A 72,089-nucleotide genomic window follows, 5' to 3' on the forward strand; every position below is an offset into this window, starting at 1 on the left:
TGGATGCGGGCTGCCCAGGACCGGGATGGTTGGCGCTCTTTGGGGGAGGCCTACGTTCAGCAGTGGACGGCGATAGGCTGAGATGATGATGATGATGATATGCAACACATAAGTGTGAACTTTGGTTTTGGTTTGCAACACAAATACATCCTTTGAAAGGATAGAGTCATTATTTTAATATTTTATAAGAGGCGGATTTATATATTATTTTAATAACGTATTTTAATACATATATGAGTTTTATCCCGCCGTTGCCTCGGCTAATGTTTATAGACTCTGGTGGGGTCCGAGACTAGTGGGACAATCCCGGTTAATATGCGTGAAATAAATCATTTCATGACAAATGACGTCATCAAGTGTCTAGCTTGGTCATTAATTAGTCAAATTGAAAGTGTTTTAATTGAATGCCACTGTAGATCAGGTTATATACCTTCATAGTTCAGTTGGACGGATAGCCGAGTAGTTGAGGTCATCACGCCAAATCCACTGTGCGAGACGTAGCGCGGTTCTGATTCTACGGTCTTAGCAGAGCTTCATCCAAACACCAACGTAGGACAAGCATTTGTGTGATTCACGAATGCTTATCTTGAATCTGGGTTTTCTTTGTGCATGTGATTTCTTAATTTTAAAACCTTGTTTATTTGTAGGCTAGTTCAGGTTTGCTATTGCGGTTAAAATTTATCGCTAGAATCAGTGACATATTTTGGCTCTCGTTTAACTTCAATTCGCTCATTTTTGCACGCGGAGTGTCTTCTTTTTATTGCAAACACTATAGTTTGCCATAATAAATGGTGGTTATTGCTCAGGCCACTTTTTTGGCTACAGTCTATGAGCTGTATTATAAGCTAGTGATCCATCTTCCGTAGAAAAATAAAGAAAATAAACAGAATGAATCCTGATGAAGTTATTCCTACTTTGTTTATTGATTTTTTAAAAACAATATGTTTGAACAGTATGGCTTAATCCAGTGAAATGCTGTACCAATTAGTACTACCTACAGGAAGACTTATGTAAGTTACTGGTTCCAAGTATAACAATAATGAGGTATTAAAACGAACCAACAAGAAACCTAGTATTTTTCATAAAATACAGGAGAATATAAATTCATAAACCTTAATGCATAATTAATATATTGCGAAAAATACCAGAAGGAATAGAAGAAAAAAAATACAGATATATACAAGGTTCAAGTTTAATTTTCTTTTGGCATGAGCGTTTAAAATTAACTCTTTATTTATATTAAAATGCTAAATCTGTAGTGGGTGTATGGCTATACATTGCAAACGATTTGGACCAAAAATCAAAAAAGTTTCAATCCGAAATGGATGTGCGACAGTTTTTGCCGCTATAACCAATATCCGTTCATAAAAGCGGAAGGCGTTGCGGATGTCATCCAGCATTTTACTTTTTTCCCTTTTCTATAAAAGTGGTAATATTTAAGGCAGCTAAAATTTGATCCCAGCATATTCTAGAATGGTCTTCCAGAACTGAACCTGTTCCTCATCAGGTGCGCAGCCCACCTCCAATTCTTCGGTAATGTTAGCAAACGCTAGACTAGTGTTGTTGAACTGCGGCCAGATCATGCCCAAAGATGAGTCTGGAGTGGGGTTCCTGGAATGATATACTATTAGGACAATATATGTATTAAAGCAATGAATTAGTTTGTTTTAACAAAGTCAGCTAATCGGCTCACTTCTGGACATAGCCAGGTCCTTCGCCTTCGCGTCATCGGTAGAACGGGCGGGGGGACATCCATGTAAAATCAGATTTTGGGGTGTAATTTGCAGGTCTTCTGTTTAATAAAAATCATTATCTCTCTACCATTAAAATGTAATAAAAAAATTATGAAACGTACCCATATTTTGCAAAGTTGGTAAGTAGTGAAACAAAAAGTTAAACTATTCTGTATTCTTTAGTGTTTCTTTTATACGGTAAATCCAGATCTTTTTGGTAAAACAAATGGAGCAAGTCATCTAAATGTGAACTTCCATAAATGCCGTAATTAGCGCCTTGGTGACCATACATGCTTCTAGCGGAGTAAGCTGAAAACTTATAGAAATATGTGGTACCAACTTGAGGCCAACGCCTGAGGAATCTGTGGACGTCGTAAAACATAGTTGCAGCGGAGGCATAATTAATGAACTCTGGCATATTACTCACGCTAATTGTTTTATCCCCAAAATAGTGGTCAGTGATTCTGTCAGCCAAATGCAAAATGACGTCTGGTGGAGAACTAAACAGTATTTTAGTCGGAACAAACAACTCTCTGTATCTATTATAGCGTTCTATATAAAACCAGTTAACATAAAATGGAATCAGTAGTAAATTTTCATGGCTTGTGTAACCACATAAGACATCTACCTTGTTAACGTTTCCTCTCTCTAGAGTCTTAAAAGGATCTTCAATCAAGAACCTTTGTTGTCCAAAATCTTTTTCAATTACTGGCACGAACGGATGCAGCTTAAATATAATACTCGTTATTTCTTCGGATGCCAGTAGAGTACTTGTGGTATTTATTAACTTTTTAACTGGAACGCTTTGGAGAAATGTAAGTAGCTCGCTTGTATTTTTAGTTTCAAAACCCAAGATTTTACCGAGTTTGAATGCTCTATCTCTAGGCTTGTAAGAATAAAAACAGTCGAGATTCGGAACGCCACTTAGTAGTATGCCTCTTTGAAATAAACCTTTGGACATCGGTGATACCATGTGGTAGGCAATAGAAGCTGCTCCAGCGCTCTGACCGAACATAGTTATACGATTAGGGTCACCTCCAAATTTGTTTATATTCCTTCTCACCCACTGTAACGCAAGTACTTGGTCCTTCATCCCAGCATTACCAGGTACTTCTTTTGTTTCCATACTGAGGAAACCAATCGCATCTAATCTGTAGTTAATTGTGACTACAATGACGTTTTTAGATATCATAAAATCCGGTCCCAGAAAGGTGTCATCGCCTGAACTAGATTTGTATAAACCTCCGTGGATGTAAAACATTACCGGTAAAGGCGTGGGAGGATTCATATCAGGAGTGAAGACATTTAGGAACAGGCAGTCCTCGCTGCCAGGGACATAATAGTTCTTTAGGTTTTGTATCTGGGGACAGACAGGTCCATTTTCTATAGCATTCCTCACTCCATTCCAGGAATCTGGTTCCTCAGGGGCCTGTAACAGTCGACAAAGATATTGACTTATTTGCTATGTTGGAAATTATTTAAAATATTATTTTGGGATTTTTTGCTGGTTTTATATTATACTACTAAGACTTGACTTGGCAATGATCTGGTTGGCCAATAATGTTTGTAATTTATTTATTTACCTTAAATCTGAGCGAACCAATTGGTGGTTTGGCATAAGGTATGCCTTTGAAGCTGTAGAAATAATCTCCTGTAACAGCTTCCACCAGCTTGCCAGATAACCACCCTTGTTGCACTTCCACCAAAACGTCCTCGCCAAGAGCGATGTTGAGAAGGCTATGAAGCATAAACGTATACAATATTAACGATTTTAGAGTAGATATTATTTATTTATACAGTTTAAATGTTTTATCACGTGGCTTAACATGACGGATGAAGAATTAACAATTCAAAATAATTATAAAATTTTAATGACCTCGATATTTTCATTCTATAACAATATGATATTTAAGGGTTTCACATTGTGGAATGCAATAAACCTATTGTATTTGATTCTAATAAAGTCGATTTTAGTAAATCCGTTGATTCTAATTCCAAGCCCCAAGAAACTTTAGCTTATTTTGTTGACAACTGTTGATGTAATATAATAAGAAATTGCAACTAATTAAATATAGTTACCGACACGGATCTTGAGCGCTGAAGTGAGGCGCGGGGCGGACTAAGTGCAGTGATTGGCCCGCAGCGCATCGCGTCATAGCCGTCACTCGTGATTGGTTGAAATTCGTTCATTGCTGCAGTTGCATGCAGCTCAAGACGACGAGTATGTATAATTGATTGGCGTTTTATTTTACGATGCGCAAAGCGATCCCCATTCTTCCGCTGAGCGCTCAAGATCCGTGCCGGTACCTATAATATAATTAATCTTCATTAATAGTAAAATAAATAAACTTACCATAGAACAGCTACAAAAACTATTTGCAATTCCATATTTTAACTATTTTCGAATATTAGTGTGATGCAAACACATGTTTTATGAAATATGTAACAACAAATGTAGACAAACTATGCATAATAATAAAAACTGTAGTACGTGCGTCACATGTTTGCCATAGAAGAATTCGAATTCAGTTTTTTAACAATACATACTTACGTGATACGTTAAACTATAGCGTCGAATGTTTATAATATTAATAAGCAACGGGACAAATATGCGAAATTAAATATACACTGGAGTATTTTAGTTAATCTGCATTTTTGTGTTTGTATTATTTTATATAAATATTTTTTTTAGGATCATCTTTTACCTATATATTGTTTAATTTATTATTTTTTTACCGCAGAACTTCGAACTGGGTAAAACGATTTGGTTAACAATTTCTTCAATTAACGTGACATTGCTTTAATCTGGTCTCATAAAATGTAATCAAGTTTAGCCCAGTAGTTTTTTTATTTAAAGTCGTTTGCATGTTTTTGTTGTTAAAACAATATTATACGAGTTACGATTATATTAATAAAACATAAATAAAATGAGTCAAATTGTGTAACTGCGTTGTATCTCAGAACGAGAAGTCGTTTAGGTTTTTATCGTTGAGTTAGTTTCTCTCTATGTTAAATATTGAATTAATCTTGTGTCTGTTTGGTTTCCAGGTAACTCCTGCAGTGTCGTGTTAAAGTGGTGGTAAGTTTCACGGAAACAATTTACTACGTTTTAAATAACATCATCATCATCAAAGGCCTTGAACATCTATGACAGATGATTGAAACAGCAGCCGTGTTAGTTTTTCTGATTTTGGTACTTGCGCTGAATAACATGTCCTGCAAATAAAGGATTCAACTGTTTTGTTCAATAACGTTTATGTTTTTTCTATTTATCTTGTTGGTAGATATGCCGTTTCTTTCAGCATCCTTATTCCTATTTAATAAAAGAAAATTGCGTGATTGCGCAATAGAACATAATCATTATTTAATTATGACTTTGACAATACAAGTGTTAATTAATTTGACTTTTCTGGTCACACGTATTGTTAGTCAGACAAAAAATGCCAACACTAAAACCACATTTACAAAAACTAACAGAATAATGTACATACAAAACAGTTTGTTTTATGAATAACATTTTTACACACCAGCTGCCATGGAAAAAAATATGATTAATCTATTCAGTAAAACACCAACGTAATGTTTGTTGTTATGCAAAATGTTTTTTGCAAGAAATAGGTCAAAATTCAAACATTGCATTTGTTGTGCTGGCAATAGAGAAAAACAATAAATCTGAAAATCTATTGTCATAGTCAATGGTATTCTACTAGTTAACACCTTTAGTACCTACCTATAATAAGGGTGATACGAAACATATATACTTTGACGCTATTTCACAGCTATCTTGACCCGATTATCGTAAAATATTGTTAAAAATACTACTGACCAATTTATCTAGCAAACAAGATCAAAATTAGTTTATGTATTCAAGAGTTACGATGCTGCATTCAAACATACACGGACACGTGAAAATTAAAACAACTTGTTGTTTTTGTGTCGAGGGACATTGTCGAAGGATATCCGAACTCTTGATTGTATACGAAAAAGTAGAAAAAGAAACATAATAAAATTAAACCTGAAAAACACCACAAGGCTAACAAAATCCGTGTTTGAGATTTGAGTTCATCCGTTGATCACCATTCGAGACGGTCTCAACGTTTGACAGTATTTAATTAAATCTGGCCAATATGAAATCTAGCCGTTACCCACATCAGTTCCCCGGCGAGATGAGATAAAGGCGATAACAGTTTGTAACATCTAAGCAAATAATTCAACCGCTCCCACTTAGTATGGAAATGCGACACCCGACAGACATTTCAGGATTTGTTACGCAATTCACCTGAGGGAAATAATACATCATTTTGATTTAAGATGGCGTTTTCACGTTGCAATTAATTCTGTCATGAATTTTGCGGCGTTTTACTTTGTCTGTTTGTGAATTGTTTCATTAATTCTAGTGTCAGTCGCGATCGGTTTTGTAAAGTAGGTAGGCAATTGTCGTTTGTTTTGAATGATTGTTGATTTATTGGTTTGTTTCAAATTATTGTAGACATGAATGATTGATTGAAAAAGAGAGGGATGCTTTCTAGAGTCGCGTATCCTCTGTCTATTTGTCTGCAAGTGTGACTAAGTTGTATATGATGACAGTTACATTTTCTCACATGATCTTGAATTTATCGCTATAATAAGAGTTATTAAAATAAATGTAGAGTATAATTCTTTGCATGTTTTTTTGGCCTATTTGTATGATACTCATAATTTTCTTATTCTACTCTTACTCACACCTTCCCGTTTTATTTATTTCAATAACGTGATAGTATCATTACTTTGAAAGCGTAGGTAGTTTATACTTTATTTTTTATCTGCAAAATTATAATTGAATCCAAAAGAATAAGTACTACTTTGCATGGCAACTTCTCCACTAATTTTAGTACCCAAAGGTAACCATGACAACACAATATGACCTAATAACTTCTAATTAATCGAAATTTGAACTTATGGAAGTTCAGTAAAATATAGGGCAGTTGCGTGCGTATTGATAAAACGAGATTTTATGGCCTTTGCGTTGTATGACAAAGTCTAATTCATATTACATTGGTATAAATTATTGGGGTAGTAGATTTCAATAATGAGAACAGCCTGCGCTAACACAACTTAAAATTATAGACAATATACACCATTCTTACTTTATTTGAACTACTATGCAAAGGCTTATTTAAGGATAAAAAAGGGAAGAGTAAAGGTCTGTACTTTTACTCATGCAAAAAGGCAGGAGTATACGTCGTAGGACGTTCCTTTTAGTGTCAGTCCACAAATATAGGTAATAAACTGTAGTGAATAACATTACAGTAAGTAATTTCATTGCAACTTCTAGTAATACCAGGGTGTAATTTACAAACTCTACAATAAACAATTAAGGCAAGTCTACACTTCCAGCAAAACTTTATTTTCTGTGTAAAGATTTTCCGAGTTAGTTAGGAGCATCAAACTAACTTCACTAACTTGTAAGTTCATTCCCATCACAAGAGATCAGATTTTCCCAAGTCGAGCGAACTCCAGAACAAACGTCCGCCAGAAGCCGTGAATCTCTACAATTATAGAGCATGTTTAAATCTTGGACGAAAGAAATGAGGATGATTGCGATCGCAGGGACGGCTGGAGGTAAACTTTGTGATGGTACTGGAACTCTCTTAGTTGAAGTAACATTAAAATCCTGTCTAATTGCTGTGGAGCCCTGCCTTTGTTATTAAGGGTTTAAGGTGTAAGCTGTAGCGGGAGCGAGAAGCGGGGGATACCAGGGATTGTATCTCCTCTGCTTTTAGTCAAGTCTGTTTTATGTGTTGATGAGACAAAGCTATATACTATGCCATGTTTCGCGTCTCGCTTTCATCCCCTATCGTCTTAAAAAGAGCAAGTGGCAGCTCTGTTCTTATTAACAAAGAGCCTGCGTTTGTAATTTGTTAAAAACAAATAAAAAAAGATTAAAAAATTGCTGTTTTTGGAAAGCTTTACAATGTAAAACTTTATCAATTAATTATTGTGATATAAGACTTAGCTCTATTTTACTTTCTTTATCATAGTATGATATCGGAGAGGGCTTTTTTCAGCTTATGCCTTGTGCCGTAAGTAGTGCTGACCGTCGCGTTAGCATAGTAATGGGAATATCCAGTATAACGCTGTGCTTACCGACGCGATGTTAGTTATAACGAGGTTTCACTACGCTTCGACGGAAACCCATTATAATTAATTGCTCCTCGGACGCGATCGCGTTTAAACAAACTTACGGCTTTGTATCATAATTATTTTTGAGGATATTTTCACAGAAAGGATCATTTTTGAAATTGTGTTGGATTTTACAGCAAATTATACGGTGTATGGTAAACATAAATTTCAATATAATTATGCTATGGTTTCCCGTGTTTTAATTCTGCAAAACATTTACTTGAATAATTATTCAAACTTTTTGAAGCATATAACAAATATTGTGGCGTGCTGCGTGTTCGATCCCCGCTTAGGATAGTCTGGGTGTCTTTGAGCAGGTGACTTGAATGTTGTGAAACGTTCCGCGAGAGGAGGACTAAATTCCTTAGAATAGGTATTAAACAAAATGTTAACTTACCAGATTTAGAACACAGATAATTAAACATGTACTTAGTGATGGTCGAAATGGAAATTGAAGGGCTCGTAGCAGGTATAGCTTCGTATGTTCGTGTAATGGGATACAGACGTAGCTCATTAAATCAGCTCTAATAACGAGCTATCAATATATCGGTCCGGGTAATGCTACAAAAGGTTTATGTTGGTCGCTTACATCTTTTGTTCGCAACAAGGTTGAAGCATCACATTTAGATAAATCGAATTAACCATAATGATGAGTTTCATTGTTTTTGTTCGTGTTGCCGTCGGCATAAAATACAATTGGATGGGCTGTAGTCACTCTTATGCTTTACTTTCTGTCATTAAAATTGACGTTATACACTTATACCTCGAAACAATCCTTTTATAATTACTTTCTGGAACAATAGATGTGTGTTACGTCACGAGGAAGCCACAAAGAGGTATGAGCGTTATTTTCCTCTTTGCTGTTCCCTTCGTCAGCATTTTAATTTACTAATGCGTGCCCTTTGACGCGCGTGATCAGCTTTAATGTCGAATGCCTCAATTTTGAGTATTCCTGACATCCGCTCGCAAAGGGCATTATCGATTTGAAGGATAATTTCGCATTTGTGTCTAGTAACATTTATTTCGGATCATTAACTTTAATGATTCCCAGGACGGTGAAATTGTTTGGATTTTTGAGTTACCATGTTTTGTTTATATTTGGGGTTTGGTAGTCTTTACTTCATGATTGAATTTATTTCTTTATATGGTAATGTATAAAAATTAAAGGACTTGTAGAATAAAACAGTGTATTAAAGTGCTACAACAAATGCGATTTAATCTTCGAGAGTAATTATATTTACAAGAGCTTATGTTTTACAAATTCAGACGCAATTAAACAAACGTATTGTTTCAAGCCTTAATGAAAATACAAAAAGGTATCTCCGGCTGTCTCCGCGTTGTCATATTTCCACAATTTATGTTTACCCACCTCGGCAATAAATTTGCGATATCACGTGAAAGGCGCGTTTGGGGACCTTTGTCATGTAAGGCCCAAGGCCGGCACAACCTTTATGCCCAATCAAAAGCATCGGCTGAAAGTCAAAAGGATTTTATTGTTAAACCATTTCATACTGGCTTTATATCTGAAGAATCCAATTGTTCGATCAACCTGGCTTTGCCTATTGAAAATTAAATTGTCTGCGAATTAAGGACGGGCTTTTGATGTCATATTAAAATGGTTGAACATTTTTTTTATGTTTTTTTTTTGTCTATTTCTGTCAAGAACAAATATTGACTAAACAATTTGTGTTCTCTGTAGCATGTTTATTCCTACATGTTTCATGATATTTGTGGCACATATTTTATATAGATGAATAAAGTTCTCATTAATGTTACGTATCAGAAATTTCAAGTGTATGTAAAGAATTTTTTACGTAATCCTTAACGAACTGTACAAAAATACTACGAGACACGAGTACATTATTTTGAGCATTCATAAAGATTGAATGTATAAAATCTGTGAGTGATGTTGTCTATTGATAAATATACTAATATTATACCTTTGTTTCTAACAAGGATCCTGCCCACGTAACTTATGGAAGGGATCTACTAAGGTATGTATACTTAGTCGACGAATTTACGATCACAGAGTCAATTATGAAGATCGTCGGAAATCTAAATTCAGATGTAAAATATGGGCATATTGTGTAGGTAAAGTTGATATGCGCTTCACAAATCATGTGAAAAATACAAAGATATAATTATGTCCCCAAAGTCATGCTAACGAGAGACTTCACTGAGACGTGACGATCACGACTCGACGGCAGGTGCTGACAATTTGCGGGATTAATCCCAGCGAGACATTCTCAACAATCTAGCAATCATTGTCATTCTAAGCAACATGAATCACCGCTTCCATTTTACATTTTATTATTTTGATAAAGTCATAATATTGTAGAGATTTATGTAAATGTCTCGTTGGAGACGCCGGCCGATGTTGATTGCTGGTAAACACAAATTGACAATCAAATTCGACCCGATTGGCTCGGCGTCAAGATTTACTTGTCATGTACTGATTCTATTTGTGATCATTTATGATTATTGATCTTAATATTTAACAAGGGAGGAGGCAGATGTGTAAATAAGCTATTTTTTGTAACCGAACAATTTTAAGTGTGAGTATAGATGGAATTTTAACAACAGGCTTAGTGCTAGAATTATAAAAATAAAAACGGTAGTAAAAATACACTATAAGCAAGTTCTCGAATTCTGATGAATAAAACACTGCTTTTAAAGCATGTAACTACGAAAATTGAAAAGTCGGTGCTCAAAATTTTCGTTCCCGAAATTTAACACGACCAAAGCTCTGAAATGGGATCAGGTAGACTGAAAATTGTTGCCAAAGGAACGCCAATGGAGCTGCGTTCCTAACTGGGTATGCTCCGAACGACATATCCCATCCAATTTTCCAACAGAGTTGATTCGACTACAGTTTCCAATAGCTGCTATGTGACGTCAATAAACTTGATCTCAGAGGCCGGATGGATGACTAACTTCCACACGTTTGAAAACGGAAAAAACCTGTATACTGAAATATATTATAAAAAAACAGAACTTCCAAAAAATGATACGTTACCTCTAAAAAATATTGTCAAGCTTTACCAGCAATCTAAGTCTGTATTATATCAGATTATTAATTTTATCTCTTGAATACAGGTGACATAAATATCACTCTCTAAAATTCAAATCCCTAACATTTTCAGGTTTATCTTTTATGGGCTATTCAGCTTTCGGCTGGTTTAGGAAACTAGAATTGCCTACATTAAAACTAAGTTTGACTCACCGGTGTTGCCAACGAACGTTAATTTATTAAACATTTTGATTGAACAACTTAATGAAATAGTTTGGGTCGGGCTTACTATAGAAAACGTTAAGCGAATTTGAAACATAAAACCTATGTAGTTTAGATTTAGTTTTGCTTACCTGAGTTTTCATGGATTATCGATTGAAATGTATGTTTTTAGATTTGGCTTTAAGTATATGCTTTTGCTGAGCAAGATATTATTATGTTACTTAGGAACTTGACAATTCATTAAAAACCCTTAAGAACGTTCTTAATCATAATCCTAATCTTTGTCTTTCCCGACATTATATCTTTATTTTATAATTTATGCAACACTCTATGACCAAATCAATTAACAAGACAACGATGTCTGTGCCACTGTCATCACACGCCCTTAATTACGGAAACGTCTTTTTGCTTTGACTTGAACACAATTTCACCTTATTCCTATCATCATTCTCACCATCCACTAACAGTGTAATCAAACATCCATTTCAAACCAACCCTATTTATCTGTCAGAAATCTAACCCAACCCTAAACTGCTTCTATAACCGGTAGCTCCATCACCTCATTCCCCATTCCATTTGAAACGTGTTCTAAACGTCCCGCCGAGGTATAGGTTAACTATGAATGCGTTGTCGATAGAACCAGGTCGCTGCAGTAGACAGGAGACTCGTGTATACTGAACCAAGTGTATCCGTGTTCCGGAAACTTTCATGTACCAAGTTTAAGTCAAAACTTGGTTTGGATATTGTATTTTCAGAGATTTGCTGCTTTGTTGATAAGCCATATCTAATTAGTGTTAAGGATGTAAAAAGTATGATTGGAAATCACTATGAAGCGGATGTGAAAGACGTTTATCGGCTTAAGGTGCATAAATTAGTCTTATGTTGGGTATGTGTATCTTCCCGTGTGTGACTTGATTGTTGGTGAAACCCCCGCGACGCAAGTATTAATTTTATTAGAGGGCAAAAATACTACTATTTGCAGAAGCTTATTAAAAAAAATTGGAGCTTAAAAAACTCATAAGACGTGTCATGATGCAATGAACAAATTCAGATTCTTGACCAGTGACGTTATTAAATTCGGTATTGAATATCAAAAAAGCAAATCGGTTTTTTCACGCCCAAACCGATATAGTTGTATATCAAATTGTTAAAATTACTCTGAATCGTGGCTACTGGTTGAACTGCAAAAAAAAAAACAAATATAAGTAGATAAATGAAACCATTTCCCACTTTTGGAGGATAGTAGCATTGTTATTTTTGTAACTGCCCGCTGCTTTTTTTCTTTAGCCAAAACAAAAACTACAAGCGAGAACATTATTTTGTTAAAATTTTGCTACCGGTGTGCTCGTCACTTTTCACGTTTTGTACTGTAATTAATTTCTACGCAGTAGTTGCTTTGATACATCAAAACGTCATATGCAGAAGATGGCGAAATATGCCTGAACGTTTTCCCCCAAAAACGAGCGAATGTCACCAATGAGGTCAAAATTAATAGCCTTAATATATAAACCTGATATAAAACATTTTGTACTCAAGGTGGAGTATGATCAAAGCATATTTATAATGAGGCTGAGGGCGTCTAACCAATAAATTACGATGGGAAATTGCTTTGAACATTCTTCTTTCAATTTCTGTTTATTAATCGACTTCGTACCTACATTTAGGACGGCTTAGATACATCAAATTAAATGATTATAAAACACATTAAAATTATGATAATTTAAAGAAGCAAAGAATGAAAAACTCCACAGTTAGTTTTTGCTTTGAAAATAAGATTGATTGGCCAAAAGTGAGCCAGATCAATTGCCTTTTTAACTAAACTCTAACTATAATTTAAGTTTTTTTCGAAACACAAAAATAAGAACGAATGTTTTTTAGTTACAAAGAGCCATCAGATAAATTGGTCATTAACCTCAAGGTAATTAGAACAGTACGGTAAATAACAAAATCAATACTAATGTTCATTAGGGGACTTAAATCTCACACAAGGATTAATTGATAATCAATATTGTCAAACAGTTGCCGGGCGCAACATGGTCACCGGTCCCTTCGCACATGGACTATAGGTAAGATGGAAGTGGCCCGCGATATTATTAGGGGATGATGTCATCATGACGAAAATACTATATATACTAATTAGCTGTTGCCCGCGACTACGTCCACGTGGTTAGAAGATATCAGTTAGGAATTTTTGAACGGAAGCCCTCGAAGATGAATTCTTTTCCCTGTTTTTTCCACATTCTCCATTGTGTCTGCGCTCCTATTAGTCGCAGCGTGATGGTATATAGCCTCAAACCTTTCTCAATGAATGGTCTATTCAACACAAATAGATTTTTTCAATTTTAACCAGTAGTTCCTGAGATTATCGCGTTCAAACAAACAAACAAACTCTTCAGCTTTACATATTAGTATAGATTCTGTAAATTTGTCAGTGATTGGCCAAGGCATTGATAGAATTTAAGAAAAATAAATTAATCATCTCATATTTTAGAACTGTGGTACACAAGATTTTACAAATTTTACGAATCCGTTTTCCAGGGATTCTGTCCATATCATGTCATTATTCATATCTTTAGCTTTTAAGTTGTGCTTTTCCATAAGTCGGAAATGCACGTCTTACTTATATTTGTCCTGTTGATACACAGACCAAGCTTATATATGAAGCAATAAGAATTAGACAACAAATTGTCAAACTAAATACTAAGGCGATGTAGCACTTCCACTTCTTTACCTTTCTATAGCCTACGTCATCGCACGTGGCACCATACATTGTCGCTTACCGACTAATTTTACATTCCATGCACGTACTGACTACGTAATGTATACAAGACCGTTTGATTACCATCTGTGTATTGTTTATGATACGAAAGCCATTGTCGATATGTTTACGACGTCAATTTACAATGTCTCATGTCATAATCATGTTAGTTAAACAATTAATGTAGATTGTGACCTAATAATTACTATTATTACTTGAATAAGCGGTTGTTAATCTGTTGAGTTACGAGGGTTATCGGGTTATGACTGTTTTAACTAGAAAATAAATAAATATTATCGTTCTATTAGGAAGGGGCAAAAATTGAATCCAAATACTTAAGCACCGTTGGATGTAGGTATGTCACCGCGCTGTATCTCACAAACAGTGATTGCTAGACGATTGATATTTCACAGATGATTTATTTTGAAGAAATAAAGATTTAGTTTTATTGCTATGGTTACATACATTATTTTTGATTTTTTCCACTGTCCATAAGGATGTGTTAGATTTTGCTTTAAGGATTTTCCTTGATACTTAGGGCAAACCTTCCTTGATTATAATCTCACTTCAAGTGTGTCAATTTTATTTAAACCTTCAAATATCAAGGTTTCGTCCGTAGAAAAACCAGTTAGAGTAAATATTTTGTGTAGCACATTGTGACATAGCAGATGGCACCTCTTTGCAATATTAAAAACATGAATATACCAAGGTAGAAAGGCTTAATAAAAACTTAATTAATTAATCACACGTCGTCTAATCAGCTATCGATGCGACTAGAACGCCGACGTCAGGTCAATGTCAGTCAACCGCTACGTGACCGGACTGACTGATCACCGAATATCCTCAACAACGTCCTTATCACACCATTTATGATAAAACAAAGCATCATAAACTTATCATCATGGTATAAATTAGGCCGAAATATATCTACCAGCATCATTCAACTGTTCAACATCTAATCATGAAGTTCCTAGTCCTCCTTTGTGTTGTGTTCGGAGCCATGGCTGAGCTGCCTCGCTTCAGACCAGCGAGGTTCAGGTTCCAGCGCCAAGAATTAGCTCCGACAACCACGGATTCACCAACCGAAGCAACAACTGAGGAGACTGGACCCTACCCGCCTTCAGGATGGAAGCCTGCTGGCGAGCCCTTTACACTACCTAATGAAGAACCTGCTGACAAGCCTGCTGATCAATACGGACCCCCTGACGCGCCTTACCCGCCTTCTGGATGGAAGCCACAGGGTCAAGCATTTGAACTGCCGAAACAAACCCCACCGGCCACAAGCTACGGGGTACCAGACAACACCTATGGAGTTCCTGACAGCACTGACGCTCCAACTACTGATAACCCTCAGGCTGAAAGATTGGAAGGTCCCGTCGAAGTCCAGAAGAGTGAGGGAACATACTTCGTGTTACTTCCTAATGGTCAACTGCAGAGAGTGGAGTTTGTGACTGAGAATGATGTTCAGAAAATGAAGTACACAGCGAGACTCCAGCTCCGGAACCCCGCACCTCTCTTAGTAATCAGGCCTTGAAATATTATGTAAAGGTATATCAATATAATAAAGTGCTTATAATTAAAGTCGAATTTTACTCTCCTTTGATTAAGTGTGTAATTAATTTTATCCTATCTTAAAGTGGTTTTATTAATCAAAGTAAAGAGGATATAATGGATATTATATACTAAACGATCATCAGTAGCTGCGAAATTTAAACTGTGATCCTTACGAAGTACATCATTAAGTAGACGACAGTTAATTGGAACCTTAATTAAATGTCTAGTCCAAAAGCAGAATGCAAATAGCACAAGAATTCGCAGTCAAGTCAGTCAATGAAAAATGTCACTAATAAATATCAAAAGTATTCATACACAATTTTTCTCTTTTTAATTTATACTTTATTAAGCGGATAGCGAGTCACTTGATACAGTCTGTGGTTATAATGTAGAGGAATTTTTAAATTGCATTCTTTGGAACGTGCGCGTATTGACGTTCGTGGAACAATGAAAATGCACTTTGCAGAACATTTCATTTTTGTCTGCATTTGCTTGTCTTTCCCTAATTGGAAATGAAAGTTACCAGCTTGCAACAGTCAGATTTCAGAGCAAAGTCATCTTAATTTATGAAAGGGGAATAAACAAGCTCGGATGTTTTTGTATTTTGTAGTTGCAGTTTGTCCTAATGGATTTTTATCATCATTAAATTGGATTCATTCTCATTACATTCGAGAATATGAAGCTGTGTTTCATTTTCTTTTTTAAATCTAGCCAAAGTATTCTGCGACTTATCAGGTATTTTTTTTAAACACTTTCGCCTGCAACGAATCTCTTGTGTAAAAGTAAAATAATATAATGCAATACCCATATATCACCTACTTATCGAAAACCAATAAAATCTAAACTAGCTAACATTAGTAAAGATTTAATTTCAGATATCTTTAAACTAATTGCATCAGCCATTTTGTATCAGCGGTACACAGCTGTTACTTAAGGTTTATTTGATATTCATTAGCATGCAAGTGGTGCTCAAATGAAACAGCCTGGAGCAACGCGAGAAATAATACCTACATATATTGGTAATTGAAATTGGATTTCAGAAGTACGTTTTACACTTTACCAGTGAAGAAATTTGATTTGAGGAAGAAAATTGAAAGAAAGATTGCGCTACACATATTGATGGTCACAGTCTGGTAGCTTGTAAGATTAAACTATAAAATTAGCTTTGTGGGGTACAATTTTGAAGATTTTTGATTTTCCGATATTTCAAAAATAATCCAAAGGACGTGCAAAGCAAAATAATATCTGACATTTTTATAATTTCATATTTTATAACGTTAAGAAAATTAACATTCAGTATAGAATCTGCAACCAACAAGGGTAACCACAAACTTTTAACTCTCCTGTAATTGGATCCAAAGCTACATCAAAGAATCACAAATAACAGTCTTATATAAAAAAGACTGTCTTGATTTTCTTACGAATTTATCTAACGTTTTAAATTCGCATGCCTACGTCTTGAAGACGAAAGATAAGAGAAAAAATATGCAGGTGACAATATTCCCACGTGGATTGTATAAAACGACCAAAAGAATTAGGTCGCGTTATGTTCACGAAATGACGTGTTTAAAATGCGGGCCCCAAACTTAGCTAAGAAGATGATTTAATCTACTTTTTATTCATAGCCTTTAAAGTCGTCGATGAAGATATATATGTATGTCATTTAATTATATCTGTAACCAGTGAAGAGTAAACTCCCTTATTATCCTAATCTACTTTTTCAGCATGGAAACTGGGTTACGTCCAATTCCCTTCGTGTTAGCGTTGTCAAAGGCCCCATGTTAATTCAATATCGTTTTACTTATTCCAAACCGCTTCTCCATTTTACAATAACCATGACAATGGTCGGCGAAACAAAATTTGCTGAACTTTATAACGGTTCAGTAAGCAGCTCGTCTTGTGTTATTTTAACTTAATTGCCTAGCATTGTTTCACTAAATACAGTTTTAGGAAGTTGTGAATTTTGCAAGCCTTTCCCGATGGACCCGATTTTGTATAAAATATTTTTTGGCTTTAAACGAGCTGAATGTATGTTCCAATTGTATGGAAATGGTGGATTGGCCATAAATGTCGTAATGAATTTAAAGGCATACTTTTCTGACGTACAATTTTAGCGCTATGTTCTGGTAATGGTATTTTATTTTGCATTTATTTAGCGAATACAAGACATGGTTGTTAGTTGTTCAACATACCCTATTTAAAGTGGATCCATTGTGGTATATTTAACGGTTTTTATTATTTATTTTTTTGAGTCGATAATTTCATTTACAACGATTTAAGAAAACCATGAGCCTGTTATAACTTTTTAATGAAAGAGCGCAGTTCCGCGGAAATGTAAAAAGAAAAGGTTACAACTTCTACAGCAGAAAGCAAAACAGCAAGTACCATGAGCAAAGAGTAAGCACGTCTTAAATCTTATCTGAAAACATAACGAAACGTGACATCACCACATTTGCTCACCCAAACGCGAAAAGAGCATGAAAATCTCTTGAATATTTTATAGTAGTCAGTTGTAAGAAAGTGCTAGAGGCTTTAGGGTTTCATTCATTAACTGGTGACGGTAAACGTCGGGATCCCCCGCTATAATTATGTCATTATAATGGCGACGGATTTTAATTGCTTCACCCGCATTCATCTGCCAACGTTCATTTACTTTAGCTGTTTGTGTACGTATCATATCTGGAGCTTCAAAATGGAGGCAACTGTTTTTAATGTAGGTTCGCTTCCTTAATGATCGAGGGGTTCCATTATTCTCACTGGAAACTGTGATGGGAAGTCTAGCTATGATTCCCGGATCCAGTGGCCCACCTCTGTGGCCGTGGCCACCTCTGATTGTCTGTAATCATGTCTTAGCGACCACTTTGTTAAACCGGCTGCATTATTACACAGCACGATGGCAATCGTTCTGACATAGCTTTATTATGACTCAATTTAGAATTGCATGTAAAAGAGAGACAAATTCATCCTTTTGGTTCCAACGTAATATTTTTTCACAGAACATTACTTAGAATACCATCTACACTACAGAAACGCGAATGTATACGACGTGGTTGTCGCGTGACTTGCAGCGCTGAGGGTTGTGGATATAACCCGCTTGTACAAATACTTTTATATTTGTCCAGACTCTAAGCGTTCCTGCAGTGCATTCTGCAAACGAAACTAGGACGTCAAAGAAAATGATGACGCAACATAACGTACTAAAGTTGTCTTTCGAATAACATCCTGGAACTGACGAATATCAATAAAAGTGTTCATTTTTAGGATTTATACTTTAATATAAATACTAAGAACGTTATCACAGTGAGGTTGTAGCGCGTCGTTTTATGTCTATAACCTTTAAAGAAGGCGCTGTCATCACATTTGATGCATGCCTTTTATAACTGCGAGTTTGAAGAAATTCTCTGTGCTCGGGCTTTGTGTCGACTGAGCCGAAGCTTTTGACCTGAAAATAAATAATTGTTTTATTAAAAGTAAAAATAAAAAATATATTTTTATGACGGCGGAAAATTTCGATTTGCTCTTTAATCATGATTAAAGACTCCGGCTGGGTTCAAAACTAGTCAGGCTATCTCGATTAATACATTAAAAGACTCGAACTTTTTAGAAATTAAAATAAATTCGGAAAAATCATACTTTATCTCAATCATATCTCATAATACTAAATATCTTTATATTAAAAGATATTGTGTCAATGTAACACGAGCACATATTGCAGGCAAAGTTGTGGAGTTTGCTAGTAGTCGACTAATAAACATGAAAACCGATGACCGACTTGAGATGTTAACTTTGAATCTCAGGATGGCCCCTCGGGCATTAAGTTCATAAACTAAGAGCATATGAGCTGTTATGGCACCATAAGGCCGACAGACTCTCAGATCAAAGCAACACGCCCGATACGACCGTAGTATTTGAGATACCTTCTCCAAAGAATAGTTAAAATAAGCTATTTTATTTTAAGAATCAGGGAACTTTTAAATCCAGAAAGGAATATATGTCACATAAATAAAAGTATTATAAATAGTAGTAATTATAGTAACATAAAAATGAAGTAATATAAAAAAATTAAAGCCCAGAAAGGGCTTGAATTGAGTTTATTTTTTTATCCTGTTGAACTCGTACATAATATGCGCTTCGGTCATTAAATATGTAAACTTTTCGGTCGTACGAAAAGTTTACATATTTAATGATGACAAATATGTATTTAAACATTATTCGATAACCTTTTTTTCTCACACGTCTTTATCCGGATCGCTCGACAAGTTATCCATAATTTATTGTATTGCATAACAACATTTTATGTTAATTTCATCATACCATTATCAGTCCATATTCGTGCACTGTCTCAACTCAATTGTCAAGTAAATCACAATAAACTTTATAGAGTGATACTTACGGTAACGCTCCAAGCCTTCATAATAATTGTCTTTAACGATCCAGAAGTTGACAACCCACTGCACGATGCCTCTCATGCTGATGTAGGCCAGGACCACGGCGATCCAGGACGTGTCTTCTATGTTATGGGCTCCTGGTGTGATCGGGCGCTTGTTCATCGCACGAAGACGTCCTTTCACCGACAGGTATCGGAGGATTGTTGCTGGAAGTGTGTAGGTAATTGCTAAGATATAGTAAGAATAGTATTTTCTGTACGGTTTCTAGCTCTTCAAGGTATGCAAGACGAATAACTATAGTGCTAATATTATGAATCCAGAAGATAGTTTGTATGGATGCTTGTTGCTCTTTCATGCTTAAACATTTAGGCTAATATGAACTAACTCTGGATGGAGCTAAGCAAAAAACTGCTTTTTATTGGTGGGTGATATTGAAAAGCGCAGCTATTACTTACTCGAATAACATTTTGAATGGTATAACTGATAGCAGACAATTTTTTATATCGAAAGAATATCAGGTAGAAAGGAATACACTTTCTAACTTGCCAACAAGTTGTTAACCAACCTCTTTATACAACCCGAAGCTACACTCAACAAATCATCACGCATTTCCCACGGGATTAAGCCCACATTCAGAACGCCATGCTACGATTACATCCTCTTTTCACCAGTTACACATACGTATGGCCGCAGCTTCTCATGGGACACAGAAAGAGCGAATCTTTACCTCTATATTCAGAGTATAAAGAGGAATTTAGAAGATCTCCATTGCACTGAAAGCTTATGCAAATATGCTCAGTTTCCATGCGAGCCCCGTTGTCCGTCGATAAAAATATTCATAGACAATTATTTGTGTGGAAATATTTTCTGTGAGTGTTATTTTCATATTTAGAGCAAGAATAAACGTTCTAATATTGGATTTTTATGAAATTGAAAATACTCAACATATTCTTTCTGTTTGATACCGAACTATTTTGCGCAACTAATTTAAATTTTCTAGCTTTTCAACATAGAAATGATTTTATACAATTTACTCTGAATTATTAATTTTACCTACCACACTTACATTACAATGAATGGTGTTTTTAAATTGATTATGTATTCATACAATATTATTTATACATATTTTGCACATTTTAATAATTCTATCAGCTTCTACAATCATTTAAGGGCTCTTAATAATTTACTTGCTTCTTTCTAGGATTAATTAAGGACGTAAATAGGATCGGGTTAAGAGGCACTGCTAAAAGGATTAAATTTCTATTGAAACTTGGCGTTTCCCACTAGAGTGTAATGAATGGACAGTTATCTAGTCAACGCGAAGCAGATTAAACGGGTTCTGTCTGCGATTCAAAGCGGCTTCGGTTCGGACTGTCAGAGAATGGGCATCAATTACTAATAGCCCGTACAGCTGCATTCAGGTTCCTATGATACTAATAATCGTTATGAAGGTAATCTTTGATATCTTCAGGATATATTGGAGTGTTAAGGTCGGTATAGATAATCGCTTTACGGTTTATTGGTTAGGCTTTTGCATGTTTTGGCGTGGAAATGTTATTTGTCGAGCTAATTTACAACTACTAACTCCTTCAAGCACATTAGATATTTATTATAGGCGACTAATGTTCGTTCTATGGTTTTTTTTGTAGAAATATATTTTAAATCCTTAATAAGCGACTTTTCGTGCTGGCCTTGAAGGGATTTCTTGATTGGTGCAGGTTTGATGCTCTGAAAGCTACTTCCTTTTTTGTTAGTGTGCAGTGCCTTAGAATAAAATCTCAGACAAACAAATGTATCTTGAGAAATCCTGTGGTTATCAATTCTCAAACCTTTCCTATAAAGAAGAGGCCTAGTCATGGGAATAGGCTAGTATTATTGTTATAGCTATTTTCAGCGATAAATTCATGCAGAAAAGCAAGAATGTATTGCAGAAATCGTTACATTAGTTAGAGAAATACAAAAAAAATACGATGTTTCAGAGCATTTGTAAATGAATGTTCAAGATAACATAATACTATATTAACATGAAATTCAAACTAGAATAAGCCTTTGATATAACCTCACAGTCGAATACCTGTTGTATTGCCGCGTTCCCGAGCTATACTTCAATAACTGTACATTTGAGACTATTGCTTGCTTTGATAGGATAATGGAAGTCGTGTATCGTACAATGCACGCGATGTATTCAGTGGTTTATTGTAAAGCGATTTCATAGTACAAAGGATTATTGGGGATTCGAAACTGAATACAGTTCTCGTTTGTTTAGTAGTTTGTTTGTAGGTATTATTATAAATTGGTTTTCCTTTTAGATATTTACTTGATGAAATCTTGTTAGTCGATGTTATAGGTTTAAAGGGATAGCTAGATAAAGCGATTTTCATGTCTGGAGGCTAGTGAAAACTTGAATATTAATTCTGAGAAGAAATTAAATTTAAAATCGGCCAAGCACGAGTCTTTTCATCTTACGTATGGCTGTACCAAACCATGCAGCGCTTGACCTCTTTTTAACTACCTATTTTTTTATACCGACAAAAGAAATAACCGGTTAGCTATGACGGTTCATAAAATACAGCCTATTTACAGATGGATGAACGGTCTAACCGACAGAAAGATAGACAGAAACGTAGGCATATCAGTCATGTTAAAAAAAAAACATACACAGCAAGTATGGTACTTACATTCAGTAGACGTATATCGAGCGTCAACGAGAAACAGAATAGCATAGATGACGTCACAGACGAGAAGAGTGACTCCAGTGATGGTGAAGGGCAGCAGCGTCGCGTAGAAGCTGCAGGAGCGCTGACCCTGCGTCACGTTGACGATAGCGAACAGCAACCAGATCAGGTGGAGCGCGAGCCAGAGCTGAATCTTACTGGAATGGAATAGGCAGCTGCAATACTTGTAATACTTTTGAAAAAATTAATCGATTTTCGTACGCTATTAAGGCACGTATTATTTGCTTTCTTTCAATGAAGACGTATTTTTTTCTATTGCCCCAAAAAATATTCTTGTACAGCTAATCTTGTTTCAGGATTGATTAAATAAACTGGAAGTAACCCTTTCCTAATCGAAACATCAATACTTGATGTATTAGGTTTTAAACAAGATGAGACGGTAGTGTAAATCGATAACTGTTACCCTTCTTAACTGTCAAATTTTAATGAACAGAGATTAGGCAAGCGATGCTTTAAAGTAACTTGACCTTTCAAGTTTTAAAGTTAGGCAAAGTTAAGATTTTGTTGTTGTTTAGCGATTGTTGAACGAAGTTGAAGGTCGAGTCTTACCTTCATAACTTTTGAAGTGTTGGTTTCCTACTATTTGTTAATTTGATCCTTATTTATTTGATTGCTCATTTAAGCAATAAACTTTTATTGCGAATATTTTGACTATTGACAACAACAAATTCTCAGCATTTTGTTAAACCCGAAAGTGGTTTAACAAAATGCTGAGAATTTGTGGTTAGTAATTGATTTCTTGTGTTTCGGGGGTGACATAAAGATTCGCGGATCATAAAAATACCTGTCTTAGTGGCTGGTTGAAGCCGGCAAGTTGCGATCGTTGGGCGTGGTGATCCATACTACTCGGCTATGCGTATAATCAAGATCTCTGTTAGAAATCATTTGCTAGAAGTCTTACGTGCGGAATCTCGAAGCAACTAGGTTTGTGACTGGCCATACAACACTGGTGTAAGTCCTATCAAAGCTGACAGTAGAAGTGAGGTTGTAGAAGTGGATCCTGCCGCAAGCCTCAGGGTCGTAAAGGTAGAGGACCTTCATCAACGTGATCTCATGCAGCTCGTCGGTGAGCGGCGCGAACTTGCAGTCCAGAGTCAACCAGCTAATCACAACAGCTAAGACGCCTGAAAATATTAACATAATCATAAATGAGGATTTTCCACCAGTATATCAAGGTAAGAGAAGATGATCTGGAAGAAATAGTAGTTTAAAAGCAAACTCTCCCATCGTTAACTGAAGAACTAAGAAATTAACATGTAGTTTAGTTATCTATAGCGTATGGAATGTTTCCATTGAGAGTCAGTAAATGATTGCATCAGTAAACAATAGTTTCTAAAGCGCTCATTACAATTCAGATTGAAATCGAATAGTTGTGATTGAATCTCATATTTGATCTTAATTCGAGTAAGCCTAAAAAATATTTAAGCATTTTGCTCTAAAGCGTTGAGAATTTAAATTAAACTAATATATTTCCAGTAGTAAGAGAACGAAATATTCAAAATTATTTGTAAAACAAAGACACTCACTTTGAAGTAGAATCACCACCATGCTCCAAAATCCTAACGATCCCATTACTCCAGTTTATTATTGCGACAGTTATTAAATGAAATAAACCTTTTATATATCAATGCCGCGCTCCGGCTCGTTACGAAGCGTTTCCGTGAGAATCTAGAGGGCAAACAAATTTCAAGTGGGTCGCGAACAAAATGCTGCCACTAAAATTGGTCATCCTATGTTTTGATTACAGGTTAAGTCCGGAATTAATGGGAAACGTCTCCTCGGGAGGTGATAATGAAAAATTTTATAGCGTCCCTTGGCAGTGTTTTAAATTGAAATTTTCCAAGAACGGAATCGCTTCACTTCATTTCTCATAACTAAACGGCCTTCGACGAAAATCATCGTCTCGTGATCTAGATAATAAAACAACGATACTGTTATCGACGTAATTTAATTAGAAATTATTATCAATGTTAACTTAAAATAACTATTTTACAGCTAAAATATAATGACCTGCTTGTCTTAAATATAACTAACTGTATTTGTAGACTTAAATCAAAATGTTTTTCCTTGGGATTTGAGGTTTACGTTCACCATAACGAAAAACTAGAGTTTTGTTACCATACGATGGTACTTGCTGGGGCTCAGGGATCTGTAAGTACCGTGCGTGTGGATACTTTGTTCTTACTTCTCTTCTCTTTATTTTTTTACGCATAATGCTGATTATCCTGCAGAAATATATATTCATGAAGAAGAATACAAAACCTCGTAACCAACAAATGGAAGCTGTAATAGGCAGCCAGCCGGCAAAGTCATCGCTACCCTGTAGTTTGATTTCTGTGCTCCAACCACTGTTTCTAAGAATCATCCCTTTAGTCAAACTCTGTTTGATATGAGTGATGTAGAGGACCGCCATCGATGCATCGAAGCAAATAATGAAGATACAGTAGTAGAAAAATACAATGAGCGTCACTTTCAAAGTTCTAAGGTCCGTACTATTTTTAGTAACAATACGAAAGCCAATAGCGAGGACAGACCAGATGACATGGAACGCTAGACTCAGCTCTATGTACCTGGAACAACAAATGAAAAACAAGTGAATGACTTTTTAGATTCCCAGTTACATTGTAAATCACAGTGTCTGTAAATAAAACCATACAGTTCTATTTCATAAACATAGAGACATACTGAAAATATCAATATCATATGTAAATCTAAACCAGTTTAGTTCATTTCAAAACATTTTCAAGTCAATTTGTAATAAATATACCAATTTACCAATTTACATTGGATGTTTGACAAATAATTTAATAAAACATAAAAAGAGCTGGGATTACTCGAACAGTTGCCAGCGTTCGTTTCATTAAACTCGCTTTAGAGTTGATGAAAATAGATTTATTTAATCTGATTAACAGAACGCAAATGGTTTTTTCAGAACTCTCGTAAAATTTATTTCTTCATTTATTATGAGTTGAATATTAACTGAATAAGTACTAGTTAGTAAACATTGAAGTTTAGTAAATAAATTCGTATATAAACGTGATTCATGATTTCATTTATACTTCTATTTCTGATGAAGTGGTTGGCAGGCAACTTTGTCATTTTGGTCTTTGCAAGTTTTAAAAACGAAAATAGTTCAGACACAATTTCCCATCGATACTCAGCATTTTAAATGTACAATTAATTTACCTAATAAAGAAACATAATTACTTTCTAGTCCTAGCCGACAGCCGAGTAGACACGGTGACTACAGCCGGCAACCACTTGATAGGCAGAACGTCCCGCCCATACGTCTCATTGCTGATGAGGAGGTTGGCCACCAGCTTGGCTCTGTTCACTTTATAGTTGCAGGCTTCGAAGTCGAAGAGGTAGGTCACGCGGAAGAGCTTATCGTACTCAATGTTGGTTTTGTCTGGAGACCAGACGCAGTAGAGAATGGTCATGGAGCCGATAGTAACTATGATGCCTAGAACAAACGCAGATAGGTACTGAATGCTATCGAAATTGTATGGATGATGAATATGAATTTTATGATGTGATTGGGTTAGTGTTTCAGTAACTGTCCCAAATTCAAATTCGTTATACGTTTTATAGGTATATTCCATGTCATCGTCTTTTTGTCATTTGGAAAGAAAGCATGAAGATCGGCTGTAGGGTAACTCAAACACCTTTGTCCAATGTGTAAAAACCTACCTTAAAAACTGATGCTTTATGTTAAGAACATTCAGAAATAGTCACTACTCACACTGTAGAACAACCATATCAGTTATGAAAGCGCATTTATTCCGATCATTAGGCAATAAAGTGAGAACATCTTGCTCTTGGATTTCGTAGTCAAAAATCATGACTAGTAGATTATTTCACGAACATAAAAATGGGAACAAATTTAAATTTGTGGTGATGGAGGAAAGGTGTTCCAAACTGTTCTGAAGCAAGTATTCGCTTATTCGATAAATCTTAACCATAATGATTTTCGTATGACAATGTTTGACAGCTATTGTAAAAACAAACTTTTTAAAGCGTTTCGTTTGAGTAACAAGAGACTTGGTATTCTATGCTCTACGTTAACCATTTTTTGTATGTAACCTTTTTGAAACACGACCTTGCTGATCAACAACACGTTCCATCAAAAAATAAAATATTGAAAGTAAAAAGCGTTTTGTATCAGGGTTCAATAAATCTGAACGTGTAATAAATCTAGATGTGTACGTGTACCTAAAAGTACGTAAAAGTTTTGCGGTTCTCGCAGTATTAAAGCGCCCGATAAAAACTCATAGCAAGTTAAAGAGAGCTATAAAACTAAAGAACTTAGTTGGAGCCCGGAGTGCTACGTATGGACGTCTGGTTAATTAACTGTCGACAGTTTTATGTCTTCCTCAGACGAACACTAGACTGCTGAAACACGGGGGAGGCGAATGGCAGCATTCTAGTATAATAAATATTTCTTTGGATTTAGGTGTAGTAGAGTTTTTAAATTGCTCAAATTTTTATCATTTGCATTTACAAGATTTTGTTGAAAGGTTTTTTTAAATTTAATAAAATTCATTCCATTGAGCTAATGGGAAGTAAAGGATAAATCATTTTTCTATTTTCAGTTCACATTTTTGCAGATTGAATATATAAAAAATAATAAAAGTGAATAACTAAATCAGGAAGGCTGAGCTTCCTAAATGTAAAAGGGGCTACAAACAGCTATTTTTCGAGAATCTAGAAGGTTACGGTCGAAAACTAACGAAAAATTTATAAAGGCATTTGAGTTTGAGAATGGAATTTAAAAAGTGAGCGAACAATCCTTAACTTAATTATGCCGTCAAAATTAACTTCTTCATCTTAAGAAAATTCCAGTAAATTTTCATCATTACGTTCATTGATAAACCTTCTCTCATAAAACATTAATAATAGAGTTAGGTTGATATCTAGATTTCCGGTAGTCCTAAAAAGGTATAAGCCACTTGAAACCATGGGTGGCTGAATAAGGGGCTTCCTTCAAAGTGGATTGTCGACGGATCTCACAGACTAATAGGAATAGAGAGTATATGAAAATATTGAGGTATATTTATACCATACTTTTATTGGTAGAAATAATCTAAAACCTAAAAGTAATTGTAATTGTATCAAAAAGTGTACTTACTGGCGATTGATTATCAAGATATTGAAATTGAAATGGTAATGAGATCATTTTATTTGTATATTTTAGTATCACTTGGATCTAAATATAAATATCTTATCTTATGTTTAAGATATAAACAATAACGATGTATAATATTTTTAGTAGTCAGAAATTATTTTCATAATTCGTTGCTAGTTTATACGAATAAATAGAAAAACATTCAATTAGAGACGTTGACTACGAAATAGGACAGAGATCATTAGATACTAACAAACGACATAAAAAGCGGAATGATATCTTGTTTTTCATTGCAAAAAGCGGCGAGTCGACTTTCATAGATTTTTTGTTAAGCTAGTGGAAACGGAGCAATACTTATTTATCCAATGCTTTTCTACTTGGACTTCATTTTCTTTAAAGAAACAGATTTTTGTTCACGACATTTTGTCTGACCTCATTTGTCAGCTACTTTTTAAAAATAAAATTAGTTTACAAAAATAAATGATAGCAAAATAAATAATTTTATTAATAACTTAATTCGCTACACGTTTAAAAGCTCTCAGTGTTGAGTAATTAAAACCAAACGCTACCATTTCAGCAAATAGAGATACCTTCGGAAAATCGAACGCAATCAATCATGTTTGAACAAGCTTACATATTCTCGGGTATGAACGTGTTGAGAGTGCTCGACATTCATGGGATGCGAGTGTACGGATGGTGACTTCTTGTTGGAACATGTCTTGGGACCGATGACATTTACTTACGACGTTTTAAAGTCAACGGTCTTCTGGAAAAAAGTGTTTACCAGATCATTTAAAAAATTTGGAGTAGGAAAATACAAGGAACATGGAAAAGAGAATATTTTGGAAAATACTGTTTCAGAACTTTACAAGTTTTTTGGATTTGTCACTTTGTTCCCAATGTTTTATGAAAGTCCGAAAATCCAATATTTTATGGAAAAAAAAATCAACCTAAAAATTTTATTTCCGTGCTTCCCAAACAGCTGAACGTCAGGTGTTATTGAAGCAAAAAACTTCATTAGTTGATTGAATCAAGTAATTGAACAGTGAACAGCAGCGCGATGAACGCAAAGATAACGCTTTTTCATTGATTTTCAAATGGTGTATCAGTCTGAAAAAACTAGCCATGTGTTTTGGAAAAAGTTAGGTATCGTTTTGAATTGAATCCGATTACCTTAACGTAATAGATCTTCAGCATTGTAATTCCAGAATCAGCTCAGAGATTACGCAGCCGGCAAAATCGATTCATCAATGCACGTCTGTGGCCTACTCAAACAGACATCCAGATCAATTATACATGAAGCGAGCTAAAAGCTACAAGACACGCCGAGTTCCAGGAAACCGCAGACATGTGGCAATCTAACTACAACTGTGTCAAATACTAAGGCTTAAGTTATTGTATCAAGTGGTGACATGGAAACCGCTCTCTCGTTAATTTCGCTTCAACGCAAATTGTTGATTATAAGCCTGAAGGATTACGTGAAACCACTTGATAATCTACTACTGTTAGGTATCTTGTTTCATTTACGGAAATATCGAGGGATTTCTGGAGAATGGGTAGTCTACAACTCTATAGGGACTGGACCTTGTATCTATGTAGTACTTATTTACTATAATGGTAAATGGAAATGTTCTCAGTAATGTAGAGTACCACTGTTTTGTTTTGTTTCCAATTCGAAATAATAGTCTGAATTTCATTAACGTCATTAAAGTTTTATACACATTATGTACATATCTATTCGAAATATAATGCTCGTTCATTTAATATCGAAATCTTTAATATTCTTAAGAAAATAAAAGTCTGGATTTTAAATAAAAGTGTTTCATAGAAAAATTGCTCCTTTGAAAATTTCTTGCTATATCAGTTGAAAAAACGTGCATTTTTATGACTTAACGATGTCATAACGAGCGGTACAGCCTGCAACGCAAGTCAAACTGACAGTAATTGCTAAATCGGGACATCATTTGTTATGTAAATAACTTGAAAGTGTTTAAATTTTTTGTTTCTTTTAAATAATGACATTTGAAAATACTTGGAGACACGCTTCATTATGCTACTGTGTGGGCTTCGACAATATTGTAACATTTCACTTTCATCATCTCATGCCTTTATAATACTTTAGCCTTATTGGTTTTTAAATGAATACCTTTGAAATGGATATGAAGTAAAAGCTCTTATTTTTGTACGTAACCATAATCCTTTTAATAAATTACCTATCGAACACAATACTCGTAAAACCAGTAAAAACACATCACATCATGTATGTAAAACAACAATATTTATTTACATCGACCTGAATAAATTACATAAGAAATTGCGCCATAATTCCGCACTGAATGGTTCTGTTAAACATACAACAAAACGACACAGAACAATAAAATCGTTTGAAAAACGTTATTTCTGTATGGCGGTATCGGGGCTGGATAATCCTCACAAATCTAAATTGCATCCGTTTGGGTGGTTATCACTGGTTCAAAGGGTTGGTTCGAAATTAGAATAATTGGACGTACGCCGCCGATTGGTATTGAGGCACTGCTGTGTAAACGTACAACGGAGCTCGGTCTTCGTTCTTGTATTGAAGACGGGCCGTGTAAGCCATGTTCCTCACGTCGTTTTCAGTCTGGAACTGAACTCTCTGCAGCTGAGACCCAGGCAGCAGGACGTAGTACACTCCCTGGGCGCTCACTACTTCAGCGTCACTCTTAGGCTCTTCTTTGATATTCTCTTTATCGGCTTCCACTTTTTCTTCCTCTTTACCACTTCCTTCATCTTCATCAGTTTCTGGAACTCCGTATTCAGTAGCGGGACTCTTTTCCGGGACGCCGTACTCAACTTGAGGTGCGACATATGTGTTTAAAGGAGCACCATAACTGTCGTCAGGGACGCCGTAGGAAGTAGAGGGAGGTGAGGCTTCCTGGCGTGTTGGCAGATTGAAAGCCTTCGAGGGTCTAAAGCCAGCTGGAGCGTATGGAGCCTCTTCATTTCTCTGTGTCGTGGCTTCGCTATCGTAGCCGGACTCGAGTTCTTGCCTCTGGAACCTGTACCTCTGCCTGGAGAGAGGTTCAGCTGCCACAACAGCTGCGAGCAGGAGGACACACACAAAACTCTGCATATTGAACTGTTTACTTCGACTGTCTGAAGACGAATGATGCTGTGGTTAGTTGGCGCCCCGCTTATATACCTTCATGAGCGTTTCCCAAAGTTTCCGTGATCACCGGATGTGTCATCTCTCCAGCATGATCGATATTCCGGGCGTGTGGACCGCGACATTGGCCCCTCGCGACGATCACGGTTAGTGTTACCACCGATTACAACTTGTCATTGTGCGTACGTGATTTGCTTCTTGCAAGGCTGTTTACTCAAGAAAATCAAGTGCAATCAATATTCATGACTTGGTCACACTGCTTTCTTTTCCTTTGATAATTACTGGATTTCGAGCTGATTGTGAGTGTAATGTGTTGGTTGGTGATGTTGGAGATAATCACCACACAGGAGGGCTACACTGCTTGTTATCTGACGTAATTAAGGCGCTGAGGGCAGAATTGTGAACTGCCCTTATTATGTAAATAGCGATTAGCAGGTGGTTGTTGCAAAGTGGTGCGGTTTTGTTGCCTAATTTGTATGCTCTTTGCGGTTACCTATTGTATTCTAGTTGATGAATTGTTACTTTAAGCTAATCCCTATGTAATTCGAATAAATATGATTTACTTTTTAGACATTTTCATTATGTCGTGTAGATATTTCAATCGCGGTCTGCATAAATCATTCTAAATGTTACTTATAATAATTACTACATCATTCAAAAATTCACTTGTCTATCACCACATTCTTGCATCCAATTCATGTAACGCCAATCAAATCTGAAATCAAACTAACAATCGCAACTGTGACAACCGTCGCACCGCTAAGTTGTACAATGGCTCCAATTACTGTAACGTCCAACAGTCAGCATGTATTATGCATGATGCGCATCTCCTTGGCGGTCAATTATGGCGTTAGTTGGCATCAGGTGCCAGCCAATGTTACGCGCCTGACCGAATTCGAAAACAGTGATTCATTTCACGCATTGTTTTTTAATTGTGTCAATACGTCAGTGGCACGCGTACTCAGACTGATAGTCAGACAATTTATTCAAAATGTTTATTACAGGTACGGGGACATTTACAAAATTGGTGAATTTTATCAGCCCGGCCAAGTTCTTCTACAAATTCGCAAAATACGGAATACAAATTCACAAGAAAATATATCGTTGGAACTTAACCTTTACACTTTTATTATTTGTTGTTATAGAGGCAACACAATAGTTATATGATCTGAAAAATGTTTCTCTCTAGCTATGGAGGTTCATAAGGTTAAAGCTCGGTTACAGACGAAAGGAAAGGCGGACAAACATCATAGCCTTAGTAATAGGCTTTTTTACCATAGGTGGAGGAACTCTAAAATTGGGAAGAGAGAAGTAAATCGTAATTTTTCAACAAAAAAACATCCCTAATTTGAATCAATCGAAAACGATTAGATTTTTGAATGATCAATATTTTTATAATCAAGTAGAATAAAACAATTTTATAACCTCACCAGAATTCTGTTAGTGGATTAAATGCGGATCGTCAGTTTAATATGGATTCAAAGCAAATAAAGTATCAATACTTAGTTCACTGAGCCCAGTAGATAGGTATTTGTTTAGCGCCAATCCAATCGCCTAAATGTAGCCCTTTCCACGCCATCGACTTTCATGGGTAACTTAGTGATATATTACTTGTTTTATCTTAATGTTACTTTCACAAAAGAATAATTTCAATAGATGCTAATATATAGACATGAAAAACAATCCCTAAGCTATAAAAGGAAATTCTCTCTCGAAATTAAAACACAATGTGTCGTCAAAACGAAGACCGAAAACCAATATTCGAACTTATCAATTGAACTCTTTGTTTGTATTCTAGAAACTAAAGCCTTACAACAAAACTAAATTGATAAGTCTGTTTGTAATTCGATTTCATAGAACCGAGGAATATTTTATTACTCTCATATTCGATTCCCGTTCGCGAACAAAATAAAAAGGCGTTAAATATTTTCGTCTGGCGACACGGCGTCCCTCATGCATGTTTATACGCAAAATGGTTGCTTGACGTTTAATTACGCGGGAAAATGGCGGCTGTCGTGTGGCGGGAAAAGTCTGCGCTGGTTTACTATTGATGTTATATGAGCTATTTTGATTTGATAAGGTTTAGGTTGATAGGGTTGTTAAACTGTGTAAATTTGTGTTTTTTTTGCTAAATTACAAACAAAATTTATTGTACATCGTATTATTTTTATCAATGTTTCGGTTTGAACAATGCCTTTCTTACTAGGAAAAAATCTTTTATAATTCCTGGTATTTGTATTGCCGAATAAATTAAAACGTGTTTTAGCAACTTTTAGTGCGGCCAAAAATTTGATGGATAACTATTTTTTCATACAAATTTTACTGCCATATCGATTAGAACTGAACCAGTTTTTAATAATACATTGATTGAGACAAAGTAAATTGCTCACATCCAGCTTCCATCATTTAAATAGTAATTACGGTTTGAGGCACAGACTCGAAATATTCGCATTGATATTTAGGTAATTGGAATTACAGAAGTAACACGATCTATATTTCATGACCAATGACGTATTGGTCGCTTGACATCTAATGACGTTGACAAATGAGTTACGTTGCGTCACAATAAGTGCTCAGGAACGTGTCACTGATATATTTAGCCCTCTTATCCATCATTCAGGACCGAATTGGGTTTCGGATTGTGAAGAAGTGTTAAATCCTAGCGGCAAAATGTTTTTCGTATTATAAATCCCGATAATATTATAATAACTTTGAGCAGAAAGTTGTCTACATTAAAAAAATTTGATCTTCCTTGTACAACTCTCAAATTTTGAGCAGACGATCACATATTTTACGGGAATTGTGTTTTTTTTTAAAGAAATTCGATCATTTTTGAATTACAGGTGTTTTTATCCTGTTCCTAAAGGGTAAAATCGAATTTATAAGGATTATAAAATCGAATTTATAAGGATTATAAATCCGATTTATACGTTATTTTACGATTTGGATATTAATAAGGATCCGCAGGCCATCCACCCGTCTGTCTCCAGGATCTGTGTTAGCTATATTCTTAAAATTTTCACACATGTTTGTATGTTGCTGCTATGAGAATAAATATAACGTTTATTAATAAATATCACCTAAAACGTAAACGAAGGTTGTGAAGCAAAATGGCTGCTTACCGTTGAGTTACGCAAGCAAATGGCATTTTAGCGTTACAAACTAAGTGTGGCAGAAAAAAATGCAAAAAGATTTTTCATTTTCGAATTTCTAATAATAACTGGCGCACGTATCGTGTTCCCGTATTAATTATTTCACAAAAATATTCACATCACACTGAATTTTCGAAAGGTTGTTGCTCATACGAGATTTACATGAATTCTAAATAGAAATATTAAGCAAAGGCTTTATTTTATGAAAGGAAAACCAGTTATTAGCAACTAGAGATACGTAATGAATCCTGTTTTCGTTCATAAATTTAATGCTTTTAATCTTTTAATGAATAAGGACCGCGTGTGCTACAAAGTTATCCGAAAACAGCTTTTAACAGCAGAATATTTCGTTACAAATTGGAAAACTCTCGGAGAATTGATTGTGTTTTTATTTCGACTCTGCCGTTTCTAATTTTATGATGAATTCATTCGGGGCTAATAAATCGGGTTTCGTTATTACTTGTTTACTTTATTTATTTTAATCTAAACTTTTTAATTGCATTTTTGGGGCAAATAAAGAATATTAAATTCGCTGTATGATTGATATGTTCGACGAATTCCGAATGAAATTGGAACCACTTTTCTGTTTTTAATTTTATTGGTACTTAAAAATTGTTGGAATGCCGAAATGAAATTCATTGGATTTGTATTTTGAACCAGATATAAAAACCGCTCAAGTGTGTTTCAAAACCAATAGGCTAATATAATATAACTTCATATTTGATATGATATTGCTTCAAGAGGCTGAAGATCATAGGCATGTAGTCCTATTATGCTGTCCTAACTTAATTACTGTTAATTCCTGAATGGAAGCTACTTCCTGTTTCTCTGCACCACCTATTGGTTGACTGGTAGAGAATGCCTCTCGCATTAAGTGTACCATTGTACTTGTTTGTACAAGAAGTTTTAAATAAATAAATATGATCTGCCAAATACTAATACTAGTTGTAAGTTAAATCTTATGTTGTATTAGCCTTTTAAAATATGAGAAAATAGCAAAGTTGTTGTATAAAATGAAACGTCAAATAAATGAGATAGTCAACTATGAGACTTCTTGAAATTACTTCACAAAAACAAAACATAAATATAGTAACTATTGTGAGAATAATTCATTACTAAATGATCAACGGTTTACACACGTTTTAGGAGTCCGATTAAGGACTCCGGTTCGGTCCGCACTAGTCGGGCAACCCCGATAAATACGCATGAGCAAAACGTTGCATCATTTCATAAAAAAGTTTTAGATTTCTACTATTTCCAAATCCGATGTACTAATCTCCTTTTATCGCTCAGTCACCTAAATAGAGGATGATTGCTAAACGGTCGGTTGCAATTTGCATAAATTCGACTTGATTTATTGCAATTTTGCATGGGGTTGTGTACAACACTAGCCTGTTATTAGGCCACGTAATCAACTCACGTAAATTAATTCAGTGGGCGTTAAACGCGTGCTATAGTATTAACGAATTAAATCTAGTTAGCTTAATATAGTTGATGTGATATTTTCAGATTTATGCGTGGTGAGCTTGCTGCATTATTCATTGTGACGTGTCATTGTTCTGATTTGGAATCTCTAGGGATTAGTGTTTAATTTTGTGGTTTATTATGTATAATCGATTTCTTTTTCGAAGTTCTGGTCTCCCGTTAGCCCCTGCCAATCCAGATGTTAAATTGAGTGTTCCGTGCAGTGTCATGAAAACAACAAGGATTGTGAAAGCGCAAAAATTTCTAAAACCCAATCTAACATTTAAAAACGTATTTTATTTATATCACTCGTAAAAAAACATTTATTTTTAATCTCTCTTAATATAATAATTTGCATGCAGCAGGAAGGCGAAAAACAGAGAAAGCGGCAGCTTACTATGAAGGTGACTATGACCACTCTATCAACAGTGCTACCCACAAAAAAGAATAAGAATATAGGCGCAACGAATGGAAATTTTTTGTTTGACTAAACAAGGAAATTAAAATCTTTTATTTAAAAGATTCCTCATGAGGATTTCGGCCAGTATACTTCCTTTTCGGCAGCCTTATGGTCAATACGTGACGTCATCAAACCTTCACACAACTCACACATTTCCCTTGAAGGAGTATTTCCCGTGACATTGGTGATGAGGAAAGCTGTTTTATTTTAGGTGCATATAAATGAGTGACCCGATTGACTTTATTCAGTGTTTGGCCTCACGCGTATCAGTTTATAGGTGTACTTGCCTGTGATTTATAACTGTTTTGTTTTGATCCTAGGTGTAGGTTTTTGCGATGTGTTCATGCAACGAAATAAATTCTTCGGGATTAAATCTTAACTCCACATTGTCTAAATAATCACGTAGATCTCACAAACCTTGGTGTTCACTCATTAAGGAAACAATCCAATTGAGAAGTCTTTCTTTTTTGAAGAGGGGTAAAAAACACCCTTCTAGTTATACTTTGTACTTATAAACCGACTATTAACCGAATAGCTGATTCTCAATTCATTTGTTTTTTATGTTTGTTACCTCATAACTTCGGACTGGACCGAATTGATCGGAACCGAATTTGTTGATTCTTTTTTCATTCAACTTGAAAAAGGTTTTATTTCTTTCAGGAAAATAACTCATCAAGTTTGACTCAGTAGTTTTGTAGACTTCGTAGTACGTTTTTGAGATAAAAAATATTATTTTATGAATCTCACTTATTCTTCTACCTCAAGTATTTTGCATTCCAAAATATAATGTTGAAGTAAATTTGCTTTATTTAAACATATTTGTTTATTATATATAAAAACAGTTGATAAATGACCTCAATACATTGAATCAATTACGCTCAGTGGAGCGGAACGGTTCGTTAAAATACAAATCCAATCGATATGACATCCGAGGCGCGAATGTCACGTACGAATTGAAAACGTCGAGTTTATTATATGAAGAAATGTATTAAATATGTATTAGAATAAATACTTGAGATCGAATAATGATATGTTCTTGATGCGATGTATGAAGAAGTATTTGTGGACTATCGTTTTAAAGAATATTTTGTCGAATACCTAATAAATGATGAGTTTGGTAAACAGGAACTTTTTAGTTGATTGCATTATTATAATTGTTGTAGCTTTAACCTTTTCTTATATGAGGCATTACTTTTAGTTTCCATTTTTCTCATGTAGTAGTTAAAATAAAATCAGTTCTTATACAAATAAAAGCTTGTCAAGGGAATTTATAAAATTGTGATCCCTATTTCAAAGATAATATAACCTTTACAATATAATAGCTACATAAACAACAGAGTGATCTAGCCGATACCCTTGGAACCACAAATTGACTGTATTTTATCCAAACAGGATGTTTACGATTTAATTTCCGCAGATCAGAAATCAAACAGATATAAGGAAACCCTTTGACAAAATGAATGTATTCCTAAACCAAGCATAACTTACTGATTCAAAGGTTATTAATTAAAAAAAAAACATTATTAAATTTCATGTTTTGATTGATTTATGTGAACAATGATTTTTGTAGCAGCTTAATGAATGCTGAGACATAGTATACCTATCAAATAGAGTGTTGTTGACACTACGTTAGAATTTCAAACGCTTTGTAATATTATAGGTTTGTAAGGAGAAATAAAAATATATTATTATATTTTGAAACGTAAACTGGTTTGAAAAAATAGCATTTCAGGTCGGATGCTACGTCCGTGGTTTTAAATAACCCGTAAGCGACTATTTCTTACTGGGACAAAAAAGCGTTGTTTCTAATGACGTCACTATTTTACTCAAAACATGCCTTACGTTACTGGGCCTCATCTACATGTGTAAGAAACAACAAACTATATAAAAAAGGTTACACCACTACAATAGGAATAAAAAAGATCTAATAAAAGAGTAGTGAACAATAGATACAATGACTTCATTGCAAAGAAACAACGAATCAATTGCCATGATTAAATTACCTGCAATACGATACACTTTTCAACAGCAAGCAATTTCTTTTCTTCTATTAAACTATCTACAAAGTACCCAAGTAGGTACTTCGAATCCTGTCCCCTAGTTGTTAACGTGTAATCTCCCCAAAATCTTAACATTGTAAGTTGGAAGATCACAAATAAAGTATCAAATTGATTCCTAAGTCTTCGTGCTTCGGCCGATTCAATTTGAAAGTCAAAACGGGGTCTCGGAATATTTTCATTGTGCACCCAATACGGCCGGGAAGGAACTGTGTAGGGCTGTTACTAACGATACTAAGTGAAAAACATTTCTATACTCTTTAAAAAATAAATGTTAGTGTCCAAAGTTCAAGTAGGACCTACTTTTTTAAAGATTTCAGTATATTTCAAGAAAAATAACTAACTAAAACCTTGCAGTTTTATGTATGTGTATTAAATTGTTAACTGTTTCCAATTATTTTATTCAAACTTTTTAACATTTATGATGACAATACGATCTTATAAAATTGTGACAAAAAAAAGGAAAAGCCCATATTAAATATCAACAAGTTGATTACAATACGTTTCCAAACATGACGAGGTGACAACCCTAAACCCGTTTCGTCCGGTTTGATCCCCTTACGAATTGTATGGGGTTCACCATATTGTACGGGATAAACAGTGAGTTCCAACTATCACGCATATTCTATTTATTTTTTATTCAGCACAATGTTTATTCATTTGATTTGCCTGTTTTTTTCATTACAGGTCTCTGATTTGTTTTAGTTATTGGAATAAGAATCTATACTAATATATAAAGCTGAAGAGTTTGTTTGTTTGTTTGAACGCAATAATCGCAGGAAGTAGTGGTTCAAATCGAAAAAATCTTTTTGTGTTGAATAGACCATTCATCGAGGAAGGTTATAGGCTATATATCATCACGCTGCGACTAATAAGAGCGAAGATACAATGGAAAATGTGAAAAAAATAGGGCAGATATAGATTATAACTTATATCTTCTAACCACGCGGACGAAGTCGCGGGCAACAGCTAGTAATTAATATTTATTAAATAAATTGTAAATTATATTTTATTATAAATTATTTTCAAATGGAGATTGTTAAGTTAATAGTGGTAATTTTACAAATATTGACATTATTATAGGTAATAGATAGGGCCTAAATTACGTTATTCGTTTTGATGTGACCTTCGTTCTACGCAGTGCCTAGTCTCGATAATCATTTAGAAAGTAATGAATATCATAAAGACACAAACCATTATAGTTTTAATTGTAAATTTTAAGTACATAATTATATTATTATTTATCTACTTCTTCGTTGCGACTTTAATTTAAATCTATTTTTGTCCTGTAATTAGAAAAAAAAAAATTATTGGCCTATAGCTAGAACAAAAGTGAAACATCTGTTGTTCTGACTAAATCAGGAACCACTGAATAAAGAGGGTCGTCAATTAAAAATAGTCAATTCAAATTCATTTATTTCGGACGACAGTGATCCATATTTGGTTAGTATTGCAAACAGCTTACAATCTAGGGTTAGTAACATTGAAATAACAGTACATATAAAATAAAATACAGGCAGGAATATAATGTTTCCTACCTAATCAACCTCCGCTCAAATTGCCTAATATTTGGAGCATAGCTCTCCGCCACAGCTCTCAGGATATCGTTGCGACTACTCCGTACTCTGTTCAGTAACGATGCAGTTTTTTTGCGTATTATGGCTTGCAAGCAGAATAGTAATATGGCAGAACTTATTGCTTATTCAGTATGAAAAAGGCAGATTTTCATAAAAAAAACTTATTTTTGTAGAAATTTAAAATATCATTCGGAATAAAAAGCATAACAAAGATGTACACTGTCCACATGCGGTGTCACGTTTCGGAACATTCATTCGCCTATTATTAATAAAACATTGAATTTTGCACAGCTGTTGCAGAGTAACTTTATTGAATAAAATAAAAATTGACGATATAAAAGTTTAATAGCAGTATTTTTACGGATAATTCGCTAACTATGCAAGTTAGCGTTTGTTTAAAAAAGAAGTCGGTCTAAAACGATATAAACTTATTTTTTCAAAGAATCACGTTACAACGTCCGCTAACATAACAGGCACACTTTAAGTGTTTTGCTGTCTTTGTCACTGTGAAGAGACAACAGTCACTTAGCAAAGAGAAATTTTCGTTAATTTACCGATAGACAAATATGTCAATTTACGACAAACAGTTAGACTAATTAAGAGATACTATACGCGTAAATCCTTTAAAAATGACATTTGACATTTGGCCATGACTGAGTTTAAAATATTTTTGTCTTACGACCTGCAAAATATGTATATAGGTATGTATTATTTATTAAAAAAACAGTATCTCTGAAGACCAAATAACCTTACACTTAAAAATCCTGAATCACGTTTCAATAAAGAAACGTCGTAATGCTTGATCCAATCTAAAGAACAGATTGGGCCTTTTAATTTGTCAGCGCATCCCACCCGGCCGCGCCGGCACCCGGCCACCGGCCACCGGCTTACTAATGGAGTGGCAGACAGATTGGGATTGTGTCGCAGGTCTGTGCAGACTTGACCATTTATTCCGAAAAAAACCTTTGTTAGATTCGGTTGAAAAACGGCTAGCTTCGGGTACTGCTGTCGTGCTGTGATGTGAGTGGAAATTCAATATTCTAGAAGTTAGAACGAGTACTTTACTCTTCAAAAATAATCCTATAATCCTTAAGTATTTTATAGAGCTTAACTCTGGGAGACGATTATAGTTCTGTGAAATTAGTTACGCTTTATAGAGTTCCTTATGATGCCAAGACATAATAGAAAGCGTTGAAGAGGAAGCGATTCGCGTTAACGTATTTAACTAAGATAAAGCTTTTATTATGTGTACTAGACAACAGATAAACATACTCATATAATTCTTAATACTCACATAATACCTAGACACAGAACAAATTGTTTTACTCATCAGTCATCACAAAAAAATATCCCGGCCGGGAATCAAACATTCAACCTCTGGTAAACAGTCACTAACCACTAAAAGGAAAACTAAAAAAAAAACCAGTGACGATGAACGTATAAACGACTCCTCATCTCACCAACTTCACTCAAAGCTACTTAGCAACGTAACTCATAAAAAAAACAACCTTATCTTCTTACTTTTACTCAACGAATAAACAAAGCAACAACTATTTTTTAAACTCAGTTTCCAGTACGCTAATGCAACCAGTTAACCACCACAAACTGGCTGCCAGTTTAACTTTGTCACGCCATTTCCCTGGCGCTGACTCAAAGCTTCTATTACAGAACTTAGTGCTAATGTATGCTTCACGTTTCGCAGGTGACATCGTTAAGTAAACTAGAGTGCTAATTGATTACGTAACTTTGAATAGATGAGAAATGAAATTTCTGTATGAAAATTCACATGTCCTATTGTCTGTCACTCTGTCTGTTTTGGTCCACTACTCGACAGCATATGTATTTTGCGTGGCAATGGAATATTATGACATGACCAGCGCCATAAAAACTTTAGTTAGAACAGTTAGGTTAGAGTTAAGGTTCCTTTCAATTTTCTTTTCGTGTACTTTGATAAGACAAGTGACAGAAGAAGTGGCAGAAGTATGATTTGACAAAGCAAATAACAATTGAAAATCTTACTAAAAAAATAATGTGTATACGTGTTTATGTCCGTCTATTTACAAGGCTTTATTCTGGCATAATCTTTTTATATTTAAGGATTTGGACAGATAATTCTCGTAATAATTGTTATAAGAAACTAAAAACGGCTTAGTCTAGTTTTGGCTAGCCCTGTAAGCATTATAACTAAACACCGCTAAACTGTCCATTCTGCACACGAGCATTTGAATCCACAACCAACATAATTAACATTGCTGCGTATTCAGAAAATTCACGATATTTACCACAAACCCAGTATTCACGCTTAGCTAATATGAGCAGTACTGAGTTTCATTTAAAAGGCAACTCGCAGAACCCTTAACTAATGCAGTGGACACAGATTGGCGAGCGACAAACTGACAGTACTTGTAGTTTTATTTGGAACAAGCCTTTGTGAACGATCAACGTGAAATATTCCAAGAGTTGTTGCATCACTAAGTAGTTCTTCTAAGTAGAGAGGAAGAAATGTAGAGTCGGATTTCGCTTTTTAGTTCCAGCAATCGATTTTATGAGAGCAAGAATGAATTGGCTCCGTTTAAATGATCAATAGTTTTGTTAAATGCAATTTCTGATTTTATGAATAGATACTGTTCTTCGGTTGTATAAAGTCTCCTTTCAAAACATTAGGGGCTTCCTAATACAGGTATATGATTACGTAAAACGAGTACTCTACGTACGATTAACTGTAAGAGTTTGAGGGATGAAAAGTAAATATTATTAAATGATGTAACGGTTTACTCACGCGTATTTATCGGGGTAGCCCGACTAGTTTCGGACCCTACCGGAGTCCTTAATCATGAGCAGACGCGGCGGGACCGTGAGTCGAACCCGCCGCGAAATACGCGTGAGTAAACCGTTACATCATTTAATAATGAATTAGTCTCACGTTGTTATTATAAATTTCATTTAAAATCTTAAAATGGTCTTTTAAACGAACTAATACGGTTGTAGAAGGGAGATAGTATACCATTAGACATAATAAGCATCCTATCTGTTATTTACAATTGCAGCATCATCCTATCGAGTTCTCAGTTAAGGTAAAGCCCAATATATGGAATCTTCCAATTATTGGATAAACTGAACTATATAAAGCTTACATAAGGTTTAAAATTGTGCAAACGAGACAAATATATGCATATTTAATTCGTGAGCTACGTGAAACTATTTTGTTAGCACCTGCGTTATGTAACGCCACACAAACCGCAGTTTCAAGTAACTCTTTGATGTTTAACACTAATTGTAAAATGGTTTGTTAATGAGATTTTATTTAAGCACACTCATATTTAACGTAATGAACTTATAATAGAGACTGTAGTTGTTTTAATATTGTCAGTACATTATTCATTTTCGATTATTGATTATGGATTTCCAATTAAAATAATGAGTGAGAAAATGTTGATGTGGTTTCGTTATGATGAACAAAATCGATGAAATATTTAATTTTCATATTAAAAGTACTTTATAATATATTTGCTGATTCAACGAATTTCATTTTGCCGGGTTGATTCACGAATCTGTACTATCCACTAAAAAGCGTACAAGAAAGCGTAAAAGAATATTCAAATCGGTCCAGCCGTTTAGGAGGAGTTCAATGACATACACATGTACGGTAGAATACGATAAAATATGTTTACCATTCAATCCTAAGGCAAAGTATACCCAAAAATCAACATGTGTGTATTCGGCCATTTTAACACCAATAACACGATTTTAATATTACCAAGTCGGAACATTGACCCTTAATTGCCTCAGGGAGCTTTTGTCTATACAAACAGACACAGTTAAAATGTTAAACAGGCCTAATATTGCCCAAAGGTGGAGGGATTGGAATAATAGACATAAAACAGTAGGGATTAATAGTGGATTTAATGCTTGTTCGAGATCCTTCCACTGGGCCCAATGTGGTGACCGGAGCCATCTAAAATAACCCTCGTGACCTAACATTACAATAAAATATACTCACACTACAATACATTTACACCTTTATCTCACTACACATAAGGTGCAATTTTGCTTAGCAGGTAATATATCGGTGCATGAAATTCCATGATGTTACTTAATTTGTAACTTTAAGTCAGTTTGAATAAAGTGTACATTCGAATAGAGGGATTAAAGGTTTATTCTTTCATGCTATGCAGCCTATCTTAAAGGAAGCACTGGAAGTAATAAATGCAGGTTTAGAATTCTTTCCGGTATATATTGAAAATGTCTTTCATTTTTCAGACTTATAATATTAAAATGGAAAAGTATTATAACACTACTTGTAAAGAGGAATATACGTTTTTATCGACAACTGGCACAGAACTCACACCCACTTATTTATTTTTAAATATCATGCTTGTGTTTTCTTCATCGAATCAGAGGTATTAATTACTTAAGCATCATATGTTATCATAATAACCAGCCCTAACGTTTTTGTTTTCACACACATATTATGTTAGCCAAACGTTTAAACATTATTTTCATTGAAATTATTTGAGCTGTACTAAACATCTAAGTTACTTACGTAAATGCCGGGTGGCCCGGCTTGCTTTTAATAATGAAAAATAAAATCTCACTTACTACGTGCATAAAAACTCTTACCACAGGTAACCATGGCAACCGAAACCAGTATAATCTTAACCGGCAACCTCCTCATAATACATTCGCAGTGAATAAACACTCCATTAATTCTCACAACGTTACAGAATTTAATTCACTCGCCAAAGCCCTGGAGAAGGAAATAAAATTTTCTTTCACTCATAAATCAAGAATTCAAGAAGTTTAATTACCCTTAGCGTTTTTGAGAAGAGGTTAGACTGTGAGCGAGAGCGGAAGAGATTATACTGACATTAAGGAATATTGGTACTCATGAAATCGAATCTAGATACGGTTTATGCGGCCTGACTTGTGGATACTGTCTTATTTAGCAAAATGGATTGATGATATAAATGATGCCACAAACAGGCACGACAAACTAATAATATCCCTCTTTTTGGGTCGGAGTTTATAAATACGGTATTGAGCTGATTCCTGTGGGATTCGAGGCTGACAGCAACTCAGGCTGAATAGGTGACAGCCAGTTTATTTATAATACTCTAGTGAATCTATCGAACTCCTAACTTCTTTCGAGTTCATTTCGAGCTAAATGAGGAAGTGTCGAAAGTTGAACTTTTGTTTTTTCTCGTAATAGGTAAGTCGTATTCTGACCCTTCTGTTTATGAGACTTTCTATCGCTTAAACAGTTAAATATCCTATTTTCTATCTAAATTAGAACATAACATCGTAAACATACGAGTAGATATCGCGACCACAAAAAAACTATGATTAGAAAATCAAAACACACCCCTCCTAAAAATAATAATTAGAAAAACACGTATACGGCATGTTTTAATAAACACCCAGACATCTACAGACGTACAACAAACGCATTTACATCAAACAAGAATAATAAAAAGCTACAACGCAAATGTTAGTCCATAAAAGCACATTGTAATATTTATGAGCAGTATCGGTACTTAATCTTCAAATTATTCCGCTTCGTATTAAATCAATTGATTATGCAAATGCCCCGCTGCCATAAAGACTGCAACTTAGCATGTACGATCCGCAAATTAAACTGGCTCACTTAAGCAAGAAGAATACGCGAGGACGTGTGCTCCTGCATTCAACCTGCGCTTTTCTTTTAAGTACCGTCAGCAGAACACTTAAGCTGAAAATAATAAGGTTTTGCTAATGAATTTTTTAGAGGTTTTGTGTGAAATTGACCTACATTAAGTAGGAATTGATGTCTGTTCTCCTTTGGGTAAAGTTGTAAACTACAAAGACAAGTTAAAATACAACGAAACAGTTTTCTTTTCAGACGAAAGTAGATATACCTACAATTAACAACGAAATTATAACGTTTAGCCGAAACTTACGAAACCAAAAAAAGATCGACAAGTTATCTTCATCATAAACTCTACCTCCCGACCCTCAGTACGACGTCAGCGGATAGGTCCGAACTTCCCAACTTTAATTACGCGGAAGTTTTTTGCTGACGCTATCGGATGTTGGCTGAAAAGAAGCCATTACTGTGGCAGTGTGCTCTTTGTCTCACGAACCGTGTCAGTCTTAGTACTCGGCTTTTGAGTTGCACCCAAGGTTTAAGAAATGGTACAGAGACCAACATAACCTGAAGCAAGACTTCTCCAGTCGAAAGCGAGAGGCCGCTCTACGTTTTATAGCGCTATCTCTTTCACAACTGAAACGGTTTTAGTTAAAGTGGGAGTTCCACAGTACTGAGAAATTGTTCGTACGTTAAAAGTGTAAAGTGCCATAGTTAGTTAGTGTGCCGTAAAGGTTTTGTGTTGTATGGAAATAATGCATTGAATAGCATTCAGCGAATAATGTTTTATGAAAATGTGGGTTTGTGAATGAAAAGAGGGATTTTGCGTGCATTTTCGGTGTTTCTGATGACTTCAATAAATATGAATTACTGTTTGTGGATTGATTAGTAAAGCATTGTTATAATTTTCACTCAATTAATTTTAAATTAATTATTATTTTTAATTTCATTATGTTTAAATTATAAGCTCGGGTATTATTGGAAAAATAATAGCTTACAAGTGTCTTAGTAAAGACACACATCTTATACTAATTCATAACTTCAATCTCTAAAGCAATGAATTTCGGATTAGGACAACACAAACTAAATCGCATAGCATTTGAAACCCTCCCCATACTCGTACCTGTCGCACCTAACTTAATTGTAAGTTGTCACCCAAACGAACACTCCAAGTTCCTTCCTAAGCTTATAACACACGATAATCCCCCGTTCCAAACTATGTATAACACTCATTATAACTTGAACATTATGACGGAGAACTTTAAAATGTCGTTTACTGGAGCTCAACCCTACCCCACCACCACATTATAAAATAACACTGCTGTTAGTGTGCAAGGTGTGCAAGCGAGATAGAACGGTACAATTCGTAGAGCGGCATCCCGCTTCCACTACAGCAGTTTGTTTAAGAGGTGGTTGTAAGCGGGGGTTTTGTCCAACTTGAATTTAAGTAAAAACTTTAAGTTGGCTATGGCCTTATGTTTCAAGTTTCAATTTAGAAGAGTTCCAGTTTTGTTACGTTATGCTTCTCATTATGGTAATTTTAGCGTGGATGTCGCTAATGGCGAATTAATAGCAGATGGGTTGAATACAAAGCATAGTATGCTTAGCGTAAAAAAGAAAACTACACTACAAGACAAAACGTTAAAATTGACGTTACCTACTATGCCTTTAATAGGAATGATTATGAGGACATGGTTGCATTTATAGTCCGGTTATGTCGCATTCTTGCAATATGTCAAGTCGTGACCGTAAATCCAGCCGTATCAGTTTTCTTGAAAAATAAAAAGACGGTTCAGTTAGAAACGGACTCCTGGTACTGAGGTTTCTACACAAATAGGTATACTAAAACAAATTAGCATAGAATAATAGTCGGATTCGCGATACTTTGGGTTCTGGGGTTAAAAAAAGACAAATTTGCTGAAATAAACTACGACTTTACCGTACTGTTGCTTAACCCCTATACAGCCGGGCAAATAAAAACCTTAAAAAGAAAAAAAAATAAGAAATTTATCGAACATTCAATTTTCACGTCTGTTTTAATAACATTACTACCGAAAACTTTTGTAATACAACATTTTAAAACCTCTCAACTGCAGCCCGCATCCGGTCGTCAGTTAATTTATGAAGCCTTGCTTGCATTGCAGGCTCACTGTACATACCATACTCTGTGCACTGAATCTCGTTATTTATTCATCGCGGAGCATACATTTCACGGATGATCCGCGAATTAAGGCTACATGCGCGAGAATATATTAAAAGTAACTTGTGGATGCAGGGAATACTTCAATACGGCGGTTTGCGAAGTTAGCTATAAGATGTTAGGGGATGGATTAAAATTAGGTAAGTGATGTAATGGGGGAATAATCTAAAAGTATTCTAAGGATCTATTTTTTTTATTAATATGAACGTTCGTCATCATCAGTCCTCCATACAGGAAAATCGAGCTCGCAATATTGGTGAATGACTTCTGTAAAAAGCCATTTTCCAATTTTCGTGAGTTGTTTTATTTAATTATCTGCTCGTTGTAAATGTTTTCGGCAAATATTTTTAGGAAGTTTGGAACGTTAACTGAATAAAAATTTTAAAGCCAACACGAAGCTTAGAAATTGAAATAAAAACCATATTGAAAGGATAATACGAATCATAGTTTTTCATTTATAGTTACATTTCGTCAAAAGATGAAACATCAAAGGTACTGAAATCTGATTCGCAGTTTCGCCATGGACACTTGGGAGTACCAATACAATACCAGATAATTTAAATTAATATCAAACAAGGTATATTTACCTAACGCTTCTGTATTGTGTATGCTAGTTAGATTCCAGTTGGTTTTCCCTTGACGATGGATTGTTTAGTCCGAAACAGATATATTACCAGTTGAGAGCCTAACCGTTTGGCAAATATTTGACAATAAACTCACCACCATTATTATTGACTATATAATTTATCAAGTAACAATTTATCATCAATTTCATTAAGTTACCAATGACACCGAGCTATTAAGTCCTTTTTTCTCTACATTAGATGAGATCAATTTTACTCAGTTTGGCTTTAACCGTTGAAGTGAGCAGAAGAGCGAAGCTATAGCGTAGATACGGGTACTTCTTGAACGAAGCGGTGGAGAAGAAGATTTACAAAGGCCTTTAAAAGCCCTGAAAAAAGTAAACAGTACGCAAGATTTTCAAACAAAAACAATAACAGAATAAGTGGAACACCAAACGGAGAAACGCAAAGCAAAAATCACGACGACACTCCTATCAAATACGTTTGACATCAAAAGAAAGAGTCTGCCTTCAATATTAATCTTGAGAATTGAGGTATTCGTTCAGATTGAACAAACGAGTTCGAGTGAGCTTATTAACTGGAGGAACAAAGGAATCAGTCAGGCCGAGTAATCTGCTTACTGAGAAACGAAATGTACAGAGACGCCGTGCGACACACGATAAGAGTTGTGTTACTCGTGAATCATATATCACGCCTGTAAATATTTGCGCGAACATCACTCGGGAAGGTTATTGAAATGGTATGACAAATGTTGGGTTTTATGCCATTTTGTTATGTTAATTGTTTTTTTTTTGTAGGCGTTTTAAAATAATCCGTTCGTTTCGTTTCTTTACTCCGTTTTGTACAACACAGACAGAGGAAACGTTTACAAACACATCAAGTAGATATGCATTTATAAAATAATCTGAAACATTCGAAACATCAAGTTTTAATAAATGTTTTCAATAAGGTTTGAGCGATGTGAGCTTTTCTTTTGATAATTACTAGTGTGAGGACATTTAGTCAGCAAATGCAAATCGACGGCTACGACAGTTTGACTGCGCGACTCTTCCACTGCGTCAGCCCATGATAAAGGACTTCTTGAGTCCGAAACTAGTTGCGCGATCCCGACAAATATGTAAACCGTACGTTTTTTAATATGACCATTTTTTCCTGCCTTCATCCATCCAGGAAGCATAGGCATATATTAAAGTCTACCTACACGTACGAGAGTAAGCAGTAACTCTGTACCGACTTCCGCAACAAGGGAAACCCGCCTCCGGCCAAAAGTCTTGCGTCGTGAAAATCGCCAGATGTTCAAACAGAACGCATTAATAAAATTGCATTGTGTTGCACGCGAGGCTGTGTAGCTTCCGGGGAACCTGCAGTCATGTAGCTACACTGTTTTTGTTAAGAGTTGTGTTGTGTTACGTTATGTACATATGTAATGTTAAAATGAAACCTGGTTTAAACTTCATTATTAGCGCCTGAATTGAATCGTTTTGTTTTAATCCCATTCATACAAGCTATTGAAAATCGTTTCAGAATATTAAAAACTAAATATTACTATGTATAAAATACATTTCCGATCAAAAATTATAACAGATATACTTCACATAAAGATCAATAAAAGAATAAACATTTTAAAATCAGAGCTTAATAAAAAACCGTTTTAAAAATCTAAAAGAGCTCAAGCACGTTTATCTGTATCCGATAACGAGATGTTCAATAAAAAGGCAATCTTTTTATCGATACTTAAGCCTGGGATCGGTAACAATCGTTTAGCAGTCTATTCGACGGCTGCCTGCAACGACTGATCTTTCTATGTAGATAAGGGAATCGATAGTAGCTTTTTACTTACTTGTAAGGTCAAACTGGCGGAAAGAGTTTAATTGTTGGCATTAAAAGCAAATGATATTACTAATTTTTATTAGGACAAAATCAAAAGTCCTCTTTTGTTGTTTATATGTATTTAAAACAGTATCTTCGCTTCGCCGATTTGAGTGGTTTATTGAAGAGAAGAATGTAAAAAAATATCAAAGCTTTTGTTCACTTTGTGTGGAAAAAAACGAATTTACTGAATATCTACTTACAAATTTACTTTAGATCAAAAAAATTGTACAAAATCTGTAACAAGACAGAACCACCAAAAAATAGACCAAAATTTCGCAAAGTCGTGGAATTCGCTGTTTAACTCAACTCATGCTACGTGAACAACATTCAGAACCTAAAGCTACAAAATGGTTGTTTAAACTAGATTGTATCAGCTGCTAAGGTGAGATCAGGAGCAATTTGTCCGTCTATTAGACACGGCTAGCGTTAACGACTGATCGGGTTCAGATACGGGCAGGAGCACGACGGACTTACACTTTAAAGCATACTATTACTAAACGTTTAAAGGCTACTATTTCCAGATAATTTAGTTTCCTACGGCAATAGGGATAAAGACAATTTTTTTTTGCAGTGTCCATCTTGTAGTTTTTTGTATAATAATGGATACGTATTTTTTAATTTGTCCCGCAAATATAAATTGATCAAATTACAGTGAATGAAACTTACGCGTGACGTCACTATTGAGTATAAATTTTATTCTATCGTTACGTCACAAGCCCCCTCTCCTAAACTTTAAAGCAGTTAAATCTTTGTCAATTCTAGTTTTTCTGAAAAAGGAAAAAATACGTGTCTCATACTTTTCAATTATCTGAGGGACTAATGAGATTTTTTTCTTTTTATACCCAGTCATCATCCCCATTATGTAAAAATAAAGTTCAATAGTATTTTTACAACCTAAAATAAGTGACTTCCAATATTATTTTAAGGCACCAAATGACAGCTATTTCACGTTAAATCAACAAAATTGGTTCACAGTACAGACCCACAAATTGAGAACCTCCTTCTTTTGAAGTCAGTCGATAAGTGGTTTTATTGAATGTCTACTTGCTGCTTTCTTTTGACAGGGGTGATAATAATATCATAAAGCATAAGGTGACTTTGAACTCAGTGCGAAACGTTTCAACTCAAAAAAAATGTTCAAATTCAGGTTGTTAGACTACGGACTGATTAATTCACCTTCAGATGTTCAGATGATGGAGATTCTTGGATAGCCACACAAAACTAAATCAAAACAAAAGAAGAGATCCTAGAAGTCTCAATTTTTTTTTCTCGTCATATCTGTCCACTCTATCCATTAGCTCCACATAGACTGATATGCATTATGTTGCACAAGTAAACATGATTAGATCCTCATTTGTTAAGAAACTTCTAATAATAAGGACCAAAGCTCCTCCAAATTCATTCTAACGTTTCAAAACCAACTGCGCGACGGAACCAAGTTTTCGACGTTAATTAATTACAGGCACCGACACCGATTAAATGGGACATCGTAAGAGATTCACATGTTGTTATGAGTAGCTTGCTGGTTTAGTTACATAGGGACAAACTATCGCGGTGTGATCCTTAGTAGATGATATAATAATCTGGGGTGTCAACTACATCCATACCAATTATATATTATTATCAATATTGGTCAAGTATTTTAAGCAGAAAGAGCATAACATAAATTTTCTTCACGATTCCAAAAGCCTTTACTTATTACAAGTTCGTAGAAGTGCAAGATCCAAGTTAACGAGGTATTATATGTCTGGTTCGAGACAAAATAAAACGTATTAGCTAATTGTTGGAACTCCTTACTCTCCTCCGTTCTTCTTAGAGAATTCTCTGAGGCGACAGGCTGACAATTACCTTGCTCCGCTGCAATTGGACTTGATTAAAACCTTCAGTTGCAACGTTTATTCGTATTTTTCTGTTAGATGTCGTTTTCTTGTTTCATGTATTGCTTTTGTACAAGTTGGTTATTTAAATAAAATTTTAGAAATTTTAAGCTACTGTTGTCTAGCTTTTTTTTTCTCGATTCCTTAATTTTTGATCGTGATATGATATCAATTTTTTGAAGAATACGCAATTAAATTACAGTTTTTACTAGCTAATGTTCACCTTATTTTCTAATAACTGATATTTGATTTTTTAATGATAGAACGTTTAAATTGCAATAAATTAATATGGGTAACAAACAAAATTGGTAAATAATGACCTATTTAATGTTATATACATATACTATTAATTAGTAAAGTTGCTGTTGCAAAGACTGTCTACAGAAATAGGATATTAAAAACCAACGTAACATTTAATTAATAGAACTTACGAGGTAAAATAACGTTAAATAATTCGACCAACAAAATGAGAATACTTTACGGCAGACCGCGCAGAAAATTACCAGCAAACTGAAAGGATCTGACCTCCCAAAACATATTTAGCCGAAGCGTAACGCTAGATAATTAAAGGAAATAATGATTAACATTTGCAAATTAGTTCGCACCAACAAAAACATGGTTTAATTAAAATTCAAAGCTGTAATAACGTTTTTATTCTAACGAGAAATTTGGTATTTTGTAAATTGAGGATATAAATAGAAGTGAAATTCGGCCTTTTATTTACTATATGTTTTCATAATTTTTGAGGAAATTTCACCTTAACATGAAAATTTAGATGGAGTTATTGAATTGCCTTAAGGCGATGGTTGGATATAAGATTATACTGTAGATCATGTCTTGGTGACATCTTCAAGGTCATGAAAGGGTCAGCTTTTCTGATATCAAGCTGGATTAAGGATGTTGTGTTGTAAAATCCAATGTTTAATTCCTTATATTATGTCCTTTAGCAAAGATGAGTAACTTTGACTCACCAATCTGTTGTGGAAGTGAGACGACGTTATACAGGGTGTATCGCGCTATCCCATTTTTATAAATAATGTTGTCTTATAAGAAATCATGGTTATCTAGACATTGAAATAAGCAGATATTTTTCATTACATCATTGTACAACTCATGTGATAATTAGCTCATAGAAACAATACAGAAATAAGAAAACTAATAAAAAATGTAGTTTAATGTTTTAAATGAAACGGTTTTCTACATGTATTGACTTAATCCTCTAGTCAATTATAAATTAGCTGTGAAGCAAATGAGATTGTTTATTCTCTAATTTTTTTCATACGTCAATTCTTTTATACTTATGCATGATTGATTTATTATAAAAGTTAATTTTCCACTAATATAACGTTAAGAGACCAAGTTGTTTCATTCATAAAAATAAAACAAAAAATCTTCTTATTTCTACCTTTAAAAATGGACCAGTAGGTAGAAAATTAAAAAAAATACATCCCGCCAAGGGTCCAAGGTGTGTGAAAACTCCAAACATTTATCACTGGGACAGCATATTCAATTACTAGATGTAAATGCGGACCTTTCCTTATCTAATTTATGTGAGCGCTAACCTTGTTCAGTCGGCTTGAATTGTTCGTCCATAGTCGTCCATGCGTGGATGCTTCGAAGGGTTGCATCCGTTTCTACTCTTGTGAGATACTGTTCATGTGTTACTAGGGCTTGCCCATTTTGTTCGCAATGACTGAGCAAAACGATAGTAAAATGTATGTAGATCAGGTTAGTTTAAACTTCGTAACATCTCCGACACACAACATCCTTACTGAAAAAGAAACTAATTCGATAACGTTTTTATTTGATCCCGACTATAAAAAAAAAACAGATTATTGAAGAAAAATATTATTCTTTTCATCTTGATATTCAAATTCGTTCTACATAAATTCTCAACAAAATCAAATACATATGTGATGAATCTGAAAGCGTAAAAGACAAGCAGACATATACATTCACGTAACAACAATCGAAATTATTTTTAACTTAACCTAAAATTGTGATATTTCTCTAGTAAATTGTGTTAATTCTCTGTTTCGTACATCGTCGAGACCTCTCTGACCTTTCATTCACGCCTCCTGTCTTACGCAGTTCACTTGCTTTAAATTATTGCCTCGTAAGTAAAAGCTGGACTGGCCTTGGTTTAATAAGACTTAACGAAATGTTTTATTGTACACATTATTTATACCTCCCTTTATTCTTACTAAATATTGTATTGAAGTTATGAAGGTGTAACTGCACAATCTTACTTTAAGGAATTTAATCCTTATATCGCGAGGGGTTCCACGAACATTCAAGTCACATGCGCAAAAACACCTAGACTCAGAATAAGCATTCGTGGATGACACAAAGGCTTATTTAGTTTCAACTATATGCATTCATGGGTAGCAGAGCCGGTGCAACAAAATTAAAACTTAGGCATTTTTTTCTTGAGTTTTACAGTTCATAAAACCTCCTCTTATAAGGCAAAAAAACAAAGTGGTTTCAGAAACGGTAGTAAACTGATGTTAAGGAAGGGTATAATGGGTACTTCATTCCGAATTCAAATTATTTATAAAAAAAAAACAACACAAGGAGTACTTATATCATTCAGTATGTACTTACAGTTTTTAGTTTCCATAAAATTACAAGTATAGTAGCCAATTTCAGAGCATTTCGAGTTAACTTGGCAGTTTATATGATTGTGGCTTAAATAGGTGCCAAATGGTGGCGGACTGTGTAGGATGCTACACAAAAGTTTAGAACAGTGCCAAAATTATAAATCTGTATCACGTTTTAGCATAATATAAATACTTAAAGCCAAGTACGAACGCGACACGCCTTTATTGGCGTGAACTTTTGTTTTTCCTTTTTCATTTTCTGTATTTTATTTTCACATTAAGAGTGTATACAGCAGATACGTTTACACACTGTGTGAACATCTCAGACACTTTCCAGACACAAAACAACACCTACTTTCGAGTAAAGTTATGATCGTCTTCTGTTTGGCTTTTGCCCAAGCTATATCGATGGTTACAGTACAGGGCTCAATTGAATATGTTTCTTTTTGAACAGCTCACCTCGAGCCATTGGATTTTGGACTATTTTATATACATGAGAGATCCTGTTGTAGTGAAAAATAACCATAACTATATAAGTGACTAAAAACCCAAAAGAAGCAGGCCCACGCAATACTTCATTGTTTATAATCCTTAAACTAAAAATACAGTAAACAAAAACAAACAAAAATCCATCTAAACTATTCGAGTTAAACTTAATGACGCTCGATTCAATGAAGTCAGCTGAGGCCGTGACGTCATCAGGCTTAATATCGTCAGCAAACAATGCGCGGCACGGAGTTTAATCTGGCCTTAGTGCATTCATCATCTATGCTCTTAATGAATTTGAGGCACAACTCCTAACTAGATGCCTAATGTACGTCGCTGCTTCTAGTTTTAATGAAATATTCAATACTGTTTCTAGGTGCATGTCTCTGATAGGTATGTTTTGAGAGTACTATATTCTGTGCTCTTAGGTGGAGTATCGCTTATGTAGCTTGAAAAATAAGGTTATTTCTGTGAAATATTTTTATTGGTATTGAATTGAAAGATTTGGTAACTAAAGAGGTTTTAAGGTTCAATATTCAATTTTAGATTATAATATATTCGTATTCTTCAAATTAAGAGTTGTTTTTTTGTGTGAACAAGATTATGATAGTTTTTTTTTAATCATTTGTGTTTGATTTATTCATACATTATCTGTTTTGTAGTAGTAACGGCTTATTAAAATATACAAGCTAGAACTCTTTGATCGTCAACCACTGACGAATCACTGAGATATACGAACTGACGTGCCTAAGTCACGTCACCCGTAAAAACGAATGTGAAAATTCAAAAACAGTTTTAAAGTAGGTTACTCCGCAAAACCTGTTTTACTCAATTTTCACAATGGTGGATTTCCAAAAGGTTAACAACTAGACTTTTAAGCTTCTTATACTATCCTCTACACACTTATAAAACACAAATACTTTTTGATCGTCGTCATTGGACAGCACCCCGCTCCACCCATCCTTCACCACTTCATACATGCTTTAGCTCAGTCCTAGTCATCCGAGTTTCTATTCTAATGCGATGCGACATTGTGTCAGGCCCTCAGTAATTGAACTCTGTTTGGAAATAAATTAATCACAACCCACTCTAACGAAGAGCACTATGTCACGGTTGGTTTATGCGCCCGTTTTGTCTGCGGCTACTTCATGCTAAACGAGTTTGTTTACAGAGCACTGAATATCATGTAGTCCAAAGGTTTAACTAACAGAGACAGTAGTACAGGCTTACACTGTTCAGTTGAACAGGAAAATGTATGTGAGATAGAGGGTCAGTGTCATTAATAGGGACTTAAAATAGAATACAAATCTGGTGGAAAGTATGTTTATGACACAATTTACTATCTAACCTATTGTTAATGATATTCGTGTATGTTTTTCATAAAAGGCAAAACCAGTAAGCTAGTACTTACATAACATATCCTAGCTGTTGCCCGCGACTTCGTCCGCGTGGTTAGAAGATACATATTTTTCTGATATTTTCCTCTTTTTTTCCACATTTCCATTTTATCTTCGCTCCTATTAGTCGCAGCGTGATGGTATATAGCCTAGAACCTTTCTCGATGAATGGTCTATTCAACACGATAAGAATTTTTCAATTTGATCCAGTAGTTCCTGAGATTAGTGCGTTCAAACAAACTAACAAACAAACTCTTCAGCTTTATATATTAGTACTAGCAGTTGCCCGCGACTTCGCCCCATGGGTAGAAGATATAAGTTATGAATTGTACCTGCCCTGTTTTTTTTCACATTTTCCATTTTATCTTCGCTCCTATTAGTCGCAGTGTGATAGTATATAGCCTAGAACCTTTCTCGATGAATGGTCTATTCAACACGAAAATAATTTTTCAATGTGATCCAGTAGTTCTTGAGATTCAAACAAACAAACTCTTCAGCTTCTCCTCGCTGTATATATATATTAGTATATAGATTAAGCTGTAACTGAAAATGTTGATGATAAATTATTACTGCACATGAAAACGTATATACTAGAGATGCGCCGAATAACTATTCGGTATTCGGTATTCGGCGTATTCGGCAATTTTTTCACTATTCGTATTCGGCCGAATTATTCGGTTTGGTGCCGAATATATTCGGTTCTTTTTTTCTCCGCCACATTACCCGATGTAGAACTAAAAGATATAACTTATTCTGTTATAAGTCTACGGAATACTATAAAAAAATTGTTGAATTCAAAAATACTTTAACTCAGTGTTTATTTTTAACCAAAAATCAACATATTTATTTCTTAAACAACAACACTTTACTTACAACTTTCTAGTCAATATTTATTTTAATTTTAAAAACGCTTTAATCATAAATTATACTTTTAGAACTCCAATCAGAATATTTCAACCATAGAACAAGATAATAATCCCTACTATAATATTATAAATGCGAAAGTACCTCTGTCTGTCCGTCTGTTACGCTTTCACGTCTAAACCACCGAACTGATTTTAATGAAATTTGGTACAGAGATAGAGTTGACCTTGAGAAAGAACATAGGATAGTTTTTATCCCGGACTTTTGAAGAGTTCTCTTGCAAACGTGATATAACCGACCTCGACGCGGGCGAAGCCGTGGGCGAAAAGCTAGTAATATTAATTTCTGAAACTAAACAGTTAAAATATATTTTTTTTAAATGTTTGATCTTGCGGGCGGCAAGTAAGGACATGTTGAAACCTGTTTACTAATAAATTAAAATAAAATAAATTGTAATAAAATTTTGAACCGAATAGTTCGGCCGAATATTCGGTTCGGTAAACTTTAAACCGAATAATATTCGGCATTCGGTTATTCGGTAAAACCACTATTCGGCGCATCTCTAGTATATACGATCCTAAGGAAAACTTTAGTCACGATGGGAATATCAAAACACAGCCTCCAGCGATTTCTCACAACTCTGTCTGGACTAAATAGTTATACATAATTTCAAACCTGCATGCTCCAAACACCAATATTGGGACAAACATTGCCTCCAAACGGTTGGTACAACACGTAACAAACATTTGTGTTTTAAACTGGACGTGATTTTCGTGGTTCGCGAATTGGATGAACGTGGTCTACACAAGTGCACTAGTAAGTGTGGCCTTGCGTAAACTGCAGTGATGTTCGACCCCGAATTTGTCTGGTTTTGGCGACAGTGAAGCACAGTTCGTGTATTCGTTTAGAAATACGTCCCTGAAAATTTATTGCGGTGGAAATTCGTTTACGTGTTTGTTTTTGACGATGCTTTATTATTTGAAAGGGTAGAAAGAAATACGTAGGTTTTGTTTAACCTACATATTGAGGTTATCGAACTTAATTATCTTCTCAGTCTTTTTACCTATGACTTACCATACGACCCCAAGTACTTACCATCCATCACCAAGTACTTACCATCGAACCGTAAGTACTTACCATCCAACATCAAGTACTTACCATGCAACATCAAGCACTTACCATCCGACCCCAAGTACTTACCATCGAACGGCAAGTACTTAGCATCCAACATCAAGTACTTGCCATCCAACATCAAGTACTTACCATCCAACCCCAAGTACTTACCATCGAACGGCAAGTACTTAGCATCCAATATCAAGTACTTACCATCTAACATCAAGTACTTACCATTAAAACCTATGTATTAATCCATTGTGTCAGCTAACTCCATACCAAATTTCATTGCAATCGGTTCAGCCTTATCAACGTGAAGAACTAACAAACATACACACACACTCACAAACTTTCGCCTTTATGATATTTGTGGGATGTGGGAAGTGGGATAGGAAAGTTTCATATAGGTACTTATTTTGCATGTCAGTATGTATATTTATAATCGTCTGTTAAGCGGTACGAAGATCGGTGATCCAGGTAGCGTAATCTATCTATATCTATATACTTACTAATATATAAAGCTGAAGCGTTTGTTTGTTTGTTTGAACGCGCTAATCTCAGGAACTACTGGTCCAAATTGAAAAATTCTTTTTGTGTTGAATTTACCATTCAACGAGGAAGGCTTTAGGCTATAAACGCTGCGACTAATATGAACGAAGATACAATGAAAAATGTGAAAAAAACAGGGCGGGTATAAATCATAACTTATATTTTCTACCCACGCGGCCACGGGGTCGAAGTCGCGGGCAACAGCTAGTATAAAATATGTATAGATATTTGGATAACTGCCTTAATCCAACTTCCACTAGACTATTAAATACCTTTCTACACATTAAAGTAGTAACATACTACACCTGCACTGTGCCTCGCAATGTTTAAACCTTAAATCACGATTTTGCAACACAGCCAACACCCGATTTACGCGAGCGGTTAACTGTGACACTTGAGTAGGAATACGGATCCGGCCCCAATTTAGATTAATCTTCGACTAATGTGTTAAATGCGGACGCGATTACGGCGAACTCTGGTTTAATTGGATTTTATCACATTACAAAATACGGCTAAGATTTTTCTCGTATGTCATGTCACGTCTTGATAAATGTTATACGTCATTCTGGTAATACGGAATCGAGCATAATTGCAATTTTAAAGAATTTAGCACAAAAATACATCTGAATTCGAGCATTAGGATTATTATGTACTAAGATTGTGGGGTCCTATGCCCAAAAGGTCAAAAAGGAACCCTATTAATGAGGCTCTGCTATCCAACCGTTTGTCCCTCCATCCGTTATCAGACTCTCTCTTGAACCGTGCTAACTAAACAGATCTGTTGCCGCTTAACAATACACTATAAATATATAAAAAAAACAATAATAGTAAAGTAAATTTGAGGTTGTTTACCCACAAATTTATTTGTCCCCTATCCGAAGAGATTTTCATTCACCCATTTGTACGGAGCACTAAGAGTAGCAAGTCGGCCTCACTTAACTGGTTATTTTTGGACATGTGGTCCAAAAAATGCTTTTAAAAAAATCCAGGAAAACACAAAGAAATATGCTAGTCAAAAATAACTGTTTCCACTGTGATCAGCAAACCTTTAAATAAATAATAAATGCGGACAACATCACATACATTGTTCTGAACCCAAAGTAAGTTGCTAAAGCACTTGTGTTATGGAATTCAGATACAACGAAGGTACCACATACACCCAGACCCGAGACAATGAAGAAATTTGAGTTTTTAAACTGACCTGACCGGGGATCGAACCCGGGACCTCAGAGCTAGCGACACCTTGAAACCGGTGCGTGCACCACTCGACCACGGAGGTCGTCAAATTACAATTACATTTCAAATCACCAAAAATAATATTATCGTTCAATAAAAGAGTGTTGTTAAAAGGGCGTGTACACAGCCGAGTATTTTCTTTAATAAAGTGCTTTAGAGGAACAGTCTCCGGATGTTTCAAACTCATTTCTGTACCTACATAAGCGTATTGTAAACTACCGTTTTATCTAATGAACGAAGTAAAGATTAATGAGAAAAGCACTACTTATTAAAACAAGTGAAGTTTTTTTTTCTATGAAACCTATATTTGTTATTTTAACATCTGACACCGAAGTGTTATGCGTTTGACTTGTCTGTCTGATATTATAGGTTCCGTACGAATTGAGCGATTATAATTTCAGTTTGCTTTGTATAAATGGTTAATTACCCGTGTGTGTTACAATAAAGGGTAAACTGTCGATATTATTGATACAAAAGGATTAGTATTGAGTTTAGCACATTTGAGATTGAGATGTCGTTTTGTCGTCTCCTAACGCTGTTCTTCAAGAGCTCTTTATTAAAGACTGGAGTGTACGCGCCCTTTTAACAATAGCCTTTTCCAGAACGCTAATATTATATTTCCGACTTGATTCTAAAAAAGAGGTTAATATCTTTTTACTCGAACCGCGTTTAAAATACTACCCGGCCATGTTTTAATGTATTGGAAAATTCATTTATAAACGGATTCAGTTATAAACTACCATGTTTAAATGTGTGGGGTATTTAATTTATAACCGGATTCATTTAACAATAATTTGCCAAGTTCCACCGAGTGCATTTATAAACATCCCCGGACATAATATATCTCCGTATATTTCCAAATAATTTGTCGCCAGGACTCGGCTAATGTTTCCGCTTGTCACGTTGGGAAATACGCGATTCTCGTACTATTAGCTATTAAAGCAGGACGGCATATATTGTGTAAAGGAGATGGCAAATTACGCTGCGTTTAGTAGCGTCTTGTATCTACATTACCCTGCTTTTGAAGTAAGTAGCGCTCTACTGATCATATTGGGTGTAAACATGATAGTATACTTTTATTTAAATTACCAAATATGAAACTCGCAAAAGGGTTCACAAATATTAAAGTCAAATGCCAAGACTAAGACACCCAAACTCCAGACAAGCATGGATCACACAAACGCTTGTACTGAGTGGGATCGAAATTGTCAATCTAAATGCAGCTTGAATATTTGAAAAATCCCTCGAAACTAGAATTCAATTCCTCACTGTAAGATTGTTCTTTCATAACTTCAAAAAGACATTTAGTGAGAATTAAGTAGAATAAATAATGTGTACAACAGAACATTTTATTTAGTTGCAGTAAGCCAATTCCTGTTCAACCTTAAATTACGAAGTAATATTTAAACACTAACAATATAAAAAAAAAACTTAAATTTAGATGTACTAAGGGGAGTCTCACTCGTTGTCCCTTCCTGATCCTACCTAATGCCTCACTTTGCACCCCCCAACCAATCTGATCCATTCTACAATATAATTGTTTCGCCTTAATTCCGCAATGTTATTACGTCACTGCCTGTAAGTGTTGTCTGAGATATGTGGTGATTAACAAAGCCTGCTTTTGTTACAGATACATTGTGGGGGGAGCTAGCATCGGGTGAGTTGTCAAACGAATTACTAATTAAGTTTTTTTGTCTTCTATCTACTGGTTGTTAAACATAACTGTAAAATATTATGTCTGAATACATCAAAACGATTCCGTTAACGAACAATACTTATGGCATTTGATATAAAAACCATTGAGATAGAGGATTACAATACTTAGAACTATGCCCCTCTTCACCTTAGGAGGTGGTAGGACCTGTAGAGCCCATTAGATTTGAAGTCTGCCAGACCACCGGGATTGTATAAAAGGGTTACCACTTCTGAACTGATTTCAGACGGTAAAAGTCAGACACTCTCTTCCGCTCAGCCCATAGCGGTAAAATGGAGGTGGCAGGACCGCTGGTGAATCAGCTTATAAAACCAAAAAGCTTAAATATTTAGAACGTTCTAGATCAATGAGTGTTAATTAACATGTCAAATTGCTATTTCCTGACGACATGCAGGGATATCGTCCAGACGCCGGCAATCATGAAGTTAGACGCCCTATCATATTGGCTAGCGGAGAGTTTTATAGGCAGACGTGTATGAAATCAGGGGAACTTTTTAAATTAATTAATTTACATTAGGCCTTTCATAAATAAAAGGAACGTCGTTACCGACAGCTATTTCAAAATACGAGAAGGAAAACAGAACTTATAGATATTAGCAAGAAATACTCTAATTCCGTAAGTACCCGTTAACACATTTCATTGGCGCGTATAATTTTTCACCCGGACTCCCGGACGCTACGGACGTCGTACAGACGTTGCTTTGCCCGGAACGGACGCTTCGCAGGACGTTGACACCCTTTTAATTTACCAAGGAAATGCAGGACAGCGCTCTCACACTTTTTTATGGGATTGCTTGTAAACCCCTCCACGGCTCTGGCATTTTCTTTCAAGAAATAAATGAACGCGGCTCTTTCAAAGCTTAATGTTAAGGCATTCAGGTATTGTGAACATTTTCAGGTGCCTTAATTGTAATTTATTATGGTGACGGTTTAAATAAAAGTTTGTGTTTTGATGGTAGAGGAAACTGATGTTATTTTGTCCATGCTATTTTTTTATGTAAATGTCGGTTTTCTATGGACATTAAAACGACGTAGACATAAAAAGTATTGTGATGTGCTTTATTGGTTTTTACCCTTTCATCCCGGAATGTAACATTTTGTCAAACATTTATCATATTTTCTTTCTCACGAAATGTTTCTGGACAAAAAGTTCGTGTATTTGCTAAAGGTATTTGATCAAATTGGGACAGTCAAACATGGAGCTCAGACAGGCAATTATTTGCACATAATTTTAATTCAACAAAGAAAGGATCGCTTTATACATAGAATCTGAATTTGAAATTTAAAACAAAACCTTTTAAATAGGTTGACTTTGTATGTATGAGTTGTCCAGAAACGGATACTTTATTTATTTTTATTTTTTTTCTTGATTGACTTAAAACATTTTTTTTCTGGTAAAAATAGTGTCCGGATAATAGAGTAGTATAGATAACTACGCCAAAAATACTATGCGCAATTTGTCGCGGGTTCGATACTCGCCTAGAACAATCATTTGTATGATTCACAAAATTTTGTCCGGAGTCTGGATTTGTTTGTTAGACCCCTTATCCTCAATCCTCAACGCGAGAGTCGTTTTAAAAGAGAAATGAAATCAAAATAATTATTGAAAAATAATTACAAAGAATTCAACGGATAACCAATACCAAAAAGAGGTCGTCTATTGCAAGTTTCTTTAGCTTTATTCAGTACGTGATTTACATGAAACAAACTTAAAGGTAAAGGTGCGAACACGATACAAATGTATTTATTTCTAAACCCCAATATCAGGGGCCTACAGTAACAAGTGTTTGCGTATCATCTTAAGGAAATGCGACCTCCGTGAAGGACTCTCGAGTCGTGTTGAAACCACAACTCTGTTCAAATAGATCCGTGTATATGTACGTAAGATGATCCAACAGTTAGGATTGCAAGGGAAGGGAGGAAACAAATAGTAAAAGGTATTTCAGGAAGCATCTACTACCAAAAGCATTCAATTCATTTTATTTTTTCGTGTGACGTCACTTACCAGTAAGCTTTTTACTAGTAAGTGCTGTTACTAGCCCCCACTGCTATACAATATATATTATCATATATTGTTCTTCCTTCTAATGAATGCGAGAAACTGAAAAATACTTATTTAGTATTAGACTAAACCACAACTAAACTGATTTATATAAGATTTTGACAAATACTCTATTATAGTTTCCTGTCAATTTCAATACATACTTATGTTTTCATGCTCTCATCACGGAAAAACATGTTGCAGACATACGTACTAATGCTGCAAGTTAAAATAACAATAAATAGTCTTCAACGATGTCTTATTATGAGCGCAATTACACTAACATTCACCATACATTGTCATATCATTACCTAATATATAAAACAAACCCACACAAGACACCCACAAATCAAAAAAACTTTTTCCTTATATTCAATAAAAGGAATGTAATCAGATTTGACGATCATAACCTTTGCAACTTTCTTATACAAGTATATACAATGCCAAATGTGAATAGTTTTCAAGGTCAGCTAAGTGATTTGACCTTTAAAGCTGAAGTTTTGACGAAAAAAGAGGATGTGGGGGTCTTTTGGACACATTACCGCTAAAAGGCAAGAATAATAAACTTCCTTTGGTATATAGAAATATACGATATTATGTTTTGGACATTATTCGAGAAAATAAAGTCTTAAGTTTTTTACAATATTATGTTAATTGTGTATCGTGAACCTTATTAATTGTTATTGGTAATAAAGGACACTTTTGTTAATTATTTATTGTATCAAAATATCTTACGAATATAATAAAAGCGAAAATTTGTATGTAGCTATCAACAATGGTATCAACTGACAATGCATACAAATTATACCGTATAAAAATGGACCGGAATTTATGACAATAATTGACCAAATACAGCTCACATTCAAAAAGAAAATAAGTAACAAAACAATAATAATGCAAATAAAATGTACACGTTATAACATTGTATTTGGCGGATATCCAAACTATCCAACATTTTATCATGTGCCAATATTTTCATTCGACGCCGGTGTGCGCGCCAACAGTTCTCCTATAAATCTAGGGAGGCGATATTAATATTTATTACGATTTACGAACAACACGATACTTTTATTATATTTGTGATTAATAGTTTAAAGGAGAAATAATAAATGGTCGGGTGGAATTGAAACGTGAGACCTTTACCTGTTATAGAAACTTGCAAGTAGGTTGGTGGGAGTGAGATAGTGCTATATTGTATAAAGCTACGTCACCCTTGCACAGTTATTACATAGTTAGTAAACTATTAAGTTTAACGAGTATTATACCTTAAGTTTTTCACACTTATTAGGGTTTTCTACCCTTAGGGTAAACATTGAACCTTATTAGTAAGGCTTTGTTGTCTGTCCGTCTGTTCGTTCGCGAGTTAGACAGTTAAATTAAAAAAAATACAATTAACCTTAAAAACGAGGTTAAATAATAAATAATTAAAGTGCGCGGACACATTTAGTTTCTTCATGTTTTTTTGTCAAAATCCTATTTGCACGGAACCCTAAGGTCCAGTTTCACCATACTCTGTTAAATATTTAACGGTCTGTTAAGACAGATAACGGACTGTTAAAGTTATCAAGTGTCCCACCACGACTAAACGTCTGTTAACTTCGCTTAACAAGGCATTAAATCTAATCACCGGTCAAGACGTCTGTTAGACACTAACAGATTGTCAAAGTCACGTCAAAATGGACGCTGCATATAATTTTATTTTAGCAAATAACATTTTAGAAAATTTAGATTGCTTAGATGGAATTGTACGACGTCCCAGAATTTTTAAAGATCGTCATTGCTATTTCGAAGAATACGATGATGTCGATTTTTGTACCAGGTTTCGTTTATCAAAAGATATGACCCTTGATATTCTCCAGTTGATCGAAGATAAATTAGAATATCCATCAGATCGGTAAGTCGTCTATTAATTAATTAAGACCATCATGTACGTTATGAAATGCAAGAAATCATTGAGTAGTATTTTTATGCACTTATACAACCCATCTTATCATGTGTGATATTTTGATTATATCCACCTACAACCTTATAACTTTACGAACACAGATTTACATAATACAGGTAAGATTTATAAGGCTTATTCAATACATGAATGTTTTATAAAATTAATCATTTATTTTGTTTCAGAAACGAATCAATTTCACCCATAAATCAGCTTCTTTTGACTTTGAGATACTATGCGACTGGCTCCCAACAAATATCAGTTGGTGATTATTGCGGTATAAGTAAATCGTCATCTCACAGAATCATACACAGAGTCACTGCTGCAATAGCCTCATTAAGCCGCAATTGTATCAAGTTCCCAGACACAGTGGAAGAGATAAGGAAAACTCAGTTGAATTTTTATAATATTGCAAAATTTCCAAAAGCTTTGGGTGCTCTAGATTGTACACATGTACGGATTCGTTCCCCTGGTGGGGTAAATGCAGAATATTTTAGGAACCGGAAAGGCTACATGTCCATAAATGTGCAAGCGATTTGCAGTGCAAATTTAGAAATTTTAAATTTGGTGGCAAGATGGCCTGGCAGTAGCCAAGACCAAACTATTTGGAACGCTTCCTACAGGAATGCTTTGTTCGAAAGCGGCAAGTATAGGGATGCTGTATTATTGGCTGATAGTGGGAACATGAATCGGCCTTATATCATGATGCCACTGGACAATCCACAAACCCCAGAGGATATACTATATAATGAGGCTCAAATCAGAAGCAGAAATCCTGTTGAACGCATGTTTGGGGTGTGGAAACGAAGATTCCCTGTACTTGCCTTGGGGATGCAGATACAAGTGAAAAAATGTCTTGCTGTTATTGTTGCAACGGGAATACTGCACAATATTGCAATAAAGGGAAAGGAAGAGTTACCACCAGATGATCCTGAACTTGAGTTAATTATGCCATGGGAAGATTTGTTCCGTCAGGGCCATATCAGGGAACAAAGAAATAATGGAGTTATGAGAGATATAAATCCTAAGCGAAGAGAGCTAATAAATAATTATTTTAAAAATTTACATTTAAATGCATCTCATAATTGATTTATAATTATTAGTTGTTATGATGTCTTTATTTTAACTGCATTAAATTTTATAGACCGAAAACAGTTAGTACCTTAAGTACAAATGAAAAAATCTTAAGTACAAATAAAAACATGATTCATAAATGTAACTAAAGAATAAAAACATAATGTGGTGTATTAGTTTAATTAAATTCGTTTGTAAAATAAAATAAAAAGTCGAAAATCATATTTTTTTTTTTAACATTTCAAGTTCCATTTCCAATTTCTCCGTTCTAATTTTTTCTTGTTTTAACTGTTCTCGTAAAATTTCTTCCTTTAGGGCAGCTTCTTTTTGGGTATTTTTCAACATGTTCTCAATAAGTAATAATTTGCTTTGCAGGACTTTGTCCTGCAAAGAAGTCTTTGGCCTTCTTCGGTGCAGCCATGTTGATGTCGAAAGTTCTTTATTGCCGGAAAGTGTAGTCGACACTTTAGTTTTCAAATCTCTTGGAGTCCAACTGCTCCACTTTTTATTTTCCACTTTCTAAAAAAAAATAGAAAAATTATTGTAATTAATTATTTCATAATTATAATGGCCATAAAAGCCACTTGTCTGCCAGTACCTACATAAATATTTTTACCCACCTCAGTTGGAATAATGCCTTTGTTTTTCTGAGACATACTGGAATCTTTAAATATTGGTGAAGAAGGCGCATTGGCATTGAGTACTGTCTGTGATCCCAGAACGACCCCAGACTCGATATCATCCTGGTAAATAAATAAAAAAATTACCTCGTATAATATTATGTTAATTAAAGTTACTATAAAAATATAACACATAAATATACTTTTTTATTAAGAACTTCAATTTCAGTATTTGAATTACGAAGTTCCTGATCTGAGAAATGTATATCAGAGTCATAAGGATTATCAAGTCCATCCAAAGTTGGGCCAAGTAACATTTCCACTTGTCCTTGAAGTGGTCCTGGTGGTGGAATGTCAGGCTTGCCTCCTCCTGCAAAGAAACACAATACTTAGCACGACTTCTCGGAATAAATCTATACACTTTTCTTTTTAAAAACGACTATTGCTCTAAGGAATTTAATCCCTGTGTCGTTGGGTTTCACAAACATACAATTCACATGCAAAAAGACACCCAGACTCAGAACAAGCATTTGTGAATCACTCAAAATAATGCTTGTACTACGCGGGAATCGAACCCACGACACGCGGCGCACAGTGGGTTTGGCGTGATGACCTTAACCACTCGGCTATACCGTACAAGCATTGGATGTGCCTAGCTGTAGCATATTGTGTTCTTCTTGTTTTCAGGCCTAGCTAGTTCATGTTTTAAAACAAATAGCTGTGTCACCTACCAGTTAAAAAAATATTTTTTTTGGCAGCGGCTTTGTCTTTCCGTGTGGTGCGTTTGATGTTGTCCCAGCAGGTTTTTAATTGCTCAACGTGACGCACGTGAAAAGAACTTAAACAATTAAATTCTTCTGCCAGTTTCTTCCACCCTTCATTTTTCGTTGCACTGGTCACGGCATCCGTTTTTTTATTTTCCACGATATCCTTATGCCGTGAAATTAATTCTATCAGGAGTTCTTTTTCGTGTGTGGTAAAATTCGGTCCACGTGTCTTCTTCGACATTTTTTTATTTCAAAAAATCGCGAAAAAATTACACCGCAACAAACCGAACACAACTAATCAAAACGTAAACAACACCTAGATACCTTGACATTTCATTTCAAACGACGTATTATACGACTATGTAAAATGTCGTCCAATTCCATATAAATACACGTCGGAAGCGAGCACTTCAATCTGGTTGCTTAAAATAAGAGCGAATGACTTGCCCGTCATTCAGTTAAATGGCAGATTTACTAATGCCTTGTTAAATTTTTGCCGTGGGACACATGACGACATAACAGACCGTTAACTATTAACAATCCATTAGTAAATGACCGATTATGATTTAACAAACAGAGTATGGTGAAACTGGACCTAAGTCTTGCTAGTCCGTCTTGCACTTTACACGTTTTTATTCTTTGAAACCATACACACAAAAAAATATTTAAAATATTACGTCAAAGGGAGAAAGAAAAAAGTAGATTTCATCAATTTACATTTTTACCTTAAGGTTAATTAGGCAACCTCATGAAAACCCCTGATAAAAAAATCTTAATTAACCATCTAAAATATTAGTGGAAACTTACCCATTCCCATCAAGTACATTGTACGACCTTTTTCCTGAAGGTCGAGGTCAAACACAAATGGCATACGAATTTTCCTCCAAGGTCGAATCTAGGTCACAACTAACTAACATTAATACTTAACTTTAACGAATATGAAAGCCAGAATAAGACTTAATGAAAAATATCCAACGCCTAGCACAATCTAATATATTATGTCTCCATCACACTTGGCCAGAAAATGTCATGAAAATGTATTATTATTATTGTACGTAACGTAATTTATATTATTACATGTAGAGGACGCTTGCGGTACAAATTAGGAATTAAATTACTTTTCAGAACCGGGGAAGAAGATGACAAATTAGTTTTGAACTAATAATTGTAATTGGATCACCTTACGACTTTTTTTTGGTATTGTAATGTATTTTTAGTCCACTAGGATAGGTTTTAAATCCAAATCTAATCATGCATGCGACTAAAGAACAATGAAGAATACATTGGTATCCTTCATACTACTCACTACACATATCTTATACGTGAAGTTGGTTATCAAGCTGGATTGTTAGTATTCCGTTGCTATGCTGGGGTACTAACCCCATCATATTTAGAAACTTAGGGATGGATGATTTCTGTCCATTTGGAAATTCAAATTTCCTTAAACCATTGCCAGTGGTCATAAGAATTTCAACAAACTTAACGGTTAACATTTTCCTTCCTAGGTGTCAAACCTGCAACCAAGTACAAGCGTATCTGGCTTACTTAACCTCTAAACTACGGCAGTAAAAACACCAAACAGTAATACGAAAACGAAGAAATTCTCGTTTTAAATGAGAGCCACTCTCAAAGCAGTAATTTTTCCGTCCATGAATTAGCTAAGCAAGGGCAAGTCACGTACCCCTACGACTGGGCAGTATATCAGCGGTATTATGCGATATGTCATCAGCAGTGACCGTGGCATGCTTGGGCGCGGTCCAACACCGTGTTTCAGCAATTATGTGCATACGTTACGTCGCTGTTATGTGGTCTCATGCTCAGCGCATTACAGGTTAAGATCTAGTTCGAGACATGTTTCTAAGACAGTTAGAGGGTGAGGTTATTAGATACTACTGTACGTCTTCGTGTGATAGTGGTTGATGACATCGTTTTGAACGGTAATAGAGATTTAATCAGCCTAAGAGAATGGCAGATCGGTTCTGTGTATAGGATCTGGAAGATTTCTGCATTAATACAGAATGTTTTTGAAGTTGACGAAGTAAAAATGCAAGATTTTGTGTTTGGTCCTTGTATGGATTTTTAAGGACTGACAAAAGCGTTAACTACACTTTAGTCAGTCTTCATAAATTCATGTCTGTAAGAACTTACTCTTTTCAGGATAGTAAGTTTCCAGGGATTAGGAGATTTAGTTGTATATACTTCTTACTATCCTGATAAGGTTTATGGACCAAAAAATATCCTTGAAATCCTGTTACTTACAATATCACCGGTCATCGAACTGACAACTCACATTTGTCGCAGACAGTTATTTCAATCAGAGAAGTGCTATATTATGTTGTGCCGCTCCCATATCCAAGGGCAGTGACTTATAGGAATTGTACCGTGTTTCGCTATGGGAAAACTTTAGCTTCCAACTTTTATGGCAAAGGAAGTTCGCGTTTATTGGCTATTTCTTTTAAGGGGCACGTTTAGTATGCTGCTTGCGGTTGTAGGGTACAAATGGGTAAATAAATAAGCATATTTTTCATTCCGGTTTAGCAGGAAAATAGTAAATAAAAATGTTCCCATATTTTTGGTTCTCGTAGTATACTGAGTAAGTGAAAAGGATATATCTATGGAAAATTGAAAGAGTTTTCAATATATCTTGTGGTGTCGCGAACACTTTTGATTTTTCGACATTGATAGTGATGATTCATGATCTATCAAACTTCAGTTGACATTACAAATCAACGTATTTTATGAACAGTAAATTCAGTCGTGCACGGCAGAATACAAATAGCTAGTCGATCGATTAACGTAACGTTTATCGAAATGGTCATAATCGTTCGTTTGTATTAATGGTGATCCGTTTCAAGTGTAATCAAAAATTTAAAGCCGTTGCCATATTCAGGAAACCGCTTGATAGGTTTTTAAATAAGTTCAGATATTTTCGCCGTTCTTAAATGCTTCAGTTTTATTTCAATGGACATTTTTAATCAGAAAACATAGGTATTATTGAAAAGAAAATTGTGTCGCGAAAGAATTGCAAAAAAATCAGATATTGATAAATGATGAAGCAATTCAGGCCTCAAAATATAATCACGTGCTTTTTTTTTAAATTATAATAAAATAAAAGCGAAATTGACTATGTAGTACTTTGTCATAGATTATTTTATTTTTGTGGGAACACATCGCGTGGCTTATCTTATAGCCACAGATGTAAGAGTCAATGGAGGGTGCTATGTCAATAGTAATCACGAGCAATGGACCAGAAACTGTTACTATTGATAGTTTGAAACGCGACGTTATTGCTCTACGTAGCGGAATTGATATCACGATGTTGCAAAAACAAATGATGGTTCATTCTAGCTAGCCATAGATTGGAATAATATTTGATTCAAATGAGTATACAAGAAACGTTTATTTTATATCATTTCCAGTAGTACTTGTTTGTTGGATCTAATACTTTGATGCCATATATCAAGCCTTTGATCTTCTCGCTGGCTCACTCCGTATTGGCAAATTACGCATCCAACATTTCAAATTCAGGTAACTTTTTGTATATCCAGTCTTTGCTTGTTTTGCTTATGTTCCTCGATTTTTTGTGAAAGCCTCGAGACAAGGGGTTTAAATTCCTTAGTGTAGGACTATAAAATGTCACAAACTCAGTATAAGCGACTAATGCCGCTAGGAATGCCTAGGAATACCACCTATACTTATAAAGAGTCACTTAATCATTCGTATTGTTTTTTCGCACTCTTGTTTTTTGAGTATTTGGTATCCGTACAATCCCGAGTGGCCAGCATTTCATTTGAGTACTGTTCTACGGTTGTTTCGTGTTTTCTGTGTCCCAATAAAAGTGGCTTTTTTCCTTTTCTTTTTCGCAAGCTTTACAATCGGACAAAGTGAACTGTATTGGTGACTTGCACCTGCAAAAATAGGATTGGAATTTGGACAATTTTTGTGCGGGCTTCCTGGTATTGCAATATTTTTTTAATAGGCATTGTAG

The 72,089-nt window shown here is 35.0% G+C and overlaps 5 protein-coding genes across 6 annotated transcripts; 1 reads left to right on the plus strand and 4 right to left on the minus strand.

The window, feature by feature from the left end:
- Nucleotides 1-1,241: 1,241 nt before the first annotated feature.
- LOC113505935 (esterase B1-like) lies at nucleotides 1,242-3,683 on the minus strand. The gene is made up of 4 exons (XM_026888816.1): nucleotides 3,610-3,683; nucleotides 3,317-3,470; nucleotides 1,856-3,162; nucleotides 1,242-1,611 (listed from the first exon to the last, which is right to left on the minus strand). Exons 1-3 carry the CDS (start codon nucleotides 3,621-3,623, stop codon nucleotides 1,894-1,896), a joined length of 1,437 nt encoding a protein of 478 aa, XP_026744617.1. The 5' UTR covers nucleotides 3,624-3,683; the 3' UTR covers nucleotides 1,242-1,611; nucleotides 1,856-1,893.
- Nucleotides 3,684-14,789: 11,106 nt separating this feature from the next.
- On the plus strand, nucleotides 14,790-15,488 carry LOC113505906. Its single transcript, XM_026888778.1, has one exon. The coding sequence runs from the start codon at nucleotides 14,847-14,849 to the stop codon at nucleotides 15,417-15,419; it is 573 nt and encodes a 190-aa protein (XP_026744579.1). The 5' UTR covers nucleotides 14,790-14,846; the 3' UTR covers nucleotides 15,420-15,488.
- A 3,226-nt stretch (nucleotides 15,489-18,714) lies between these two features.
- On the minus strand, nucleotides 18,715-24,418 carry LOC113505905. Its single transcript, XM_026888777.1, has 5 exons — nucleotides 24,089-24,418; nucleotides 23,464-23,686; nucleotides 22,506-22,699; nucleotides 19,833-20,033; nucleotides 18,715-18,881 (listed from the first exon to the last, which is right to left on the minus strand). Exons 1-5 carry the CDS (start codon nucleotides 24,132-24,134, stop codon nucleotides 18,814-18,816), a joined length of 732 nt encoding a protein of 243 aa, XP_026744578.1. The 5' UTR covers nucleotides 24,135-24,418; the 3' UTR covers nucleotides 18,715-18,813.
- A 76-nt stretch (nucleotides 24,419-24,494) lies between these two features.
- Nucleotides 24,495-26,537, minus strand: LOC113505904. Of its 2 annotated transcripts, XM_026888776.1 has the most exons (4): nucleotides 26,305-26,537; nucleotides 25,770-26,025; nucleotides 24,882-25,132; nucleotides 24,719-24,787 (listed from the first exon to the last, which is right to left on the minus strand). In XM_026888776.1, the coding sequence occupies exons 1-4, from the start codon at nucleotides 26,402-26,404 to the stop codon at nucleotides 24,783-24,785; spliced, it is 612 nt and encodes a 203-aa protein (XP_026744577.1). In that variant the 5' UTR covers nucleotides 26,405-26,537; the 3' UTR covers nucleotides 24,719-24,782. The 2 variants fall into 2 exon arrangements, with proteins under 2 accessions (XP_026744576.1, XP_026744577.1); XM_026888775.1 differs by having other exon boundaries at nucleotides 24,495-25,132.
- A 3,406-nt stretch (nucleotides 26,538-29,943) lies between these two features.
- Nucleotides 29,944-31,678, minus strand: LOC113505856 (DNA-directed RNA polymerase subunit beta''-like). Its single transcript, XM_026888696.1, has one exon. The coding sequence runs from the start codon at nucleotides 30,797-30,799 to the stop codon at nucleotides 30,179-30,181; it is 621 nt and encodes a 206-aa protein (XP_026744497.1). The 5' UTR covers nucleotides 30,800-31,678; the 3' UTR covers nucleotides 29,944-30,178.
- Between the last annotated feature and the right edge of the window lie 40,411 nt (nucleotides 31,679-72,089).

This window comes from Trichoplusia ni, chromosome 27, assembly GCF_003590095.1.
Source record: "Trichoplusia ni isolate ovarian cell line Hi5 chromosome 27, tn1, whole genome shotgun sequence".
Taxonomy (NCBI): Eukaryota; Metazoa; Arthropoda; class Insecta; order Lepidoptera; family Noctuidae; genus Trichoplusia; species Trichoplusia ni.

Coding starts and splice junctions, on each gene's coding strand:
- LOC113505935 (XM_026888816.1), bottom strand. Junction 3,163..3,316: donor TTGGTTCGCTCAGATTTAAG/GTAAATAAATAA, acceptor CGACTGTTACAG/GCCCCTGAGGAACCAGATTC.
- LOC113505906 (XM_026888778.1), top strand. CDS start 14,847: ATGAAGTTCCTAGTCCTCCTTTGTGTTGTGTTCGGAGCCATGGCTGAG.
- LOC113505905 (XM_026888777.1), bottom strand. CDS start 24,134: ATGGGATCGTTAGGATTTTGGAGCATGGTGGTGATTCTACTTCAAA. Junction 20,034..22,505: donor TCGATATACGTCTACTGAAT/GTAAGTACCATA, acceptor ACACACTTCCAG/CAACAATCCTCCGATACCTG. Junction 18,882..19,832: donor TGAAGGCTTGGAGCGTTACC/GTAAGTATCACT, acceptor ATTTATTTTCAG/GTCAAAAGCTTCGGCTCAGT.
- LOC113505904 (XM_026888775.1), bottom strand. CDS start 26,404: ATGATTTTTGACTACGAAATCCAAGAGCAAGATGTTCTCACTTTATTG. Junction 26,026..26,304: donor TGATATGGTTGTTCTACAGT/GTGAGTAGTGAC, acceptor CGTTTGTTCTAG/GCATCATAGTTACTATCGGC. Junction 25,133..25,769: donor CTGTCGGCTAGGACTAGAAA/GTAATTATGTTT, acceptor TTGTTGTTCCAG/GTACATAGAGCTGAGTCTAG.
- LOC113505856 (XM_026888696.1), bottom strand. CDS start 30,799: ATGCAGAGTTTTGTGTGTGTCCTCCTGCTCGCAGCTGTTGTGGCAGCT.